The sequence below is a fragment of the Triticum aestivum genome, chromosome 1B (assembly GCF_018294505.1).
Source record: "Triticum aestivum cultivar Chinese Spring chromosome 1B, IWGSC CS RefSeq v2.1, whole genome shotgun sequence".
Taxonomy (NCBI): Eukaryota; Viridiplantae; Streptophyta; class Magnoliopsida; order Poales; family Poaceae; genus Triticum; species Triticum aestivum.
The window spans coordinates 452,896,393-452,968,481 of NC_057795.1; the positions used below are offsets into that span (position 1 = coordinate 452,896,393).

The 72,089-nt window shown below is 46.3% G+C and overlaps 2 protein-coding genes across 3 annotated transcripts; both read left to right on the forward strand.

The window, feature by feature from the left end:
- Positions 1–8,184: 8,184 nt before the first annotated feature.
- Positions 8,185–13,543, forward strand: LOC123130911 (UDP-D-xylose:L-fucose alpha-1,3-D-xylosyltransferase MGP4). Its single transcript, XM_044550704.1, has 4 exons — positions 8,185–8,739; positions 8,828–8,989; positions 9,063–9,278; positions 12,946–13,543. The coding sequence occupies exons 1-4, from the start codon at positions 8,272–8,274 to the stop codon at positions 13,153–13,155; spliced, it is 1,056 nt and encodes a 351-aa protein (XP_044406639.1). The 5' UTR covers positions 8,185–8,271; the 3' UTR covers positions 13,156–13,543.
- A 73-nt stretch (positions 13,544–13,616) lies between these two features.
- On the forward strand, positions 13,617–15,496 carry LOC123130921 (uncharacterized). Of its 2 annotated transcripts, XM_044550715.1 has the most exons (5): positions 13,617–13,951; positions 14,058–14,220; positions 14,351–14,410; positions 14,839–14,911; positions 15,097–15,496. In XM_044550715.1, the coding sequence occupies exons 1-5, from the start codon at positions 13,729–13,731 to the stop codon at positions 15,349–15,351; spliced, it is 774 nt and encodes a 257-aa protein (XP_044406650.1). In that variant the 5' UTR covers positions 13,617–13,728; the 3' UTR covers positions 15,352–15,496. The 2 variants fall into 2 exon arrangements, with proteins under 2 accessions (XP_044406650.1, XP_044406658.1); XM_044550723.1 differs by lacking the exon at positions 14,351–14,410 and having other exon boundaries at positions 13,799–13,951.
- Positions 15,497–72,089: the final 56,593 nt, after the last annotated feature.

Here is a 72,089-nt window from a genome sequence, read left to right on the forward strand (position 1 = left end):
TCCTTGTGTCCACGCACGCTCTAGCACGGATGCATACAGGTCACACACACGTCGCAGTGCACACCCGCCGTCTCACGCCCAGTCCCTCCACAGCCTCACCATGCGCTCGTGGAGTCCTGCCTCGCACAACGCGAGAGGGCATGCGCGTTGGCTCAGTTGGATATCTGCCCACGATAAGCGACGCACTCGTACACACAAGAAAAGGGTCGCCAGTAGCCAGAGATTTGCACCGGTATACTAGATCGTATTTATTTCTACAGACAGCCCAGATCATTTTTATCTTTCTCTCTATCCCACCACGTCACGTATTTTCGTACGTAGCATGCAATGTGCATTATGCTAGCTAGATATCATTGTGCATGCCCTCACAAGCACTCGCTGGGTCGTTGTACTGATCGATGGGTGTTGGGTGATGCATATGAGCAACGGGACAAAGCGGCGCAAACGAATACCAATTCTCAGTCTACGTGAGATGGTCACAAGGCCGACAACGACTGACATCCCACACCAGGTCGCTTTTGTCAACGTGCGCATGCATGATAGTGAGCACGACCCGATGATCTCAGCTTCATCGCCGGTGTGTGTGCTCTAAGGTTCGAGCGTTTGCATGCCTGCTAGCGAGTGTGTGCACGCGTACTAACGTGCGTTGTGTGAAACTCAATAAGCTGGATGAAATCTTGTCTCAACTGGCTAGCACGGTGGGTAGTAGCGGAAAAGTCCCACGCTGTGCTGTGACCTACGGGGAGAGCGATGGGGTACCCAACGGCTCCTGTACGGACAGGCGACGCGGTCGTCTCTGACGATGGTGGCGGCGTTTCTGCGCAGGGCCTCGCCCCCGATGACCACGGCGTCGGCGCTCCGGTCTCGGCGGGAGGCCTGGCGGGGGGCTGGTCGACGGCTCGCTCCCCTGCTCCCAGGCGGGCGGCCGCGCCCACCATGGGCGTGGCAAAGTGGTCGGGGAGCCGCTTGTGGGCTCTGGCGGAGGAAGAGTCGGATGGCGATGAGGAGGCGGAGATTGATGGCGACGGGGAGTCTGGGGCGGGCGGCCGTGCGGCCTGCTCCATTGGCGACTTCGTGTCGCGGGCCGAGGAGCTTGGGGGCTCTCTCAAGGCCGGGAGCCGGCGTGCCTTTGCGCCCGGTGGCCGTGGCCCGAGGCGGGTCGCAGCGGCCGTGCGCAGGGCGCCGTGCTCTTCGTGGGGACGCGAGGGACGTGGCACCCTTGCCGTGGCTGATGCGGGGCTGCTCCTGCAGCACGCGCTGGACCTACCTCGTCTGGCGCCGGCGTTCCCCGTGGCGGCGGCGGCGGCGCAGTCGGCGCTGGAAGTGGTGCGCCCTAGGGTTGAGGCGGATGCGCTTGTGGCTCGGATGGGCCAGCCCACTAGGGCGGCGACCGGCCCATCTGCGGGGCAGCAGTGGGCTGGCGCCCAGTCTCCGGACGTGCCTGGGGCGCAGGGAAATGTGGCTGTCTCTCGGGCCCAGTCTGGCCCACAGGAGGCAATCCAACACATAACGCCCAGCCCCGCGCGGCCATATAAATGGCTCTGGATTCCTCGCGGAACCCTAACCCCCTCGCTAGGTTTCCCAGCCACCGCTGCGGAGGTGCGGCGCTTCGGTCATTCCGCCCGGTTCCTCTCACCCACTCCTCTCCCTCCTCCACTGCGGCTCTCCTTCGCGGAAGTAGTGGCGATGGGCTCCAAGCAGGACCGCCGTGGGGAAAAGCCTCCCATGGAGCCGCCGCGGGACCGCAACCGTGGCCGGGCCGACGACGAAGGTGGCTGGGGGCCGCCGCCCGCGTGGTGGCTCAAGGAGCAGGAACGAAAGAAGAAGAAGAAGGCGGAGTACAAGCAACGCGGCGTCGAGCTCAAGCGCAAGGGGCTGCAGCCTGCGTCGGGCGGCGAGCGGGGTGGCGAACCTCATGCGAAGAAGAAATCCAAGCCTGCGGGGGCGGCGGCCTCCAAGCCGCCCCTCCCGCCCAGATCTGAGGTGCCGGGCTCGTCCAAGGGCACGGAGGAGGAACCAATCCCCATTGAGGAAGCCGACGGCCCGGAGTGCTTCAGATGCGGTCGCACACGCCACTACCAGAACCTGTGCACCTTCAAGCCCCTGTGCGTGGTGTGCACCAAGGAGGGGCACACGTCGGCGCAGTGCCCGACCCGCGGCAAGCCTCTGCTCCTCCAAAACATGGGGCACGCCATCTCCGGCGAAGGTTTCTTCTGCCTCCAGTACCCGGATGATTCGAGGGAGGAGCCACAGATCCAGCCGGGGGCCAATGCGGTGGTGCTCTCCATGCCTTCCGGCGCGCTCACGCTCGAGATCCTCCAAGTGGAGCTGCCACATCTTTTTGAGGGCGAGTGGGACTGGCAGATCTCACCAATGGAGGGCGGGGCGTTCTCGGTGGTTTTCCCGGATCCGGCGATGCTCAGGATGGCAACACGAAGCGGCAAACTTTTCCTCTCTCTCAACAACCTCATGGTGGATATCCGTGATGCGGTTCTCGAAGCTCCCAAAGGATTGGCGATGCCAGAGGTGTGGGTCAAACTGGGAGGCGTCCCACCCAAGCAGAGGCGCTCCGACCCGCTCATGGCGGCTACCACCATGCTCGGCCGTCCCCTGCAGATTGATGAGGAGTCTCTCATCCGCCCGGGGGCAGTTCGCATGCGTTTCGCCTGCCGCAGCCCCCGCAAGCTGCGTGGACTGGTTCAGATCTGGTTCAATGGAGAGGGCTTCAACATCAACATCGAGCTCGAGCTCCCCCCGGAGCAACTCACGGCGCCCGCCTTGCCAGTCCCACATCCTCCTTCTCCAAATCACGGCAAGGGTCCGGATGGGGCGGGGCGTGACGGCACCAGGGACGAAGACAAGGAGGCTGATGCTAGCATGGGGGATGATTCCATTGACACGGCGGCGTGGGAGAAGTTGGGCATCAATGACTAGGGCGGGGCGGTGAATCGGGCGTCGTTTCCTTCGTTGGAGCTGCCTCTGGCGGGGAGGTCCACGGAGCTGGCGCTCTCCATCCCGAACCAATATGGCTCAAACCTGGGCTCGGTCGCGTCCCCCCCCCCTGGTGCGGTCGGTGGCGGTGGCCGGTGCGGGCCAGCTAGAGGAGCCGCTGGGAGAGGCAAGCACTCCTATCACGGTGTCCGTGGACTCGCTGCCTCTCGCCTCGCGCTCTTCGTCTCAAGGAGGCCGCAACTCCAACAAGCTCGGCGCGGCGCAGCAGCTCAAGAAGGCGGCCGTGCGCAAGGTCAGCGCAGAGGCCGGGCGCGCAGTGGAGCTCCTAGGCGCGTAGAGACTCCTCGTCAGGCGGTGATGGCGTTGGCGGTGCCCAGCTCGGCCCCGATCGCGCTGGAGGCATCCAAGATGGCGTCGTTCCCGAAGGCCAAGTGCTCCAAGGCCGTCGTGGATGGGCAGGTGGCCGCTGTGCGTGTCAGTGCGCGGGCCAAGGGCGCCAAAGGGAACATGCCTTCGCTCCAACGCGCCAAACTCCTCCAAGCACAGAAGAATTTGGAAACCTCAGGTAATCCACTCCCCCGTTTTGCGATCTTGGATGCTTTTTCGGACGATCATCTGGGTGAGGTGCTGGCCGAGAGTGGGGTTGCTCCGATGGGAGAGGGCGGGGTTTGCGAGCTCATCTCGCTCGTGCGCGCAAAGGAGATGGCACAGGCGGCACTCGCAGCGACGGCTACTCAACACGCGGAGCGCTTGGCTGTCGAGGACGAGCCCTCGACGTCGCTAATGCTCCAGCCCAAAGGGGAGACAGCAACAGGGGTTGCCGCTCCCTCCTCGCCTCGCTGCGGCAAGGTGAGGCGCGTGGACAAGGCGATCACCTCCAGAGGTGTGCGCCTGCGTAACCGCATTATCTAGATGCGGGCGCTTTTTTGGAACATCCGTGGCTTCGGCCACTCGGGGAGGCGCACCCAACTTAGAGATTACATCAAAAACGAAGGGATAGATATCATAGGGCTCCAGGAAACCATTAAATCTGAATTTCGCCACCAAGATATCTTAGCCATAGATCCCCTTGAGCGTTTTTTGTGGCACCACAGTCCGGTAAACGGCCATTCGGGTGGCATGCTGCTTGGCTTCTGTTGTGCCATTTATGAGGTGATGTCCTGGGAGGTTGGCACCTTTTTCATCGCTGCCAATATACGCGTGAGAGCCTCGCTTCGCGAGCTCATGATCGTGCAAGTTTACGGACTAGCAGATCACTCGCGCTCGACTGAGTTTCTGGGAGAACTCGAAGCCAAGGTGTTGGCAGTAGCCGCAACCCAAGTCCCTCTTCTGGTGGGTGGCGACTTCAACCTTTTCCATTCGGGTGCGGACAAAAACAATGATAATATCAACTGGCCAAGGGTGGCCATGTTTAATAACGCAATTGCGTCGATGTCACTTAGGGAAGTGACAAGGACTGGGGCAAGTACACTTGGACCAACAAGCAACTAGCCCCGGTTCGATCCGTTTTAGATCGCGTTTTCATGTCTCCGGAATGGGAAGTGGTGTTTCCACTAAGCTTGCTCCTGGCAGAAACAAGGATCGGCTCGGATCATGCTCCTCTTATCTTATCTTCAGGGGAAGATAGGTTCCGCCGTAGCCCACGTTTCTTCTTTGAAACAGCGTGGTTCGAGGTCCCTGACTTTGACACTATCTTTAGGGAAAGATGGCTGAGGTGTGTTCAAGCCACGGGCCAGCAGCGCGGCCCTTTGGAGTTTTGGACCGCGGTCGGGGGACGCCTGCGCGCAAGCCTCAAGGGATGGGGTGCGAACCAAGGATGTGACAACAAAGTATTAAGGGCGCGGCTTCTCGCTGAGATTGCAACCCTTGATACCCAAGCTGACTCGCGCCCTTTCTCGGAGCAAGAATGGGCGCACCGATACGCCTTAGAAGGGCAAGTCGAAGCATTGCTTCGATTGGAGGAGGAATATTGGAGGCGTAGGGGAGGCCTCAAGTGGATGCTCAAGGGCGATGCGAACACTGGTTATTTTCACGCGTACGCGAATGGTCGCCGCAGAAAATTCCTAATCCTTAGACTGCAGACGGAGCAGGGGCTCCTTCTCCAGCAATCAGAGATCAGCAAACACATCTATGACTTTTACATCAGCTTGATGGGGACAGACGAACCTCAACGTGCGTGGCTGCGAGAGGACGTTTGGCTTCCAGCACAAAAAGTCTTAGAATCAGAGAACGGTGAGTTGGGGCTCGCGTTCCTCCCAAAGGAAAAAGACGATGCAATCCAAAGCATGAAAACTGACACGGCCCCAGGGCCCGACGGGTGGCCGGTGGCGATGTTCAAACACTTTTGGCCACTATTGCACGACCCCATCTTCGCGGTGTGCAATGGCTTCATGCGTGGCTTCATGGATATAGCTAGGTTAAACTATGGAGTGCTCTTGTTAATCCCGAAAGTGCCTGGTGCAGATAACATTCGCCAATACATGCCAATTGCGCTCATTAATGTGCCTTTCAAAATCTGCGCCAAAGGGTGTGCCACTAGGCTTACTCCGATAGCCCATCGCACCATTAGTCGAACTCAATCTGCTTTCATCCACGGTAGAAACATTTTGGAAGGTCCACTAGCGCTGCAAGAGACACTTCACGAACTTAGACGAACGCACGAACCGGCGATTTTACTCAAACTCGACTTCGAAAAGGCTTACGACCGCGTCAACTGGGATTTCCTTCGACAAATCCTAACTAGCCGAGGCTTCTCGTCGACATGGGTTCACAGAGTCATGCAGTTGGTCTCGGGGGGCCAAACTGCGGTCTCGGTGAACGGAGAAGTAGGGAACTTCTTCAGGAACAAGCGTGGCCTACACCAGGGTGATCCAATGTCACCGCTTTTGTTCAACTTCGTGGTTGATGCGCTTGCGGCCTTGCTTCGTAAAGCAACGGAGGCAGGCCACATCAAAGGGGTGTTGGGGCACCTCATCCCAGGGGGATTTCGCACTTACAGTATGCGAATGACACGCTTTTGTTGTTCCAACCGGACATACACAACGTGGCCACGATCAAAGCGCTGTTGATCACCTTCGAACTCATGTCGGGACTCAAGATCAACTTTCACAAATGTGAAGTGATGCCCATAGGGCTCGATTCGTCTGAGAGCAGGCGTATCGCGGACCAGCTCAACTGCAAACTAGGCAAACTCCCGTTTACCTACCTGGGCCTCCCGTTGGATGCCAAACGTATCTCGATAGATGGTTGGGCCCCGCTTTGGACCAAGGTCGGTGGGCGGGTGTGTCCGTGGAGGGGGAAGTTTCTGTCCTCCACAGCTAGACTAATTCTCACGAATGCGAGCCTATCCTCGTTGCTGCAGTTTGCGATGGGGTTGTTCCTACTGGCAGAAGGCGTTCATGTCAAGATGGACACACCCAGGTCCCGATTCTTTTGGGAAGGGACGGGACCAAAACGCAAGTACCACATGGTTAGATGGGATGCGGTGTGTCGTCCCAAGGACCTCGGGGGGTTAGGGATCACAAACACTCGGATCCTTAACATTGCTCTTATGTGCAAGTGGATTTGGAAACTGTCGCAGGGGGCGACGGGCCTGTGGGCTGATCTGCTACGCGCTAAATATTTCCCGAACGGGAATTTCTTCGAAGGCAGGGCGCGGGGCTCTCCCTTCTGGAATGATCTTCAGGCGGTTCGCCCGACTTTTGCTCTTGGCGCCAAATTAGCAATTGGCAACGGCCGCTTGGCCCGCTTCTGGCTCGACCTGTGGGTGGGAGGGGCGCCCCTTTGGGAACAATTTCAGGACTTATATGTCCTGGCTGTCAACCCGGAGCAGAAGGTAGCTTCGGCACTTGCCTCTAACCCCTCGGAGATCCATTTCCGGCGCGAGCTAACGGGCCTGAACAAGCTCTCTTAGAGGAGTTGCTTGCTCTCATTCAACCGGTGACGCTGTCCTCTTCAGCCGACACGGTCACCTGGGCTCTCACCTCGTCCGGTAAGTTCACAGTCAGGTCTCTTTATCGCAGGCTGTGCCAGGGCCAGGGCCCGGCCTTCCCGATGCCGTCGGGCCTATGGACTGCGCGAATGCCCCTTAAGATCAAGGTGTTCTTTTGGCAACTTTTCCGCAATAGACTTCCCACTTCGGCTAATATTGCCAAACGCAACGGCCCGTCTTCCGGACTTTGCGCAATTTGCAACACCATGAAGTATGCGAATCACGTGTTCTTCCGATGCCCTCTAGCGCGTTTTGCCTGGAGTGCAGTCCGTGAAGCCACCAACTCCACGTGGGACCCGCACTCAGCTAGGGACCTAGCGACCATAGTTGCATCGATGAATGGCGGCAGCAAGCGCGTGCTTTGGAGCTGCCTAGGCGCCTTGGCTTGGGCTTTGTGGCTCACCAGGAACAAATTAGCAATCGAGGGAATTTTCCCTTCTCACCCTGCTAATATTCTTTACAAATGCAACATTCTTCCGCAGCAGTGGAGTCCGTTGGCGAGGTGTAAGGATGCTGAGAGAATGAAGCAAGCTCAAGACCGTCTTCGCCAAGTCTACCTTTTGGCTAGGGAGTCAATCACCACTCCTACGTTGTGAAGTGGTTATTTTGTCTCGCGAGCGAGCCTGCGTGCTCTATGCTCTTGGCTTTTGGCCTGTAATAGACTCGTTGTGGACCGCCTGTGCCTTTTGGCCTGCCGCTAAACTCCCGTGCCTTCGCGCACGTATGTCCTGAGCCTCCGCGCTCGTTTCGTTCAGTTTCTAGTCCTGTAAACGCTGCCTAAGTTGTGGGCTTTATTAATTTAAAGCCGGACGCCTCTAGCGTCTTCGTTCTAAAAAAAGTCCCACGCTCGAGTCCGCCCCTGTGATGCATTGTTTTTTTTTGCAATTTATTTCTCCTCCACACACTGACAGGTGGGACCGCATATGTAGAGTTGATTAGGCTGCCATGTAGGAAGTCTGACCGGTCAGCTTAAACAAGATACAAAGTTATACGCTGAGTCAGTGACCGTATAATCACCGCAATGCGTATATAGTGACCGTATTCTTAAGTACAGTGACTAAAATGAACTCTCAACACAAGTACGGTGACCACTGATGCATTTTACTCTCCAACAAATTAACTGACTAGAGTGTGTTTTTTTCTTCACCTTTTCAAAGTATTTTCGCAAGAAAAAACTCTTCTCAAAGTAGCACCAAAGTAGATCTACAGCGCGAGGACCGGCAGATGTATTTTGCTGGAAAATGGAGAGACGTGCGCCTCCTTTTCCCACTTCACAGTTCACGCTCTAGCCCCAGCCCCCCCACCTCCGGAGACCCCGATCTCCGGCAATGTCGCTCCACCAGCGGCCGCACCAGAAGCCGCTGGGCGCCGACTCCCTCCCCGTCTCCACGGGCCCCGCTAACGCCGCTCCTTCCCGCCCCCTGCCCCTCCTCACGCTCCCCTACCTTTTCTCCCTTCTCGCGCTCCTCCTCCTGCTCGCCCTCCTCTTCCCCTGGGGGCCGCCCCGCCACTCCGCGCCGGCCTCCCCGTGGCGCTCCTACACGCTCCAAGACGCCGCCGCCTTCGCCGCGGCCTCCGGCAACGGCACCATCATCCTCGCCGCCGTCTCCGGGCCATACCTCCCCTTCCTCTCCAACTGGCTCATCAGCGTCCGCCGCGCCGGCCGCGCTAACCAGGTGCTCGTCATCGCCGAGGACTACGAGACCCTCGACCGCATCAATGCCGCATGGCCCGGCCACGCCGTCCTCGTGCCCCCCGCGCCCGACGCCCAGGCCGCTCACAAGTTCGGGTCGCAGGTGGGGAGAAATCTCGGTTACCTTACCCCCCACCCAAGCTGTTCGATGAAATGTCCATGTGTGTGACCGTGCCTGCTCTTGTGTGCAGGGGTTCTTTAACTTCACCTCGCGGCGGCCGCGGCACCTGCTGCAGATTCTCGAGCTGGGGTACAGCGTCATGTACAATGACGTTGACATGGTGTGGCTTGCCGACCCGTTTCCATATCTAGTTGGCAACCACGACGTGTACTTCATGGACGACATGACTGAAGTACGTACAATTGTTGTGTTTGTTGTTGGGGCTGTTGGAAGAGCATTTGATGATGTGGGAATTGTCAATGCAGGTGAAGCCACTAGAGCATTCACATGCGCTGCCGCCGCCAGGTAAGAAGGGGCGGCCATACATTTGCAGCTGTATGATCTTCCTGCAGCCAACAGAAGGGGCAAAGCTGTTGATGAGGAAGTGGATTGAGGAGCTCAAGGAACAGCCCTGGTCGAAGCAAGCAAAATCAAATGATCAGCCAGCATTCAACTGGGCTTTACTAAAGACTGCCGGGCAGGTTAGGCATGAACATCTAGATGTTTTCTGTGGAAATTGAATTTGAACTTTGTTTCGTTGCATTTGCTTGAACTGATCATATGCATTTGTTTCTTCGCTTGAATAAACTAGTGGCATGGGGGTATCTGGTCAATGGGTTCATGGCTGCTTAAAGTTTAAATTGATTTTCATGTATGCTCTGTAGTCTAGGTTAGCTGAAGTACCAAAGAACTCAAATTTTGATATCAATCTGGACTGTGTAAAAGGCTTGTTTAAAATGTACACAATCTTTGCCTATATTTTCCTGTACATTTTTAGAAACAGCACTGATGTTCCAAACTTCTAATATATGATTTTTTGTGTAAATGGATTTACCTCTACATGTGCATCATTGTGGTTGTGTGAACTTGCGTTCTTGCAGTTGTTACGTGTTATCTTATCTTTTTTGCCAATGTTTTTTTCTCTCAAGGAAAGCGGTAGGGAGCGACTCGCATCCTTGAGAAACATGACGTAGCAGCATTAGGTGGAGTCATGTTGAACTTGGACTTAAGTTTTTCACTTCTTAGTGTCTCGAAATTGTCCAACCAGGCTCAAGTCCTACGTCGAACAACCCCCCTAGGCCAGTCATGATTAGCTTAAATTCTGTTTATTGTGCAAGGTCATGTTACTAAGAGATGAGAGTTTGTGTCGGATGTATACCTGGCCATGGGATACCCGGCCCTAAAAAGCCCAACCCAACCCGGCCCGGTCTTGCCCACAGGCTGGGCCTGGGCCTAAAATCTGAGCCCGAAGGCTGGGCCCAGCTTGGGCTTGGCATTTTTGCGTTTTAGGGAAGAGGCCTGGCCCGAGGCCTGATGGGCTTAGGTTTTCTACTACGGGCTTTATTAGGCCCAGCTCGAAGCGCACCCCGGCCCGACTTATGGCCAGGTATAGTCTTTTTTTTAAAAAAAAATAACGTTGGCATTTCATTGATTAAGTAATAAAGTCATATAATGTCTCCCGGATACAATCCGGAGCAGAGTACGAAAACAGAAAACAAACTAGAATTCTTACAAGAGTTGGCCAAAACATGGGCCACTAAATTACATTGACGACAAACATGCTTGAAGGCTGAAGATGTGAAATCTAGGGCTGCTTGTTTGATATCCATAACCACAGGGCCGACATTCGAACGGTCCCGAATATTAGAATTGATTCGTTGCACCACAGAGAGACAGTCAGAGGCGAAAGTTACATGCGTGAAATGTTCATCTCTAGCCAGAATGACTGCACGGCCAAGCGCTAAGGCTTCCGCCTTCTCTGGATGAAAATCTCCAAAAAGGGGCTCGGAGCACGCGAGGGTGCACTGTCCCTCATGATCCAGCGCCACCACACCCAAGCCAGCCTTGTTGAGATTAGCAAAGCAGCAGCAGCAGAGTAAATTAAAACAGTACCTTGTGGCGGCGGAGACCAATTGGAGCTAGAAGCATGAGTCTCACGCCTATGAGCAGGTACTGTTTAAAAAGATGCACCATAATCATCTCCATATATGCACGTATCTTAGCAGCTGAAACACGTGGATGAGGGGCCTCAGCTTCATTCCTAGCAGCATTCCTAGCTTCCCAAATGTGCCAAATGCTGAAACACGTATTTTATCAGGAATTTTGATAGACCAAATAGACTTCGAATTTTTTTCCTCAACCTGACAGTCTGAAGATTGATACCTTCCATCACGACTGCGAGCTAAAATGAATCGCTTCGACCGTGCTAAATTGCACGCTGACCGAACAGAATACTCCCCATATTTGGTGGCCGGCCAGCGAACAAAACAGGCTGATTGGAACCTGGAGTATAGCAGCAGCAACCCGTTCACTGAAAAAAGCCCGTACAGATTCCTGATTCCATGTACCCGTATTTTCATCAAGCAAAGAATGAACAGTAGCACTTGCAGGAATTGTAGAAATTGGATGTAGTAAACCCGGAGGGATGGATGGAATCCAGTGATCAGAAAGGATGCGAGTTCGCCGACCATCTCGAATGCCCCAACATGCCCCTTGTTTCAGTAGCTCCCGTCCATGAAGGATGCCACGCCATGTGCTGGAAGCAGAACGAGGTGCCGAAGCATTCCAGAAATCACAACGAGGAAAATACCTTCCTTTGAGGACACGTGCGCATAAAGAGTCAGGCTCTGTCAACAAGCGCCATCCTTGTTTGCCAGCATCGCTTGGTTAAATAAGGCCAGGTATAGTTGGATGTGCATGTGATTCGTAACGGATTCGCCGTGGCCGCATACACGAGGGAGGCGGTGGTCAGGCTCATGTGCAGGTGGACACTGCGCGACCCCCATGACACTAGGCATACTAGTTTCATAGAGGACAGAATCATGTTTATCTTCTGCTCAAGTTTTTGGTTCACCAAACTCTCTAGGCTAGTAGGGAACAGTTTAAATCCGTGTTGTGCAAGGTTGGGATACTGAGATAAGATTAGTCTGTATTCAGATTAGAAGATGGATACTATATAACTAAGGGGTTATGATCTTCTAATATCTAGCAAGAAATTATCTTTCCAATCTTTCTTCTATCCTGCATGCATCATCTCTTTCACGGTAATGGCCCAGAGAACCAAGGGTTATCAACCTCGACCTCCTGTACATGTTATTTTTACTGGGACGGGGCACAATCGGGCAATTTGGAGTTGTGGACTAATCATTTTATCAGTGGAACATCTACCGACAACTTTTCTACCATCTGGAATTCGCTGTATAAGCATCAACCATTTATTGGAGCTGCTATAGTGGACAGATAGAGGACAAATTTAAGAAACATTTGCATTTTTTTTGCAGGAACAAAAAAAACAACATTTACAATTGTGAGTTAATCACTCATATGTCATGATTACTACTCCCTCCGTTTCTTTTTAGTCCCGCATATAAGATTTGGTCAAAGTCAAACTTTGTCAAGTTTGACTAACTTTATAGGAAAAAATATCAACATCTACAATACAAAAGCTATATGTTATGAAAATTAACTCCACAATGCATCTAATAACTTTGATTTTATAGTGTGAATGTTGATATCTTTTCCTACAAAGCTAGTTAAATTTTACAAAGTTTGACTTTGACCAAATCTTATATGCAGACTAAAAAGAAACGGAGGGGGTACAACGAATATGGTAATGGCATCATAAGGCACTTAATAGATTAAAACTTGAACTTTATGAGAAGGTGGTTGAAGTTGATCTTTGACTTGATGAGGCTTTAGATATCTGTTACCTCTTCAAACTGATTCCGCTTTGCTCAATGTCCATTTTATCTAAAATGTGCACGGGAGTAACTGTTCCAGCATGGATTTAGCTTCTACACTGTTATCTTTAATGTGAAATTCAGTTGACATGCATTGGTTGTACTAAGCTTTGCCATGTTTAAAATGTACTTGTTCAGTAATAACCTTTTCAGGAAGTTTGTAACTGTTACCTATATGTTTCCCTACAAATATAACATATTTACCAGTTTTTTTAATCAATATCCTTGCTGCATTTAAGTTTTAGTTTACATTCTGCAAGTATCTTCGGGAGGTCTTTTATGGATGGAAACAAAGTCATGGTAAATGACAAAGGGTTTTATTCTGTTTTCGCAAAATATTTTCCTGCATCGCTGCCGCTGCAACAGATAATGTCATTTGTAAAACTACTAATATAAGATATGCTTGCAGGTGGACGTGTATTTACTACCTCAGTCTGCTTTTCCAACTGGAGGTCTATATTTCAAGAACAAAACATGGGTCAAGGAGACAAAGGGCAAGCATGTCATTATACACAACAACTACATAACAGGGTTTGAAAAGAAGATAAAACGCTTCCGTGATCATAAACTCTGGCTGGTGGATGAACACGGTGACGAGTCACCACTTGGTAAAATATGAGCAAGCTGTAAAGGCTGGAGTACATCTATCCTTGCAGCAGCAGCATCGCAGTTTTGTGGATGGTGTCTGCCCAACCAGATGTTGGATCCACCACATGGAATTCAACAATCGAATTCGAACACCAGATCCATATGCAGAAGACTCCCTTTGTACATCAAGGCCCTCAGGGGCTACGCTTTCTCATGCAGTTCATCTTTCTGAAGTACATCTCTGTAACTGGAAATGGCTGGTCGAGGAGACCAGTAAGATTTTGTGGCATGAATGAAGAGATTTTGTGGCCATGAGTATCGTGTAAGTCCATGGGTTAATTCACTGGGTCTGTATAGCATTGTAGTTTTGTGAATTTGTACTATTATTGTTACTAAAAGTGCAGCATTTTTGTACACTAGATCTCTCCCAAGTACAGTACTATTGCCCCTCATCTTTTAAAGGCATATTGATTCAATTGTGACCGTGCAAGTTTCCATAATCAACATTCTCATCTTTCAGATACGCCTCCAATTATAGCAACAGAATCCTAAGCTAGCGTCGCCGGGAGCCAGAACAAGTCCTGTTGTTGGACCCTTTCCTTTGATGCCTCCCCCACTTTGCTTTCCGCTGGAGCAACGCCGTTGCCTTGGCCTCACACAAGGAACACCGGCGGCACGCACGCCCCCCACATATACTCCCCCCAGCCCCCGTGCTTGCATGTGCACAAGAAACCTCCTTTCTTCTCAGCACAGCAGGAAGGAAACCCACCCTCCTACGTGGACAAAGATCAGATCAATGGGTCAGGCCGTCGCCAAGGCGAAGCAAGGTATGATCGAGAACACTAGCTACCGGGTCCATCGCGCGATCTCGGGTCAACCATCTTTGCAAATGCTTGCTAGTTTTGCTTCTAACATGAGTGATGTTTCTGGTAGAGGCCGGGCGGGCAACGCAGAAGAACGACAAGGACGGCAAGGCTGTGGCCAACCGTAATGACGCCAAGGAGCAGCTCATCGAATTTATGGATAAGAACTACGATAAAGTCAAGCCTACGAAAACCTTCGATGAGTTTTATCATGCCATCTTCGAACTCATCGAGTAAGCCTTCTTCTCAACAGTTGGAGAGCACTGCTAGGAGGAGCTGCTAGTGCAACGCATCATTTTGTTTTAGTATCTACAGCCTACATATTAGTAGTACTACAGTTGAATTATTATTGGATACATGCAGGAATTCTCGTATGATTCCTAAGCCTTTATGGATTAAAAGTTCATGCACGCGTATAAACAGGTACTGCTCCCTTGGTACAATGGTACACACAGAGAAAACGACGTTTTGGGCATATCTTAAGTCAAACCTTGCAAACTTTGAAATATTTTGCTTGGGAACTTGAAAGCCATATGTATAGATTTTATTTCGAGAAATGATTTCTGAATATTATAATAATTTTGTTGTTCGTTATACATATACTGCAGTACAAATTAGTCGTCGAAGTTATATTCTGAAAAATGTGTCAATGTCCAAAACGTCTAGTGTACCCAAGGGAGTAGTATAGTAATAGCCTTTGGTCAGATTCGTAGCATGCCGTCAATGCCAAAATGTACCTCATCCATTCAGAATTTCAAACATATTCAGCCAGCTGAAACCTCATCGATGGTGTTTTATATTTAAGAAAAATACCTAACAATTTCTATCTGTTATTTTGCATTCCACTTCAGACAGTTTTGTGAGGAACAAGGGCAGCTGCAGTACAGGATGCCATCAAAAGATAAGCTCGCGGAAGTGTACAAGGTCAGATATATACCCTCTTCTTTTTTGGAATAAAGGAGGCTCCTCTGCTTTATTTGACATAGCTTCTCAACAGAGCTTAGAATCTTTCTTTGGTTTCAAATCTTTCGAAATGGCTAAAAAGAAAACGTTTGGGTGCCATCATAACTTTATACTAAACTTAACGATTTTGTTTCCCTCTCGTGCAGGCTCTTAGGAAGCCGGATGGAGTAAACCTCACCAAGGGTCAGTTCCACACGATCACCGAGAACCTCGTCACGGTGCACAGCTTCAGCTTCGGCAAGGCCGCCTTCGACGTGCTCGTGGTCCTCTTTGGCGCGCCGATGTGCGCGCTCCTCGTCAAGAGGGTCGTCCCCGGCCTCAAGTCCTTCTCCGACGACGTCGTCATCCCGGTGGCCACCTCCGGCGCCGTCGTGTACCTGGCCAAGACCAACAAGCTGTGAGTCGGCGGATTATACGAGTGTAACTACTACTACTAGCTTACCACAAGAAGAAAAATAATGTGTCGAATCGTAATGATGCAACTGTGTGGTGGCTCGATCGCGTCCAGATTGCAAAATCTATAAAGATGATTGAAACTTTTAGTGATTTTTCTCTGTTCTTACGGGGGCATGTGTGCGTGCGCCCGCGGCAATGTTGCAGTATAAACGTTTTTTCCCTTCAAACCAGAAAACGGTAATGTTGAACCTGACGTTGGGTCATGAAAACTGCGGAGGAAGCAAAGTAACTTGGACATTCTCGGTCATGAAAGGAAACATATGCATCAGGTGTGTCTGAGGTCAAGTGAACCACTCAAAAGATCAGCCGAAAAATCAACACACATGACACATGAACATCAGGATTATCATGTGAAAAGCCCTCAAGTTGGGGTAAAAACAACGGACTGAACCATCCAAATATTATGCAACAAGTTATGCTCTAGGTAGCACTAAAGGCTTTCATACATCAAAAGTGTTACTCTAATCCCGAGCACAAATACACCCGTATGGATAATAAATTTCGAGGGTAGGGTTTTCGTGTTATTTTACCAGCTCTCCAAAGCCAACCACTCCAAATCGCAGATCGCTGCCTTAGGCCGAATATGTATGAACCTGAGTACCAGTTTGTCGAATCCGAGAAGGATTTGTATGGATCTAAACACTGTGTATGCATACTTGGGGAAGAACTAGGTATAAGGCCGACACGGGGAGCCATTTCTTGTGTGTTCTCTTGTGAATTAGGAAATAACTATTTGTCAATTGCTAGATTCTGGCCAGCCCAGAAGAGACACATGGTCATGAACTATGTTTGTGCATGCGTTTTGTGGTGCATTTGGAAATATAGAAATTCCATAGTTCTTAACAATGTTAATTGGTCTGATTTAAAGCAGTTTTGGTGGTTGATCCATATAACAATCAATTAATGGTTGATACTCTTCAAGGAGGAACCTTTGGAGAGGTTAAAAAGGATCTCACATCAGTTATCGTTGATCCCCAGTTCTCCCTTTCAACTGATAGTGGGGTAAGGACCGACAACTTAGACACTAAAGGTGTTTTAAGCCAGGATGCACTTGCTAATTTTTTCGCTGGAAAGGGGTTTTGGGGTTTAACGTGGACTGGGTACAAACCACAACACACCCTCTCCTCTGGGGAGTCCAAAGAAGATCACCAAGTTCTCCACTGCATCAAGCCTTGTTACTTCCCTGGAGCTGCCTCACTCGCTAACACTGCCGATCAAGAAGATCAAGAGTGGAGTCCTGCATCAACTTCAAGCTGTGAGACTTGGCCTCGTTCTGAGTGACAGGAAGTCAGGAACATAACGCTTGGCATCTGATGGAGGATAGACGATAAGGATGGTTTCACAACCGTCGAGAGTTTAGCTTTACTTTATGTTTTCTGTTTAGTTTGTCTGCTTATGCCGCAGACTTGCAAATTTCTGCTCTCTATGCAATAAGTTCATGCTGGGGTATTGGCCTTTCAGCATTTTTTGCTTTAAGTTTGGTTTTGAGACATGCGTCTGGTTTCGTTTTCAATGAAAATGGAACCGGAGGCCTTGTGCACTCCTGATAGTCTAAAGAGAGTATCAACGTATATGTGTTTGAGCCATTTGGCCAAATGATAAGGGGATTGAATGAATTACAACCCTATAAGGCGGCTATTAGACACGACAACGGTAAGAAATGCAACAGTAAATTAAAAGTAACTATGGTGTATCCTTGCGAGTCATTCGATGCGGATGGTGTATTGTTGGATAACTGATTGAAGGGGTGAATGCCGAACCGAAAAACCGGGACCAACACCAAATAAACCGAAACCGAGTATTTTGGTTTCTAGTCCAGTCAATAATCTTCCAACCGAATTTTATCGGTTTCAGGGCTCGGCCACCCGAATTTACCAAATAACCGATAAATGGGCTGAAGTTTGTACAGCCCACTTACATCCAAGTACCACTTGACTCCATGTTGGGTGCAGCATGATGGCCCACACGACCCTGTGTGGCAACTACTCACCCTCACCACGTGAGCGCGAACGCGTATGTAATCAACTTTAATTGCCATGTCTATCATGTATCATTAAATATAGTTGCCATGTGTGTAACTAATTAAAGTTGCCACGTGTGGTCAAACCATAGTTGCCATGTATGATCAACCATAGTTGCCATATGTGATTAACTAGTTACCACATATGCACAATGTGTAACTAATTGGTGTTGCCACGTGTAGTTAAACACTTAAACCATAGTTGCAATGTATGGTCAACCATAGTTGACGTGTGTGATTAACTAGTTGCCACATATGCACACCTGTAGTTGCCATCAATCAACGCGTGAGCGTCGTGTGGGCGAAGAGCAGTTTCACCCACAAGTTCGGACGAGCGTCCTGTGTGCGTTCGGGCAAGGAGCGCCCACACGTGCGGCACTAAATAATAACGCCCACAGACGCTGGGCGGTTACGTGGCTCTCGACTCAGATGACAACAACTTCAATATTCGTGGAAATGAATCGAACGACATCAATTGTGTTTGGGCCATGTTGAATTTTTTCACACGTGTGAGCGCTATCGTTTAGGAAAGAAACCATGGTCCCATCTCCTTCCACGGAGCCGCCAGCGCCAGCCCTTCCCCACTCTCAGGCCAACTTGTAAGTGCATCTAGTGCCCCTTAGTGATTTTGGTGTATTGAAGACTTATAGGTTAAGAGACTAATATGTTTGTGAGTGTACACAGGCTCTATAAGTCGATGAGGAGTTTGATATTTACTATGAAAGTCGACCCCTAAAAATGTATGTCTTCAGCTGAAGACTTTGGTTCTCCTGAAGATTTTGAAAGTGAAGAAATTGGTGTGACCTTGAAGACTTGGATATTCATGCAAGGATTATGAACCGTGAAGACTTTTGTTTTCGTAGTTTCATTTTCTCTTTCTTGAGTCATAGGAAACACTGTACTGTTAAAGGGGGTCGAGGTAATACTAAGGAAACCGATTTTCAAGTGATGCTCATCTCAAAATCCTACACCTACCCAATTCTTTCGAGTGAAGCCATTGGAAATCTCATATCAGTTCAGTCAATTTCTTCAGTGACAGAGACGAAGATCTTCTGGTCTCTGAGGAATTTGTTTTGACTGAGGAGTTAGGAGTTTTCCAGTGCGAATTGCCTACACAGTGAGAAACATGATAGCCCTGAGGAATTTGATACCTCAAATCCGACCGTTGTTGTGCTAAGCACCAGCTGTCCAAAATATCCTACCACCTAACGGTCATATCATTGAAGGACATTTATGTCTTATCATGTCGGGCTACTCTCTAGGCTATAAATAGCCGCCCCCTACAACCACTAGCTGGTTGGCTACTCTGAGAGAAACTGACACTTGTTATTGAGAGCATCCCATCCTCCAAGGACTTTGAGCGAAAATTATCAAGTGAGGAAAACCCAAAACCCAAACCCAAACACCTACAAACCCAAAGTGATTGAACATCACTGAAGAGATTGTTCCTGTATGGAACCGGCGCTTGTTACCTTTGAGGACTGTGTATCCTCCAGATGGTTAGGCGTCATGGTCTGAGCATCCAAGAGGAATTGTGGATCGCCGAGTGACCAAGTCTGTGAAGGTTTGGAAGTCACCTGTGAAGACTTACCATGAGTTGTTGGGGAACGTTGCAGAAAACAAAAATTTTCCTACTCGTTTCACCAAGATCATCTAGGAGTTCATCTAGCAACGAGTGATTAGATGCATCTACATACCTTTGTAGATCGCGCACGGAAGCGTTCAAAAGAACGGTGATGATGTAGTCGTACTCGACGTGATCCAAATCACCGATGACCAGCGCCGAACGGACGGCACCTCCGCGTTCAACACACGTACGGGACGGGAGACGTCTCCTCCTTCTTGATCCAGCAAGGGGGGAGGAGAGGTTGATGAAGATCCAGCAGCACGACGGCGTGGTGGTGGATGCAGGGCGTCACAACAGCAGGGCTTCGCCGAGACTACGAGGGAGAGACGTAACGGGGGGAGATGGAGGCGCCAGGGGCTGGTGTGAAATCCCTCCTCTCCCCCCACTATATATAGGGGTGCCAGGGGGGGCGCCGGCCCTAGTAGATGGCATCTACTAGGGGGGGCGGCGGCCAAGGGGAGGTTTCCCTCCCCCCCAAGGCACCTAGGGGTGCCTTCCACCACATGGACTCTTCCATGGTGGAAACGCTAGGCGCATGGGCCTATAGGGGCTGGTGCCCTTGGCCCATCTAGGCCAAGGCGCACCCCCTACAGCCCATGTGGCCCCCCGGGACAGGTGGCCCCACCCGGTGGACCCCCGGGACCCTTCCGGTGGTCCCGGTACAATACCGATAACCCCGAAACTTGTCCCGATGCCCGAAATAGCACTTCCTATATATAATTCTTTACCTCCGGACCATTCTGGAACTCCTCGTGACGTCCGGGATCTCATCCGGGACTCCGAACAACATTCGGGTTTCTGCACATACATATCTTCATAACCCTAGCGTCACCGAACCTTAAGTGTGTAGACCCTACGGGTTCGGGAGACAAGCAGACATGACCGAGACGACTCTCCGGTCAATAACCAACAGCGGGATCTGGATACCCATGTTGGCTCCCACATGCTCCACGATGATCTCATCGGATGAACCACAATGACGAGGATTTAATCAATCCCGTACGCTATTCCCTTTGTCTATCGATATGTTACTTGCTCGAGATTCGATCGTCGGTATCCCAATACCTCGTTCAATCTCGTTACCGGCAAGTCACTTTACTCATACCGTAATGCATGATCCCATGACCAGACACTTGGTCACTCTGAGCTCATTATGATGATGCATTACCGAGTGGGCCCAGTGATACCTCTCCGTCATACGGAGTGACAAATCCCAGTCTTGATCCATGTCACCCAACAGACACTTTCGGAGATACCCGTAGTCTACCTTTATAGTCACCCAGTTACGTTGTGACGTTTGGCATACCCAAAGCACTCCTACGGTATCCGGGAGTTACACGATCTCATGGTCTAAGGAAAAGATACTTTGACATTGGAAAACTCTAGCAAACGATCTTGTGCTATGTTTAGGATTGGGTCTTGTCCATCGCATCATTCTCCCAATGATGTGATCTCGTTATCAATGACATCCAGTGTCCATAGTCAGGAAACCATGACTATATGTTGATCAACGAGCTAGTCAACTAGAGGCTCACTAGGGACATGTTGGTGTCTGTTATTCACACATGTATTACGATTTCCGGATAACACAATTCTAGCATGAATAAAGACAATTATCATGAACAATGAAATATAATAATAATGCTTTTATTATTGCCTCTAGGGCATATTTCCAATAGTCTCCCACTTGCACTAGAGTCAATAATCTAGTTACATTGTGATGAATCGAACACCCATGGAATTCTGGTGTTGATCATGTTTTGCTCTAGGGAGAGGTTTAGTCAACGGATCTGCTATATTCAGGTCCGTATGTACTTTGCAAATCTCTATGTCTCCATCTTGAACATTTTCACGAATGGAGTTGAAGCGATGCTTGATGTGCCTTGTCTTCTTGTGAAACCTGGGCTCCTTGGCAAGTGCAATAGCTCCAGTGTTGTCACAGAAGAGCTTGATCGGCCCCGACGCATTGGGTATGACTCCTAGGTCGGTGATGAACTCCTTCACCCATATTGCTTCATGTGCTGCCTCCGAGGCTGCCATGTACTCCGCTTCACATGTAGATCCCGCCACGACGCTTTGCTTGCAACTGCACCAGCTTACTGCCCCACCATTCAAAATATACACGTATCCGGTTTGTGACTTAGATTCATCCAGATCTGTGTCGAAGCTAGCGTCGACGTAACCCTTTACGACGAGCTCTTCGTCACCTCCATAAACGAGAAATATTTCCTTAGTCCTTTTCAGGTACTTCAGGATATTCTTGACCACTGTCTAGTGTTCCTTGCCGGGATTACTTTGGTACCTTCCTACCAAACTGACGGCAAGGTTAACATCAGGTCTGGTACACAGCATGGCATACATAATAGAACCTATGGCTGAGGCATAGGGGATGACGCTCATCTCTTCTATATCTTCTGCCGTGGTCGGACATTGAGCTGAGCTCAATTTCATACCTTGTAACACAGGCAAGAACCCCTTCTTGGATTGATCCATATTGAACTTCTTCAATATCTTATCAAGGTATGTGCTTTGTGAAAGACCTATGAGGCGTCTCGATCTATCTCTATAGATTTTGATGCCTAATATATAAGCAGCTTCTCCAAGGTCCTTCATTGAAAAACTTTTATTCAAGTAGGCCTTGATGCTGTCCAAGAGTTCTATATCATTTCCCATCAAAAGTATGTCATCTACATATAATATGAGAAATGCTACAGAGCTCCCACTCACTTTCTTGTAAACGCAGGCTTCTCCATAAGTCTGTGTAAACCCAAACGCTTTGATCATCTCATCAAAGCGAATGTTCCAACTCCGAGATGCTTGCACCAGCCCATAAATCGAGCGTTGAAGCTTGCACACTTTGTCAGCATTCTTAGGATCGACAAAACCTTCCGGCTGCATCATATACAATTCTTCCTTAAGGAAACCATTAAGGAATGCCGTTTTGACGTCCATTTGCCATATTTCGTAATCATAGAATGCGGCAATTGCTAACATGATTCGGACGGACTTCAGCTTCGCTACCGGTGAGAAAGTCTCATCGTAGTCAACCCCTTGAACTTGTCGATAACCCTTAGCGACAAGCCGAGCTTTATAGATGGTCACATTACCATCCGCGTCTGTCTTCCTCTTAAAGATCCATTTATTTTCTATGGCTCGCCGCTCAACGGGCAAGTCAGTCAAAGTCCATACTTTGTTTTCATACATGGATCCTATCTCGGATTTCATGGCTTCTAGCCATTTGTCGGAATCCGGGCCCGCCATCGCTTCTTCATAGTTCGAAGGTTCACCGTTGTCTAACAGCATGATTTCCAAGACAGGGTTGCCGTACCACTCTGGTGCGGAACGTGTCCTTGTGGACCTTCGAATTTCAGTAGGGGCTTGATCAGAAGTATCTTGATCATTGTCATTAACTTCCTCTCTAGTCGGTGCAGGCACCTCAGGAACATTTTCTTGAGTTGCGCCATTTTCCAGTTCAAGAGGTAATACTTCATCAAGCTCTACTTTCCTCCCACTTACTTCTTTCGAGAGAAACTCTTTCTCCAGAAAGGACCCATTCTTGGCAACAAAGATCTTGCCTTCGGATCTGAGGTAGAAGGTGTACCCAATAGTTTCTTTTGGGTATCCTATGAAGACGCATTTTTCCGACTTGGGTTCGAGCTTTTCAGGTTGAAGTTTCTTGACATAAGCATCGCATCCCCAAACTTTTAGAAACGACAGCTTAGGTTTCTTCCCAAACCATAATTCATACGGTGTCGTCTCAACGGATTTCGACGGAGCCCTATTTAAAGTGAATGCGGCAGTCTCTAAAGCATAGCCCCAAAAAGATAGCGGTAAATCGGTAAGAGACATCATAGATCGCACCATATCTAATAGAGTGCGATTACGACGTTCGGACACACCATTACGCTGAGGTGTTCCAGGCGGCGTGAGTTGTGAAACTATTCCACATTTTCTTAAGTGTGTGCCAAACTCGTGACTCAAGTATTCTCCTCCACGATCTGATCGTAGAAACTTGATTTTCCTGTCACGTTGATTTTCAACCTCACTCTGAAATTCCTTGAACTTTTCAAAGGTTTCAGACTTGTGTTTCATTAAGTAGATATACCCATACCTACTTAAATCATCAGTGAGGGTGAGAACATAACGATAGCCACCGCGAGCCTCAACACTCATTGGACCGCACACATCAGTATGTATGATTTCCAATAAGTCGGTTGCTCGCTCCATTGTTCCTGAGAACGGAGTCTTGGTCATTTTACCCATAAGGCATGGTTCGCATGTGTCAAATGATTCATAATCAAGAGACTCTAAAAGTCCATCAGCATGGAGCTTCTTCATGCGTTTGACACCTATGTGACCAAGGCGGCAGTGCCACAGGTATGTGGGACTATCATTATCAACCTTACTTCTTTTGGTACTCACATTATGAACATGTGTAGCATCACGTTCGAGATTCATAAAGAATAAACCATTCACCATAGGAGCATGACCATAAAACATATCTCTCATAAAAATGGAACAACCATTATTCTCAGATTTAAAAGAGTAGCCATCTCGAATTAAACGAGATCCCGATACAATGTTCATGCTCAAAGCTGGCACTAAATAACAATTATTAAGGTTTAAAACTAATCCCGAAGGGAGATGCAGAGGTAGCGTGCCGACGGCGACCACATTGACCTTGGAACCATTCCCGACGCGCATCGTCACCTCGTCCTTTGCCAGTTTCCGCTTATTCCGCAGCCCCTGCTTTGAGTTACAAATGTGAGCAACTGCACCGGTATCAAATACCCAGGAGCTACTACGGGCACTAGTAAGGTACACATCAATTACATGTATATCACATATACCTTTTGTTTTGCCGGCCTTCTTATCCGCTAAGTACTTAGGGCAGTTCCGCTTCCAGTGACCGCTTCCCTTGCAATAAAAGCACTCAGTCTCGGGCTTGGGTCCATTCTTTGGCTTCTTCCCGGCAGCTTGCTTGCCGGGCGCGGCAACCTCCTTGCCGTCCTTCTTGAAGTTCTTTTTACCCTTGCCTTTCTTGAACTTAGTGGTTTTATTGACCATCAACACTTGATGTTCCTTCCTGACTTCTACCTCTGCTGATTTCAGCATAGCAAATACTTCAGGAATGGTCTTTTCCATCCCCTGCATATTGAAGTTCATCACAAAGCTCTTGTAGCTTGGTGGAAGCGACTGGAGGATTCTGTCAATGACCGCATCATCCGGGAGATTAACTCCCAGCTGAGTCAAGCGGTTATGCAACCCAGACATAGTGAGTATGTGCTCACTGACAGAACTGTTTTCCTCCATCTTACAGCTGAAGAATTTGTCGGAGACTTCATATCTCTCGACCCGGGCATGAGCTTGGAAAACCATTTTCAGCTCTTCGAACATCTCATATGCTCCATGTCTCTCAAAACGCTTTTGGAGCCCCGGCTCTAGGCTGTAAAGCATGCCGCACTGAACGAGGGAGTAGTCATCGGAACGTGCCTGCCAAGCGTTCATAACATCTTGTTCTGCAGGGAGAACGGGTGCGTCACCAAGCGGTGCTTGTAGGACATAATCTTTCTTGGCAGCTATGAGGATGATCCTCAGGTTCCGGACCCAGTCCGTATAGTTGCTGCCATCGTCTTTCAGCTTGGTTTTCTCTAGGAACGCGTTGAAGTTGAGGACTACGTTGGCCATTTAATCTACAAGACATATTGTAAAATATTTAGACTAAGTTCATGATAATTAAGTTCAACTAATCAAATTATTAATGAACTCCCACTTAGATTAGACATCCCTCCAGTCATCTAAGTATTACATGATCCGAGTTTAACTAGACCGTGTCCGATCATCACGTGAGACGGACTAGTCAACGTCGGTGAACATCTTCATGTTGATCGTATCTTCTATACGACTCATGCTCGACCTTTCGGTCTTCTGTGTTCCGAGGCCATGTCTGTACATGCTAGGCTCGTCAAGTTAACCTAAGTGTTTGCATGTGTAAATCTGTCTTACACCCGTTGTATGTGAACGTCTGAATAAAACACCCGATCATCACGTGGTGTTTTGAAACAGCGAACTGTCGCAACGGTGCACAGTTAGGGGGAACACTTCTTGAATTTATTGTGAGGGATCATCTTATTTACTACCGTCGTTCTAAGTAAACAAGATGCAAAACATGATAAACATCACATGCAATCAAATAATAAACGTGACATGATATGGCCAATATCACATAGCTCCTTTGATCTCCATCTTGGGGCTCCATGATCATCTTGTCACCGGCTTGACACCATGATCTCCATCATCATGATCTCCATCATCGTGTCTCCATGAAGTTGCTCGCCAACTATTACTTCTACTACTATGGCTAACGCGTTTAGCAATAAAGTAAAGTAATTTACATGGCGTTTCTCGATGACACGCAGGTCATAAAAAAATAAAGACAACTCCTATGGCTCCTGCCGGTTGTCATACTCATCGACATGCAAGTCGTGAATCCTATTACAATAGCATGAACATCTCATACATCACATATAGATCATTCATCATTCATCACAACTTTGGCCATATCATATCACAAACCACTTGCTGCAAAAACAAGTTAGACGTCCTCTAATTGTTGTTGCAAGTTTTACGTGGCTGAATTAGGGTTCTAGCAAGAACGTTTTCTTACCTACGTTAAAGCCACAACGTGATTTGTCAACTTCTATTTACCCTTCATAAGGACCCTGTTCATCGATTCCGCTCCAACTAAAGTGAGAGAGACAGACACCCGCCAGCCACCTTATGCAACTAGTGCATGTTAGTCGGTGGAACCGGTCTCACGTAAGCGTACGTGTAAGGTTGGTCCGGGCCGCTTCATCCCACAATACCGCTGAAGCAAGAAAGGACTAGTAACGGCAAGAAAGTTGACAAATCTACGCCCACAACAAATTGTGTTCTACTCGCGCAAGAAGAACTACGCATAGACCTAGCTCATGATGCCACTGTTGGGGAACGTTGCAGAAAGCAAAAATTTCCCTACTCGTTTCACCAAGATCATCTAGGAGTTCATCTAGCAACGAGTGATTAGATGCATCTACATACCTTTGTAGATCACGCACGGAAGCGTTCAAAAGAACGGTGATGATGTAGTCGTACTCGACGTGATCCAAATCACCGATGACCAGCGCCGAACGGACGACACCTCCGCGTTCAACACACGTACGGGACGGGAGACGTCTCCTCCTTCTTGATCTAGCAAGGGGGGAGGAGAGGTTGATGAAGATCCAGCAGCACGATGGCGTGGTGGTGGATGCAGGGCGTCACAGCAGCAGGGCTTCGCCGAGACTACGAGGGAGAGACGTAACGGGGGGAGATGGAGGCGCCAGGGGCTGGTGTGAAATCCCTCCTCTCCCCCCCACTATATATAGGGGTGCCAGGGGGGCGCCGGCCCTAGTAGATGGCATCTACTAGGGGGGGCGGCGGCCAAGGGGAGGTTTCCCTCCCCCCTAGGCACCTAGGGGTGCCTTCCACCACATGGACTCTTCCATGGTGGAAACCCTAGGCGCATGGGCCTATAGGGGCTGGTGCCCTTGGCCCATCTAGGCCAAGGCGCACCCCCTACAGCCCATGTGGCCCCCCAGGACAGGTGGCCCCACCTGGTGGACCCCCGGGACCCTTCCGGTGGTCCCGGTACAATACCGATAACCCCGAAACTTGTCCCGATGCCCGAAATAGCACTTCCTATATATAATTCTTTACCTCCGGACCATTCCGGAACTCCTCGTGACGTCCGGGATCTCATCCGGGACTCCGAACAACATTCGGGTTTCTACACATACATATCTTCATAACCCTAGCGTCACCGAACCTTAAGTGTGTAGACCCTACGGGTTCGGGAGACAAGCAGACATGACCGAGACGACTCTCCGGTCAATAACCAACAGCGGGATCTGGATACCCATGTTGGCTCCCACATGATCCACGATGATCTCATCGGATGAACCACGATGTCGAGGATTTAATCAATCCCGTACGCTATTCCCTTTGTCTATCGATATGTTACTTGCCCGAGATTCGATCGTCGGTATCCCAATACCTCGTTCAATCTCGTTACCGGCAAGTCACTTTACTCGTACCGTAATGCATGATCCCGTGACCAGACACTTGGTCACTCTGAGCTCATTATGATGATGCATTACCGAGTGGGCCCAGTGATACCTCTCCGTCATACGGAGTGACAAATCCCAGTCTTGATCCATGTCACCCAACAGACACTGTCGGAGATACCCGTAGTCTACCTTTATAGTCACCCAGTTACGTTGTGACGTTTGGCATACCCAAAGCACTCCTACGGTATCCGGGAGTTACACGATCTCCTGGTCTAAGGAAAAGATACTTTGACATTGGAAAACTCTAGCAAACGAACTATACGATCTTGTGCTATGTTTAGGATTGGGTCTTGTCCATCACATCATTCTCCCAATGATGTGATCTCGTTATCAATGACATCCAGTGTCCATAGTCAGGAAACCATGACTATCTGTTGATCAACGAGCTAGTCAACTAGAGGCTCACTAGGGACATGTTGGTGTCTGTTATTCACACATGTATTACGATTTCCGGATAACACAATTCTAGCATGAATAAAGACAATTATCATGAACAAGGAAATATAATAATAATGCTTTTATTATTGCCTCTAGGGCATATTTCCAACATGAGTGTTGGGCGAGGTCTATGTGACTTTAGGTCAAGGAGAATACGATGAGGATTGTGTGTCCTTGAGCTTAAATACTCAGCCGCTCCAACTAGACGTACAACTGTCACATCAGTTGAAACTGGTCTACCAAATCATTATCTTTACCAAGCCAACTGGTTCTATTTCCTCAACCCTTTCATTTCCTCATTCTTGTGTTGATGAACCTGATCATTACTGTTTGAAGATTTTGACTGAAGACTTTCTTTATTTCCTCAATCCTATTTCTTCAGTCACATGGTCTTCAACCTGCTTATCCTGTTATCACGCTTTCCGTACTCTATGTTTGTTTTTATTTCATCATGATGACTATGCTACTGTTCTGTTATGCTTATACCTGAGTACTTATTCCGCTGCTAGTGTGTCATTACTTAGGAATTTCTTCACCTAGAAATTTCTCAGTGACAAATTTGTAAAAATCGCCTATTCACCCCCCTCTAGTCGATATAACGCACTTTCAATTGGTATCAGAGCAAGGCACTCCTTTGTTCTGTGCGATTTTGGTTTAACCACCTGGAGTTTTAGTTATGTCGACTGCAGGTATGATCAAGGTCTCGGCTGGGTGTCCTACCTTTGATGGGACGAACTACCCCTACTGGAAGAACAATATGCGCATGCATCTTGAGGCAATTGATAACGATCTCTGGTATATTGTGGAAAATGGTGTTCCCTCATTCACTCTGTCTGTGAATGCTATTGATGTGAAGAGATTCAAGCAACTCGATTCTCAAGCAAAGAATATCATATGTGGCAATCTGATCAAAGGACAGTACGACATAGTAAGTGCTTTGGAAACTGCTAAGCTGATTTGGGATAGGTTATCCAAGGTCAACGAAGGAGTCTCTACTCAACGTGAATCCTGAGTTGGTGTTCTTCGCAATCTCTTCAACTGTTTCAAAAGACTCGACAATGAAAATGTTTAGCAAACCTTCGATCGCCTCACTGACATCTCAAATGAGCTTTAAGCACTTGGTGGCACTAACATCACCGACCATGAGGTGGTGAAGAAATTGCTGAGATCACTTGATTCCTCATTCGATACCCTTGCACTGATGATTCAAGAGCGAGCTGATTACAAGTCACTAGATCCCGCTAATATCCTCGAGAGGCTAAACACTCATGAGTTCCAGCTTGCTGAGAAGAGATCTCTCTCTAGCTTTGGAAGATCACGTGCACTGAAGGCCAACGCAGTCTCTGAATCTGAAGGTGAAGATTCTGGTAGCATCCTTGGTGACCCTGAAGAACTAAGCCAGGAGCTAGCAATGCCCGTGAAGAAATTTCAGAAGTTCTCTCGCCGCGGTCGCTTTGGAAAGTCTTCAAGGAGTGATGATTCCTCATCCCGTGACTACAAAAAAAGAACTTTCCACAAATGCAAGAAACTTGGTCACTACATGTTTGATTGTCCTTTGTGGGAAAAGGAATCAAAGAAAAAGAAGTACAAAGATGACGATTCTGATGACTCAAAGAAGAAGAAGAAGAAATCTTCAAAGTCTTCATCATCAAAATCCTCAAAGTCTTCATCTCACAAGAAGAGCAGTTCCAAGAAGGCCCGGGCATTCATTGGAAAGGAAATGGACTCTGAAGCTAAATTTGAAGAAAATGTGGAAGAGGAGGAATCTGAGAAGTTAGGCACTGGTGTGGTGAGCTTAGCCATCACTACTGCTTACGTCAGCAAGTCCATCTTCAACACTGAAGAAAATGACCTCCCCAACTCTGCTGACAAGAGCGCTGATGACTATGCTCCCACCTATTGCTTCATGGCAAAAGGTGCCAAGTTACTCAAACATCCCCCCTCTGAATCTAGCGAGGATGAATCTGATGACAATCTCAAACCAAGGTATTCCAAACTTGCTAGAATTGCTGTTAAACAACAAAAGGCTTTGGAAAAGATTAAAAATTTGCTAGACAAAAGCGATGACCTGTTGGGTGAGGAATTGAATCAAACTAAGACTCTGACTGATAATCTTTAGAGACTTCAGTCTAGGTTTGACAACCTTCAAAATCATCATAACACTCTCTTAACTGATCATGAGAAGCTTTCTTATGAATTTCTTCAGAGAAAGCAAGATCTTCAGAGAAATTAAGAGTGAGTTATGAAGATCTTTAGAAGGAAAATGATTCATTGCTTGCTTAACAGATCAGTTTCGCCCAGGAAGAATTTATTCCACCATGTCTGAAATGCATTGAGCGTGAATCTGCTAATTCTTCACTTGAATGTTCAAATGCTTCTATGGCTGCAAATTCTTCAACTGTCTCTATGGTCATAAATTCCTAGGATACCACAAGTATCACTAATGATAATGCAGGGTTGAAGAAATTGTATGTCACAGGCATATACAAAAGCCTCAAAGGACATCAGAATCTTTGTGATGTTCTCAAAAAGCATATCTTGGACAGAAACCCTAGGAAAGAGGGTATTGCCTTTGAGAGGAAACTCAATGCTGATGGGACCTACTGGAAACCTGAGCAGTACCCCAAAACCTCATGGGTTGCTGTGAAGGGACCTTCCATAGATCCATGCACATTATCTGGCTTTACTTGTGAATCTTCATATTCCTCTAATGAGTCATGTGACTCCAACTATAAACTGTTCAAAATCAGAATGGTGAATTATTGCTCGATATGTTGGAACTAACTGCAGGAACGGCCCCCCTATGAAGAAAATATGGGTTCCCAAAAGGTGCCTTGAAAATCTTCAGGTGAATGTCATCATGACACCACCCATGAAGAATAGGAACCCCAGATCAAATTCTTCATATGGATCTGTGATGCCCCGATTCAATCATACACTAATCATGCACGCAAATGTGTACGATCAAGATCAGGGACTCACGGGAAGATATCACAACACAACTCTAAAAATAAAATAAGTCATACAAGCATCATAATACAAGAAAGGGGCCTCGAGGGCTCGAATACAAGTGCTCGATCATAGACGAGTCAGCGGAAGCAACAATATCTGAGTACAGACATAAGTTAAACAAGTTTGCCTTAAGAAGGCTAGCACAAACTGGGATACAGATCGAAAGAGGCGCATGACTCCTGCCTGGGATCCTCCTAAACTACTCCTGGTCGTCGTCAGCGGCCTGCACGTAGTAGTAGGCACCTCTAGTGTAGTAGGAGTCGTCGTCGACGGTGGCGTCTGGCTCCTGGGCTCCGAGGTCTGGTTGCGGCATCCGAGAAGAAGAGGAAAAAGAGGGGAAAGAGGGAGAAAAGCAACCGCGAGTACTCATCCAAACTACTCGCAAGCAAGGATCTACACTACATATGCATGGGTATATGTGTAAAGAGGCAATATCGGTGGACTGAACTGCAGAATGCCAGAATAAGAGGGGGATAGTTAGTCCTATTGAAGACTACGCTTCTGGCAGCCTCCGTCTTGCAGCATGTAGAAGAGAGTAGATTGAAGTCCTCCAAGTAGCATCGCATAGCATAATCCTACCCGCGATCCTCCCCTCGGCGCCCTGTGGGAAAGCGATCACCGGGTTGTCTCTGGAACTTGTCTGGGTGTGTTTTATTAAGTATCTGGTTCTAGTTGTCATAAGGTCAAGGTACAACTCCAGGTCGTCCTTTTAGCGAGGGACACGGCTATTCGAATAGATAAACTTCCCTGCAGGGGTGCACCACATTTCCCAACACGCTCGATCCCTCTGGCCGGACACACTTTCTTGGGTCATGCCCGGCCTCGGAAGATCAACACGTCGCAGCCCCACCTAGGCCTAACAGAGAGGTCAGCATGCCGGTCTAAATCCTAAGCACGCAGGGGTCTGGGCCCATCACCCATTGCACACCTGCATGTTGCGTGGGCGGCCGGAAACAGACCTAGCCTCCCTAATACAAGAGCAGGCATTCCAGTCCAATCCGGCGCACGCCGCTCAGTCGTTGACGTCTAGAAAGCTTCGGCTGATACCGTGACGTCGAGTGCCCATAACTGTTCCCACGTGGTTGGTTAGTGCGTATAGGCCAGTGGCCAGACTCAGATCAAATACCAAGATCTTGTTAAGCGTGTTATTTATGAAGTAACCATGGACACCGACCAGGGCCAGTTCCACCTCTCACCTAGGTGGTCTCATCCTGCCATGTCGCTCTGCCACAAAGATCCACTCAGAGGGACGTCGAGAAAGTATGTCCTTTCAGCCCCCAATCCGTGAATCAACCACGGGTACTCAACGAGCCGACCCGACTTTAGTCACCATCTTTATAGTATGTATGTATGTATAGTATATACCCATTATCACCTCCCGAGTGATCACGGCCCGATATTATAGCAAGGCAGACTGACAAGAATGTAAGGCCTCTAATGATAAACTAGCATCCTATACTAAGCATTTAGGATTGCGGGTAAGGTATCAACAATTGTAGCAACAATGACAGGCTATGCAACAGAATAGGATTAACCGAACAGTAACATGCTACACTACTCTAATGCAAGAAGTAGAGAGAAGAATAGGCGATATCTGGTGATCAAGGTAGGGGCTTGCCTGGTTGCTCTGGCAAGAAGGAGGAGTCATCTTCGATGTAGTCGAACACACGAACATTGACAGCGATCTCGGAGTTTACCGGAAAGAAGTAATGGAGGGGGAACACAATAAATAACAGAGCAATCAAATGTAACACAAAGCAAGATGCGGCAATACATTGTGCTAGGGTTGACCTAACGCGGGGATAGGTGATACCGGTGAAGGGGGGAAACATCCGAGAAAGTATTCCCGATGTTTGGCATATTCGGACAAACGAACCAAGGGGAAAGGTTGCAGGTTTGCTATGCTAGGGACATGTGGCGGATGAACAAACTGCGTATTTGGATTTGTCTCTTCGTTCTGAGCAACTTTCATATACAAAGTATTTTCATTCGAGTTACGGATTATTTTATATGATGTTTCAAATATTTAAATAAATTCTAGAATTTCTGCATTTAATTTAATTCGAAATAACAAATAGACAAATTGCTATGGGTACACAGGAGTGTACCCAGCAATGTGTGCATGTGTATGACATGTGGGGCCAAGGATTGGGTTGACCCAGTCAATATTTTGACTAGTCCAAAGTGAACAGTCTATGTGGGTCCCAATTGTCATGGACTCATTTTAATTAACAGGTTCTTGACTAAATTTACTTAGCTTAATTTGGGGGTTTTAGGCTAAACTAATTAGGGCCTCCCTAATTAATAAGGGGGTCGGGCCCATGTGCCAGTGGCCCAAATCGGCCTCTCCTGAGGTTGTGCCCGCACGTACGTGGGTGAATAGCTCCCATGCGACATCGTTGGTGTGAACTGTCTCTCATGCGACGTCGTTGGCTGTAATAGCTTGCATGCGACATCTTCGTTGGAAAAAATAGCTCCCATGCGACACACCATTTACGCGGCTAGTTGGCTGTCCGTTAGGCTGAGATTTGGTTAGGACACTGGGGGTTATGTGCTCTGACTGGTGGGGTCCACCTATGGCCACGTAGTCAAGAGTCAACCGTCCACGACTCGACCGGCGACTGGGCGAGCGGCGCCGCCGTAAGCATCTTCTCCGGCAGTGGTTTCTTCTCCGCGGTGGTGGAGTGCATTTCTCGGCAGCGGCAGAGCTATTGCGAGGTGAGCCCGAAACCCTAGTCCCACTCCCCGATCTGTGGCCTCATGCTGCCCTCTGTTTCTTGGCGATTTAGAATCGGGCTCCATTGGATCCGGGGGTTGTTTCTTCTCCGCGGCCCGGTGGTGGAGCGCCTATCCCTGCAGCGGCTATTGCGAGTGAGTATTTTCCAAACACTACTCCCATTCCACTGAATTTTGAATAAATCTGGGGTACCCATAAATCTGTGGCCTCATGCTGCCCCTGTTGCTTGATTGGATAGGAGATGGAGCGAGGGCTAGATGAGATGGAGCGAGGAGACGGGCTGCCCCGAGGAGACAGTGCTTCAAATCGGTAATGGCACCCTCTTTTCTTGGCGATTTAGAATCGAACTCGATTTGGTAGTGACTGCCGCCGCTGCCTGCCATTGACAAAACAGGGGAGGTTCAGGTTCTGCCACCACATTCGCAATTAGAGTGGAATTTTTTCCCTGTAAAGCCAAGCTCAGTGATGGCAGTGTCCAAGACATTGATAGAGATACCACCGTGAGGTTGGATGTCGATTTTGCAGATGTTGATCCCCAGGAATTGGAGATCATGAAGGAGAAGGCCGTGGGCAATTTGGTGGAGAGAATTGGGGAGAGTATTGTTTGGGGTCCAGAACAAGAGGTATCTCTGCAACGTTTCGATAACTATAATGGTGAATATGTGAGAATTGAAGATGGAGAATCCATGGTTGCTGAAATTGATCAGCAAGGAGGATGGGCAAGCAAACAAGTAACATTTTATGCAGAGCTAATTGATCTGCAAACTCATTCCAGAGTTGGTTATGTGCCATCAAAGATGGCTGCACAGATGGAAGATGATGAGTGGGTTTCACAAAAGAAGATGTTGGCATTGTTGACTGAACCGACTATAGTAGCTGAAGATACTGGGATTGATGCAGATGGAGAGGAGGGAACCCATGGTGCTAGGAAGATTGTTGTTGACTGGAATGTAGTAGAGTTGAATGAAAAAACAGATTTGGTCATTACACCAATATCTGACATTGATATGGCCGAAATGTTTGGCATTCAAGTTGATGACAAAGATAAGGAGAAGGATGACAGTTCTTTGCCAGCTGAAGGTAACACAGGCCCTAGAAATGCAAATGAGGATGAAGAACACCTGATGAGAGAGGCTGCAGATGATGTGGATGATGCAGATGATAATGAGCTGGTTTGTTTGTATGACAAAGAGAACCCAGTTATTGAGGTGGGAAAGTTGTGGCCAAGCATGAAGGAGTTTAGGATGTCTTTCAGGACCTATGCAGTGAAAAAAGAGTTTGATGCCAAGACTATGTGGACTGATCGAAAGAAATTTTATGCTCGGTGCAAAGGTTATGATGGTGGTGGCAATCCTTGCAAATGGTACTTGTCTGCCAGACTACAACCTGATGGAAGTACAGTAAGGGTAAATCAAATACCACACCAGCATACATGTATGACCACTTCACAGAGAGTTTCAAAGATGACATCACAGCTTTGGGTTACAGAGAAGATTACTCCTATTTTAGCCAAGACTCCAAACACTACTGCAAAGAGGCTTAAAGTTGACTTGGAGAAGTTGTACCCCATCCAGCTGCAATATACCACAGTGTGGAAAGCAAAACAAAGGGCCATGAAATCATTGTATGGTGACTGGGCAAATACATTTAGGATGTTGTATAGTTTTAAAGCAGAGGTGGAGAAGAGGTCACCTGGGAGTGTAGTGGAGATAGATACAGAGGTAACAGAGGATGGCAAGGTTTTATTCAGCAAGTTTTTTATGTGTTTGAAGCCTTGCATAGATGGATTCAAAGCAGGTTGTCGTCCATATTTGAGCATAGACTCATCTTTTTTGACTGGAAAGTGGAATGGTCAGTTGGCTGCATGCAATGCTCTAGATGGACACAACTGGATGTTCCCAATTGCAATAGGAATGTTTCAATCAGAGACAGAGGCATCATGGATATGGTTCATGATGCAACTGAAAAGATGCATAGGGCCAGTTTCTCCTTTGGCCATCCACACAGATGCATGTAAAGGGTTGGAAAATGCAGTAAAAAGTGTTTTCCCCCATGCTGAGCAGAGGGAGTGCTTTGGACATATGTGGATGAATCTGATAAAAAAATTCAGAGGAGATGAATTTGGGCGCATGTGGCCAGCAGCAAGATCCTACACCAGACAGACACATTCCTATCACCTTGGTAAGATATTGGCATCATGTAGTGATAATGAATTTGCTTCATGGTTGAACACCCACCATTCTCTGTTGTGGTATAGATCAGGTTTTAATACTGCCATAAAATGTGATCATATCAATAACAACTTGGCAGAAAGTTTTAACAACAAAGTGAAGCATTTGAAAGACTTGCCTGTGCATGACATGGTGGACCAAATAAGAATCATGATCATGCGTTTGTGGGAGTTGAGAGGAAAAATTGCTAATATTTTGGAAGGGGACAAGCTTCCAGCAGTGGTACAACAGGTGGTCAACAGGAGTAGAAATCTTTCACATCTATCTGTTGAGAAATCTTCCTTGTGGGGTGCTGAAGTTAGAGATACAAAGAGTGGCAAGAGGCATGTGGTAAATACTGAGTTGCATGAGTGCACTTGCCAAGAGTGGCAACACACTGGAAAACCATGTGAGCATTCCATACTTTTTTTGGCATCTAAACCCAGGTTAAATATGCACCCATATTTGCATGAGTATTATTCAGTACAAAAATTCAAAGCTGCATATGCAAGTCCAATTCCTGCACTGACTGACCAATCTCAGTGGCCTGAGGTGGAAATAGAATTTACCTTGTGTCCCCCTGTCACTAGAAGAAAGGCTGGGAGGCCTAAACAGAGCAGATTCAAAGCTTGGTTTGAGAAAGGTGGTTGTAGTAAGAAGGGGGAAAAGGAAAAGGAAAAGAATGATAAGCCCAAAAGGGCTCAAAAAGGTAACAAAAATAGGTGCAAGTTGTGTGAGGTACTTGGGCACAGAATTGGTTCATCCAAGTGCATCTACACTCCTCAGAGGCCAAAGTATGTTTATGTTACTGTTTTTGCAAGTTTTTGATTTTGCTACTTGTTCTAGTATCTAACCAAGTCAAATGCTTTATTTTTTAGGAGGAAGCGTGCAGAAAAAGCCCCACCGCTTGTTGTTGAACAATGCTGGCCAGTGAAAAAAGCAAGACTCAGTGGCTATAGAAGGAAGAGCACTAAGCAGATAATGTTTGGTGACAAAGATATGGAGCTAACTGAAACTGTTACTGCTGAACATGAGCTAAGTGTTTGTGTTTTGGACGATGTGATGCATACTGAATCTGTTTTGCAGACGCTAGGGCAATCTGAAACTATTGCAGATGAAGCAACTGTTGTGCTGCCATTCGAATCTGCTTTGACAACTGTGTTGCCATGTTTGGAGGTTGTGCTGCCAAGTGTTGAGTTGCAAACTGAAGTAGTTGAACAATGTGTGCCATCTACTCAATCTGCAGAAGTGCAAACTGAAGAAGTGAGACATGGTCAGGTGCAAAAGTTGAGGGGGCCAAAAAGCAAGAGCATCAGCATCAACAAACTATGCGCCGTGGAACCAAACGGTGGAAAAAAGCAGAAGAAATCGAGTGGTAGAAAGAAGCAGAAGAAATAGAGTCGAAAACATTCAAATTTGATGTGAAAACTTAAGTTTGTTGTCATTTGATGTGAAAACTTATGTTCTTTCATGTCATAACTTATGTGCTATGATGTTGATTTGACTTGAAATAAAATTCAAATTTGAACCGATATTCAAATTTGAACCTATCTTCAATATTTTTTGAGTTCATTTGTTTGTTCTGTGATGTTGCATCGTTTTATGTACTACTATGCACTTTAGTTCATAAATCCAACCCTTTTTGTGAATTCCAACTCATAGTCACGGACAATGTTGACCAAACAGGCTCCAAAGTAAGGGAAAACGGCCCCATTTCTAAGCAAGTTTTTTTCGACCTTCTCAAAATCACCCAAAAAAAAATTTCTTAGCTTATATTATACCTATATAGGATCAATACGAAGTCTCACCTTTTTATGAATAAGTATTCATATTATTTAATTTATTTTTGAAAAAACACCCTTTAATACAAAGTTAGCAATAAAACAAGTTTAAAAATTTTAAATGCAAAAATAACTTCAGATCCTCCTTAGTCACTCTAAAATGAAGCTAAGGTGATGTTTTTGATTTTTTTGCATTTTCAAAACCTCAAACCCTCTTCTCACTCCTGTGAACTCCATGCAACCTCAGTCGAGATAGTCCAATTTGTGAAGGTTTTTTCAAGCAAAGATCATTAGATCAAGTTTATCATTTTATATCATAACTATGTAACATAAAAAGGCTATATGCGCAGGTTTTTCATTTTTTAGATTTTTTTTGAATTAGTTATACACATTTGAATGTTCGGTCAAACCTTTCAAAACCCCATTGACTGCCTCCAAACCCCATGTAACCCTAGCGCCAAACGTCCACCGTTGATCTAACCCTAACGCCAAACTGCGGCCGTCGGATAGGCCTTCTAGAAGGATTCCGTGGGGGCGATCCGTGGGCTCCAATCTGATTGGCCACCGTTTTTTCTCTCTGACGAACAGATAACGTTGAGCGGGGGATCATCTAAGTGACCGTTGGGCTGAGCGGATCGGGCCCGGCAGAGCCTGGCGTGCGTGCGCATGGCCGTCGAGAGGGGGATGGGCTGCATGCGAGAGGGTCAATGACATGTGGGCCATCCCTGTCCCATGCATGCCATGCAACGTCGCAGCCTAGCTATTCTTTGCTCGTGAACACCTAGCCCGCCATTGCATGCACGCATCGACGCAGTAAAGCACGGCAGGGGCGCAGCGTATAGGTACGTCGCATCTAAGCTATTTTAACAAATGCATGTTTGAACGAGACGGACGCGTCGGTGGTGCAGCTCCTTTTTCAGTGTCACGCGCGGATGAACGAGCCTGTTTCCCACGCGGCGTCACCGCCGATGCAAGTGCACGAAACGATGCAACTCGCCTGTGCTGCCCGTGCCTCTTTGGATGCTCTGGCCGCCGTTTTTTGAATTAATGCCCGCAATTACTTATGCCAGTGCGAACGGAGAAGAGAAAACGATCCAGAAGGCACCGTGTACACATTGACCACAGCTGCAACGCGGCTATAAAAGGGCACCATTTCCTCATCCTCTCACACTCATCTCTCAAGCCTCCTCCCCTTCTTCTTTTCGAGCCAAATCCCACTCGAGCCACCATGCAGTTCAACAACCCTACCTACCGTCGCCCTCCCACCGTGCCGGAGAGGCAGTACCCGGCCGGAGTCGTCGTCGAGAATAGCCTGAGGGTGTGGGCCATCTCTAGGTGGAGGGGCCCTAGAGAGTTCGCTCGCTTCTTCCTCCAAGCCGGCTACCGCCACCTCCCTCCGGGCACTCCGCCCATGTTCCACCTCCACGAGCAGTACGATGGCAACGCCAACGGCCTCGTCATCGGCCTCCACGTCACCTTCACCAACCCCTACGACGCTCACCACCTCCTCGGCCAGGTGTTCTGGTGTGGATGCGAGTTTATCGCGTTCACGACCTACAACATCTTCACCAACTTCCACCACATCTTCCCTCACCCCAATGGCATGCACACCCTCCCCTACCAGATGCCGGAGGATGACGAGTGAGGGGCCCAAGGAGGAGGGGCCAAGGAGTGTCAAGGAGGAGGGGCCAAGGAGTTGTTCAAGGGGCGAGTCTTCTATCTATCTAGTTTGGGGCTCTAGTTTGTGTTTGTGTTGGTTCGGGCGTGTGTGCCCGTGTCTTTTATATATCTAGTTTTAATTATTTTACTTTCATGTTTTATGAACTATATGTAGTGGGGGGATGCCCCTCTATATGTTTTATCTATCTATGCTACTAGGGTACCCGATGCCCCACTATCTATCTATATGTTTTTTCGGTCCTAAAGTTTCTCCATTGCATTTTATTTATGTGGCCATGTGTACTAAAAAACAATTGATCTGGTATCTAAAATGTACGTTACCAAGAAATTGACAATAAAGATTATGTACTGTACTACATAATCATACAGTTGGTATACAATGCATTTGAAGACAATGGGCAAGAAAAATGCTAATTATCTGGTGCTGATGACATGCGCAAGTGTTGTTTGATGTTTAAATCATGCTTGCTATGTCATTTTTTGCTGCCAAACATGGCATTAGCGAGAAAGGTCATTTGGGCACTGAATGTATTAAAGTGTACACCATATATAAAAATGTCTAGCCAAAAGATTTGGGTGTACACCCATGACCAAGTATGGATCCGCCCCTGGTTGTAAGGGGATGCCCCTCTATGTTGTAAGGAGATGCTACTAGGGGCACACTAGATGTCTTCTTTTTGGGCACAACCTTTTTCGGTTGAAACACACGAGTAAAAACTTTGAAAACACCATAGCACAAGTAAAAAAATATATTAAGAAATGGTGCTTGGTTGAAATAAACTAGAACCAAACAATTGCAACTTTTTTGGTTCACAAAGACTGCTCAAATAATTATCTCAAATAGCTTATGCATAAAAATATCTCAAATAATTATCAGATGAGTTATCTCAAAAAAGGTGACTGCAGGAAACTTAAAATTTGTGAAATGATCTAAAGCCGAAAAGATATATCGATGTCAATGACCGTGTGCATTTTTTTGCACTCCTTTTATCAATGGGCCTGGATATGTTCTATTCGGCCCTGCCTAACTTCTATATGGGCCTGGCCTTTTCGGGCAACTGTGGACGAACCTTTTTTTCCTTTTCTCCCTCTACCACTGAAACTGAAACTGATGACGAACTGAAGAAATAAAAAACGGGGCCGAAACAGAGTGGAGAGGACATGCTGAATTCATACAGCGCAACACTTTTATTCAAATGTACATATCATCCCGATTACAAATGATGCCCAATCTATTCACTTACGACTAATTATCATCACATAAACAAATGCGAGACCAATTACACAAACATAAAAAAGTGCGGCCATGAGCCCCATCAAATTGCCCTGCTTCTGCAATTTGATGAGTTTCTTCATCTGCTTGTTCAGCTTCTTCAGCTCTGCCGTCACTCCTGCATCCCCCACAGTAGCACCAATGGAAGGGCGGGCGCCCCCGATGGAATTGCCAGATCCAGGGGCCCCGGATCCAGATGCGCCCGATCCAAACTTGCCCAACTTCTCCGCCTCCAACAGTAAATCGAGCTCCCCTGATGCACCCTCCAATTGAATCCGCTCTATGTACTCATCTAGCCACTCAAAATGGGTGCATTGCTTCAATTTCTGAAATCGGAAAGATGAACCCTAAATTCCAAATCCGATGGGGAAAAATGGGCAAATATGAAATTGGGAGACAAAAACCAAAATTGGCATATTGAGAAGTAAAATCTCACCTTTCCCTGCTCTGGTTTGCTCTCGCATTTCACGAATTCCCGCCCAAGGTTGCCATTCTTGTCGGTCGTTGTGACTAGCCGCTTCAGGGGTGCGATACGTGGGCATGCAGGGCATCTTGTCATGGGCACTACGCCATAGCGCGGCCATGAGCGGCGGGAGGCTGAAGCGGAGCTCGACATTGCTAGGTCGCGGCCCGGAACGGCGTTGCTGCGCGTCGTCGCCGGAGAAAAAGAACAACAACGGTCGGGGAGGGGAAGGGGGGAGGATGGGCTCGGGTGCTGCACGGCTCGGGGCACGGCTCGATGTCCTCTTGTACCAATGCTGACCTGGATAAGTTAGTGGGTCCCACGCTGTGGGTCCCGCTCACCTGACCAATGCTGAGTTGGATAAGTTAGTGGGTCCCATGCTGTGGGTCCCGCTCACCTGATTCGAGTTTTAAACATGTGTCTTTGGATTAGGCAGCAGTGTCGCATGGGAGCCATTTTTTCCAACGAAGACGTCGCATGAGAGCAATTACAACCAACTACGTCGCATGAGAGACAATTCACACCAACTACGTCGCATGGGAGCTATTCACACGTACGTACTCATAGAGTACAACGCCGATGACCATGGTGCTGGCCGGGGGAGGGCTCGGCACAGGGGCGCGAGCAGGCCCGGGAGGAGGTGGACGCCGCCAGCTGAGGCGGACGCAGCTGCGAGCGGTGGGACGCGCAGGGGGGGTAGCGGCAGCCTCCGGTGATGTGGTGCTAGGCGGCCAGAGCAGTAGTAGCGGCAGCTAGCAAGGGCCTGCAGCACAGCAGCAGCGCAACAGGGGTGGCACGGCTGGGCGCGCGCGTGCGGGAGTGCGGCGAGCAGCCAAGGACGGCCTGAGGGTAGATCGGGAGCGCGGCCAAGGCACACCGAAGCGAAGCTTCGGCCGCGGCGGCCTAACTCGGGTGGGGCTCCTATAGCGAGGGACTCGAAGGGGAGAGGCAAGGAATCGGCAGAGGGGTTCACAACGAGCCTGTAGAGGTGCTAAGTGGGCTCGGGGAGGGCTCGACGGCGCCGGAATCAAAGACGAACGGCGGCGGTGGTCCGAGGTAAATGGAGATCGATCCCGACAATGTAGGGGTCCCAGCTTGAGCTCGTGGTCGAGGAGGACGTAGCGGTCGCTGGCGGAGCTTCTGGACGCCTCGGCGGGGCGCGAAGACGACAGAGAGCGCGTGGGCGACAAAGAGGTCCGGCGGCGTCGGGGGCGTTCCCCCTTGCCGATCCAAAACGAGATCGAGAGGTGGGGGAGAGACGTGGGAGAGTGGGGGGAGTGGGGTCTCGTTGGGTTAGGGTTTCAGGTAGTGGGGTGTATGTGTAGGCCGGGGGTGGGCCGACCGGCTGGGCTAACGCCCAGTTGGGCCGAGGGGGAGTTTGACTTCTTCTATTTAGTCTTTTCCTTTTCTTATTTTTCTTTATAGTTCTTGTTTAATTGTTTTCTTTTAGTTTTAAATTGTTTTAGTTTATAAAGTACAAAAATAGTTCACAATTTAGTACTAATCATTATGCTACTGCCCCATTAACTTTTGGGTAACTAAATGAATAGTTTGTTATTTTACAAAACACAAAAGGCATTTATTTGATTGTTTTACCTACTGTTTAATTACTTTAGTGCATTTAAACCTTTAAAAAAAATGTGTTTTCATCACGACAATTACCTATTCATTATATGTCATCTCACGAACATTTGTTTTAATTTTTTAAAACTTTTGTTGTTTGCCTTTATTTTAAATTTGAATTTGGATCATTTTTGAACCATCGCGAGATTATCAGCAGTAATCGAAGTGGTGTGGCATCATTAGCAAAGAATTACTGTAGCGTAATTATCCGGGCGTCACAATTCTCCTCCACTACAAGAAATCTTGTCCCGAGATTTAAGAGGCGTAAGGGGGAAGGTTCTGGTTACGAAATTCTAGCGAGTGTTCTCGGTCTTAGTTGCTCTCCTCGAGGTGGTCAATCCACAATGCTGATGTCTTCATATTTCAGCCTGAGGTCATCATGATGAAGTTGGCATACTTTCTTCGGGAACTCCATCGTACTTACAAAAATGATAAGGGGTAGCTTTGGAAGAACGAAACTCTACAAGGTGGTTATCTGGTTTATAACTCAGGGAATATGGTAGAAAGTAACTCTCAAGTTGAAACTTAAGAAAATATTGAGAGCAAAGTAATAAGGTACAATAAGAAGTTTCAAGCGGGTAGGCAATCGTTCGATGCCTGAAATAGGGCGAGAAAGGGGCTCAAAGCAACGGAAATAAGTATTGTGCCTGATACCAGAATTGATGATCTCTCGGAAGGTGACTCGTGAATTACATACGAGGCCACGCGCGAGGAATAACTATGGAAACAGGGGGTTTACAGGAGAGTCAGGTTTCAATCCCGTGGAACCGTGGGTTATGGGCCACCATGTGGTTAAAAGTAGGAAGGGCGTTGACATCTTGCACGGTCACGATAGCAAAACATGTTAGAGTGTAGCCTATCAGTTATGTCGGCAACAATGTCGGTACCAAGGGCGAGGGACGAAGAGAACTATTTTCCTGCTCGTTGAACGAGGCGGACCAATAGGCAAAGTTCTTGTCTATCGATGGTTACCAGAATGTCATCGGCAAAAGTAACAGGGTCTCACGGACATACTGGTACAACAAGGTGTTTACATAAGCAGTAGAATGCTACTGCTTAGATCATATAGACCTCAAAAAAGGTTAAACCAATCAATGGAAAGGATAATACAATTATCAATTTAAATAGAACAATGGAAAGGAAAATGTGTTTAAATACATATTTCAGGGGTATATCCTTCCCAAGGACAAGCAGAGCATGATATCCATGACAGGGTATAACGTAGAAAAGCCTTTAGGAAAGGGGGGAGAATTTTCATGACATTGCCCATACAATGGTGTTTGGATAATTGAGCAAGAAACATTTAACATTGGGCTTCAAATGTTCTTGTTGAAAATCGGAGTACCACAAATATGCTTCGGGATAGAATTGACATGGCCACTAGGTAAAGATCAGACTTTGGATACCCAAAGGATCCATCAGGAACAACTTATAGAATAAGTCTTACAATTTCCTCATGGGCGAATGGCTATCCTTGCAAAAGAAATTATAATGATAGGTCCTCCAGCCAGGGGGTGTTAGGCATGACATCATATTACCGGGGCATCAAAGGACCAACATCATAACTCCTGGAAAGTTGTCCCAACCATCATATCTGACCGAGATTCAGATCTGATTGGTGTCATGATACCTCAAACTCAGGATGTCTGAGAAGAAAAGGTGCAACACAAATCGACGAAATGACATTGGAAGATTCTCGAGAAATGAACCTTGGAAGCAAGTTCCAAAACCAGAGTTAGCATTAAACCAAGGAGAGGATGAGGAGGTGCCTGATGGACTCAGCGACATATCATCGAGATTTCCAAAAGGATGGATTTCCACAATTATGTGAACAAGGCAATAACATTTGTCATATCAAATGATATAATGATGTATGCTAGAGGGAAAAACATAACACAATTAAACATTGGCTGAAAGGTGCATCCGAAATATGGGCTTAGGTAGTATGATCAATGTTAGAATGGTGATTCGATAACCAATGGCCTAAGAATGTAATGTCTACCATTAAATTCAAAGCAATAGGGTTGCTAGAACTTTTGACTTCGCACATCATAGTTCAATTGTCGATTTTCCGGTTAGAAACAACACGGGGACCAAGGATTGAACTGAAATTGGCAAGAAGTATCACTTGTACCAAGATTTCATAAGGGATGGTGAAATTCTCACGACATTCTTGACATAAAAGATGGTAATACTCCAAGATAAAGAAGATTAATTGCTGGATAGCAAGGATCTCCAGGTATAACACAAAACATGAACAAGTTTGTGTTGGAGGGAAAGCAATAATGTTGTTGATGATAACACAAATCATCGAGGGGCAAGGATGGTACTTGTCATCACGAATTTGATTGATATTCTGGAAGGATTCAAAATGTAGATGATGATCACGACAAATTTTGTCGAGATATTTCATGAAGATGTAATCAATCAGCGATGACATCAAGTCAAAGGAATGATGAAGCAAGATGTTATTGGAACCACGGTTATGACACAAACTCAAAATCAAGCTTGTTGTTTAAAGTGAAAGGGTATGACAAGGAAATTGCTGGATAGTAAGGTTATTTCATCGTCGAAAATTGTGCTCCGGGAAGGACCAGGTAGCACAGTTAAAATTTAGCACAAAATGATATAGCCGATCAGGCTAGGAACAACGCGATGGAGTACTAAACTTCTCAACCACAAAGTACTAGGAGTGCCAAATCACAGGGGTGATTTGATTCACTAATCGATGTTCTCGGTTGACGACAACCCAAAACCCGTGGAGTGACTATGCTGGGGAAAGGCACTACTTCATCAGAAATGCATAAGATGTAGTGCAATCGGTTGATATCCTCGAGATACCAGGGGGTGATACTCGAAGGTAGATCAAAATAGAGGTTGGGCAGGTGTATTGATCTGCAGAATGCAAGTACTTTAACCTGCCCAAGAAATAGAATCAAAGGAGAATCAATCATGGTCGGAACAACGACTGCAAAGGACCAAACATAGATACAAGATGAACTTATAACAAGGGGAATATTATTATCACAAGAAGCTTCCATGATAAGATCTACATCGTGTCCATGGGCATGAACACAAAGTTCAAGGTCGACTCCCACTTCTCTAATGCATAACCTTTCATTCACTTCTCGCCTTCAATGAAGTTGCAGAGTTGAAATTTTATCTGACATAACATCAGTAGAGTATGACCCATAGTAGTTTCCGGGTTCACACAGATTTGAAAAGGCATAGGTTCAACCCATCAGGGCCTCTTAGGAACGTATACCACAAACTTAAGGAGTAAATAACACAAGCTCGAAAGCAGAGCATGTTCGACAAGGCAGATAATACAATTTACCAAAGGCATTATGTATCCGAGAAAAGACTCACGAAGTTATTGAATAGGAAGGATGTTGTCGGATAAAATCCGGTAAAGTAACTAGTGGTCCACAAGGGATCTGATGTGAGTATCATACTCAACCAGAAGAAGAAAGAATGCAAGAGGGTTAAATTATAGAAAAAACTGACTAACTCAAAGCTCAATTGCACAAGAATTATGAATTCCCAGTCAAGGGATCAGAAGCAACGCTCTGATTAGGGATGGATAAGTTGAATAGTCTAATGGGTACAATCGACGGCAATTTGATTGGTCGAGAACCAGCTCGAGTTAAAAATGATGGCTGAGCCGGAAAGATAATTCATAAGGATCATCTGATGATTGCGGGCATTCGCAACATATTGAATCAATAGACCCAAAATGATAATGACAAAGGATGCCAACGAAGATTACTAGATATATGGAATTAACCATAACACAGGAAGGTAAGAACTTCAGTAGCAATAAGGTGCCGAGGATTTTTAGAAGGTCGAATAGCATCTCAAAGAATTTTTGTGAATTACATGGATCAACTAAGGATGATTGGATACTTGGTAAGTGCAAGAAATTATCCGTAGGGTGTATTCATGTGGTAAGAACTGCAAGGTAGTAAGTTCAAAGGATTCTCGGAGCAACGGAGAGCAGTTCGGGGCATCTTGTAATAACAAGATCAATGGGACTGAATGTAAGAATGGCAGGTGTTTACAGTTATTCATAAGGATATAACAGTGGTAGGGAGTTTGTAAGGGCGGTGGGCACAAGTGTCTCGGGAGAACATCATAGAGTATCTTCGAAATCTTCTGGTGCACTAAGCAATCATCTGGAGCGAGGGCTCTTCGGGAGGAAGTAGTTACGAGAACCTAGAGCCAGTGTTAGTAAAATCATTTAACCCGAATAGAGGAGAGATCCGAGTCCTAGAGTAAAGGCCGATGACTAAAAGATCCTAATACCATCCAAATGGCGACGTGGGCCCGTAAGACACACAACCATGTTAATAAAAGTTTTATAGTGACTAGACTCGACTTCAGCCAAAGAGTGTGGAAGGGGATTCCTACAGGCAGTCGGCTCTGATACCAACTTGTGACGCCCCCGATTTAATCATACACTAATCATGCACGCAAATGTTTACGATCAAGATCAGGGACTTACGGGAAGATATCACAACACAACTCTAAAAATAAAATAAGTCATACAAGCATCATAATACAAGCCAGGGGCCTCGAGGGCTCGAATACAAGTGCTCAATCATAGATGAGTCAGCGGAAGCAACAATATCTGAGTACAGACATAAGTTAAACAAGTTTTCCTTAAGAAGGCTAGCACTAACTGGGATACAGATCGAAAGAGGCGCAGACCTCCTGCTTGGAATCCTCTTAAAGTACTCCTGGTCATTGTCAGCGGCCTGCACATAGTAGTAGGCACCTCCAGTGTAGTAGGAGTCATCGTCGACGATGGCGTCTGGGGCTCCGACGTCTAGTTGCGGCATCCGCGAAGAAGAGGAAAAAGAGGGGAAAAAGGGAGAAAAGCAACCGTGAGTACTCATCCAAAGTACTCGCAAGCAAGGATCTACACTACATATGCATGGGTATATGTGTAAAGATGCAATATCGGTGGACTGAACTGCAGAATGCCAGAATAAGAGGGGGATAGCTAGTCCTATCGAAGACTACGCTTCTGGCAGCCTCCGTCTTGTAACATGTAGAAGAGAGTAGATTGAAGTCCTCCAAGTAGCATCGCATAGCATAATCCTACCCGGGGATCCTCCCCTCGTCGCCCTGTGGGAAAGCGATCACCGGGTTGTCTCTGGAACTTGTCTAGGTGTGTTTTATTAAGTATCCGGTTCTAGTTGTCATAAGGTCAAGGTACAACTCCGGGTCGTCCTTTTACCAAGGGACACGACTATTCGAATAGATAAACTTCCCTGCAGGGGAGCACCACATTTCCTAACACACTTGATCCCTCTGGCCAGACACACTTTCTTGGGTCATGCCGGCCTCAGAAGATCAACACATCACAGACCCACCTAGGTTTAATAGTGAGGTCAGCACGCCGGACTAAATCCTAAGTGCGCAGAGGTCTGGGCCCATCGCCCATTGCACACCTGCACGTTGCATTGGCGGCCGGAAACAAACCTAGCCTCCCTAATACAAGAGCAGGTGTTCCAGTCCAATCCGGCGCGCCGCTTGGTCGCTGATGTCTAGAAGGCTTCGGTTGATACCACGACGTCAAGTGCCCATAACTGTTCCAGCATGGTTGGTTAGTGCATATAGGCTAGTGGCCAGACTTAGATCAAATACCAAGATCTCGTTAAGCGTGTTATTTATGAAGTAACCGTGGACACCGACCAGGGCCAGGCCCACCTCTCACCTAGGTGGTCTCATCCTGCCATGTCGCTCTGCCACAAAGATCCACTCAGAGGGCCATCGGGAAAGTATGTCCTTTCAGCCCCCAATCCGTGAATCAACCGCAGGTACTCAACGAGCCGACCCAACTTTAGTCACCATCTGTATAGTATGTATGTATGTATAGTATATACCCGTGATCACCTCCCGACTTATCATGGCCCGATAGTATAGCAAGGCAGACTGACAAGAATGTAGGGCCTCTGATGATAAACTAGCATCCTATACTAAGCATTTAGGATTGTGGGTAAGGTATCAACAACTGTAGCAACAATGACAGGCTATGCAACAGAATAGGATTAACCGAACAGTAACATGCTACACTACTCTAATGCAAGCAGTAGAGAGAAGAATAGGCGATATCTGGTGATCAAGGGAGGGGCTTACCTGGTTGCTCTGGCAAGAAGGAGGGGTCATCTTCGATGTAGTCGAACACACGAACATTGACAGTGATCTCGAAGTTTACCGGAAAGAAGTAATGGAGGGGAAACACAATAAATAACAGAGCAATCAAATGTAACACAAAGCAAGACGCGTCAATACGTTGTGGTAGGGTTGACCTAACGCGGGGATAGGTGATACCGGTGAAGGGGGGAAACATCCGGGAAAGTATTCCCAGTGTTTGGCATATTCGGACAAACAAACCGAGGGGAAAGGTTGCAGGTTCGCTATGCTAGGGATGTGTAGTGGACGAACAGACTGCGCATTCGGATTCGTCTCGTCGTTCTGAGCAACTTTCATGTACAAAGTATTTTCATTTGAGTTACATATTATTTTATATGATTTTTCAAAGATTTAAATAAATTCTGGAATTTCTGCATTTAATTTAATTCGAAATAACAAATAGACAAATTGCTATGGGTACACAGTAGTGTACCCAGCAATGTGTGCATGTTTATGACATGTGGGGCCAGGGGTTGGGTTGACCCAGTCAATATTTTGACTAGTCCAAAGTGAACAGTGTATGTGGGTCCCAATTGTCACGGACTCATTTTAATTAACAGGTTCTTGACTAAATTTACTTAGCTTAATTAGGGGGTTTTGGGCTAAACTAATTAGGGGCTCCCTAATTAACAGGGGGGTCGGGCCCATGTGCCAGTGGCCCAAATCGGCCTCTGGTGAGGCTGTGCCCGCATGTACGTACTCATTGAGTACGACGCCGGCGGCCATGGTGCTGGCCGGGGGAAGGCTCGGCACTGGGGGCGCGAGCAGGCCCGGGAGGAGGTGGACGCCGCCAGCTGAGGCGGACGCAGCTACGAGCGGTGGGGCGCGCAGGGGGCAGCGGCGGCCTCCGGCGATGTGGTGCTAGGCGGCAGAGAAGCAACAACGGCAGCTAGCAAGGGCCTGTAGCACAGCAGCAACACATCAGGGGTGGCACGGCTGGGCGCGCGTGTGCGGGAGTGTGGCGAGCAGCCGCGTGAGGGGAGGGGCTAGAGGCGCGCGGGAGCGCGAACTCACGCATGCGGGCGCGGCCAAGGACGGCCTGAGGGTAGATCGGGAGCGCGGCCAAGGCACGCCGAAGCGAAGCTCCGGCCACGGCGGCCTAACTCGGGTGGGGCTCCTATGATGAGGGACTCGAAGGGGAGAGGTAAGGAATCGGTAGAGGGGCTCACAACGAGCCTATAGAGGTGCTAAGTGGGCTCGGGGAGGGCTCGACGGCGCCGGAATCGAAGACGAACGCTAGTGGTGGTCCGAGGTAAATGGAGATCGATCCCGACGATGTAGGGGTCCCCAGCTTGAGCTCATGGTCGAGGAGGACATAGCGGTCGCTGGCGGAGCTTCTGGATGCCTCGGCGGGGCGCGAGGATGACAGAGAGCACATGGGCGACGACGAGGTCTGGCGGCGTCGGGGGCGTTCCCCCTTCCTGATCCAGAACAAGATCGAGAGGTGGGGAAGAGACGTGTGGGAGAGTGGGGGGAGTGGGGTCTCGTTGGGTTAGGGTTTCAGGTAGTGGGGTGTATGTGTAGGCCGGGGGTGGGCTGCCCAGCTGGGCTAACGCCCAGTTGGGCCGAGGTGGAGTTGGACTTCTTCTATTTAGTCTTTTCCTTTTCTTATTTTTCTTTATAGTTCTTGTTTAATTGTTTTCTTTTAGTTTTAAATTGTTTTAGATTATAAAGTATAAAAATAGTTCACAATTTATTACTAATCATTATGCTACTGCCCCATTAACTTTTGGGCAACTAAATGAATAGTTTGTTATTTTACAAAATACACATTTATTTGATTGTTTTACCTACTGTTTTAATTACTTTAGTGCATTTAAACCTTTAAAAAATGTGGTTTCATCACGACAATTACCTATTCATTATATGTCATCTCACAAACATTTGTTTTAATTTTTAAAAAAAATTGTTGTTTGCCTTTATTTTAAATTTGAATTTGGATCATTTTTGAACTATCGCGAGATTATTAGCAGTAATCGAAGTGGCGTGGCATCATTAGCAGAGAATTACTATAGCGTAATTATCCGGGCGTCACAGGATCCAAGCCCTCATATGGACCAAATTCTTCATCTGGATCAAATTCCTCATGTGGGTCAAAATCCTCATATGAACATCACCGTGCTAACACTTCTATTTCGCAGGGAAAGTCTAAAGGCTATGAATATGTGCATTGTTCATCAAACCATTATGTTCATAAGTCCTCAAAGAATTTCTCTGCTTATTCATATGCTTAACCTAACCACTCTTCTATGAAACGAAGTGCACTGGCTTCAATGCCATCTTTTTCTTATGGAGCTCGCAGAATGATGAACTCTTTGCCACCCCTCTAGATGTGGGTGATGAAGAAAAAGAACTAATCTCTTATGCTGGGTCAGGTCTCCAGACGAGTTTAATCGTCTGAAGAATTTGCTGGAGACCTGAATATGCTTGAATGGACACAAGCTAATTACGAATAAATGAATCACTCATTTCTCACGTCCTCATATTGCTATATCTGTTACTATTGACGAAATTGATATCATATTCTTCACTGATGAAGTATATGGGTTCATAAGTTGCACTAATCCCTCTATAGGATGAACAACCCAAAGCTACTGAGTGGGTCCTCGACAATGGATGCACAAATCACATGATCAATGACAGGAACTTATTGATGGATACTGATTTATCTCCATCTCATCTGAAGCATATCACCTACGCTGACAAAGGCAAAAGCAAGGTATTGGGTCTAGGTAGGGTTGCGATCTCAAAGGATAGACACATGGACAAAACCATGCTTGTCGAGTCCTTAGGATTCAACCTCATGTCTATCTCAATGCTTTGTGATCTTGATATGGTTGTCATGTTTGGCAAATATCGTTGCATTGTGCTAATGGAATCTGACAAATCCGAAGTCTTCGAAGGCTTTAGGCAATATATATGTATACTGTTGATTTCTCTGCAGGACCACAGCCTGCGACATGTCTATTGGCAAAAGCTTCGAAAGGCTGGTTATGGCATCAACGACTTGGTCATGCTGGGATGAGGAACTTGCATACATTCGTGAAGAAGAAGCATGTCATTGGCATCGAGGGTGTCAAATTCCTCAAAGATCATCTTTGTGTGTGTCTGGAAAGATCACCAGAGCCAAGCATCCCTCGAAGACTATCATGACCACTTCTCGTCCCTTTGAATTACTTCATATGGATCTCTTTGGTCCTACTCATTATGCCATGTTCTCTAGTTCTGCATCATTATATGGCTTTGTCATTGTTGATGATTATTCTCATTATACGTGAGTGCATATCATCACTTACAAAAATAAAGTGCAGGAAGTCTTCAGACGATTTTCCTCAAGAGCTTCTATGAACTTCAGTGTGAAAATCAAGCATATCAGGAGTGATAATGGAACTGAGTTCAAGAACACTGGTCTCGATGAATATCTTGATATACTTGGTATTAATCACGAGTTATCTGCTCCCTATACTCCTCGGTAGAATGGCGTTGTGGAGCGCAAGAACAAAACTCTTGTTGAGGTGGCTCGCACTATGCTTGATGAATACAAGACACCACATTGTTTTTGGCCAGAAGCTATTGATACTGCATGCCACATCATCAACAGTGTATATCTTCACAAAATTCTTCAAAAAGACCTCTTATGAACTCCGCACTGATAAGAAACCCAATGTAAGTTATTTCGAAGTCTTCGGTGCTAAATGCTGGATTAGAGATCCTCACCATCACTCTAAATTTGCACCGAAAGCACATGAGGGTTTTATGCTTGGTTACGGAAAGGACTCGCACACCTACAGAGTCTTCAACATCAATCATCACAAGATTGTTGAAACTGTAGATGTGCGGTTCGATGAAACTAATGGCTCACAAAGAGAGCACCTACCTCCTGTGCTAGATGAAGTGTCACCTGAGGAATCCATCAAGCTCAAAGCTACTGAGGATATAATCCCTACTGATGAATCTCCTGAAGAAGTCATTCTAGATCGTGAAGACAATCATGCTGGTGCTACTGAAGAAAATGGCCCTGAAGAAATTGCTGGGCCTAAGCAAAGTCGTCAACCGGCTCATCCTCGCATTGCAAATGAAGTGCGGATTGAGAAAATCATCAGCGACATCAACGCACCAGGTCCTCTCACGCTCTCAAAAGCTTCACACTTGTCTAACTTTTGTGGGAATTTTGTGTTTGTCTCTATCACAGAGCCCACTAAAGTTGATGAAGCATTCATGGAATCTGAATGGATTCAAGCCATGCAAGATGAATTGCATTAATTCGAGCTCAACAATGTGTGGGAGCTTGTGAAGTGACCAGACCCACGCAAGCACAACATCATCGGTACCAAATGGATCTACCACAACAAACAAGATGAAAATGGCCTTGTGGTGAGGAATAAGGCTCGTCTTGTAGCTCAAGGCTACACACAGGTTGAAGGAATTGATTTCGATGAAACTTTTGCACCTGTTGCTAGACTTGAAGCTATTCGCATATTGCTTGCTTATGCTAACCATCATAATATCATCTTACATCAAATGGATGTAAAAAGTGCATTCCTCAATGGTAAGCTTGAGGAAGAAGTATATGTTGCTCAACCACTAGGTTTTGAGGATCCAAAATTTCCAGATCACGTCTATAGACTCAACAAGGCCCTCTATGGCCTCAAGCAAGCACCTTGGGCATGGTATGACACATTGAAGGAATTCCTCATGAAGAAAGGCTTCAAACCCAGTTCACTTGACCCAACTCTTTTCACCAAAGCATATGATGATGAATTATTCGTGTGCCAAATATATGTTGATGATATTATCTTTCGTTGTACTAACCAACGTTACAGTGACGAATTTGCCTATATGATGAGTGAGGAATATCAAATGTCCATGATGGGAGAACTGAAATTCTTATTAGGTCTTCAAATTCGTCAACAACACAATGGCATATTTATATCTCAGGAGAAATACCTCAAGGATATGTTAAGGAAATTCGGCATGCAAGACTGCAAAGGCGTCAAAATCCCTATGCCCACAAATGGCCATCTATGCACCGATGAAAATGGTAAAGACTTCAATCAAAAGGTATACCGCTCCATGATTGGCTCTTTATTGTACCTATGTGCATCTAGGCCGGATATTATGCTTAGTGTTTGCATGTGTGCCCAATTTCAAGCTACACCGAAGGAATCACACCATAAGGCTGTGAAGCATATTCTTCGATATCTAGCTCACACTCCAAAACTTGGATTATGGTATCCCAAGGGCTGTTCTTTTGATCTCATTGGATATTTTGACTCTGACTATGCTGGTGATTGGGTGGACCGCAAGTCAACATCAGGAACATGTCATTTCCTCGGACGATCCTTGGTATGTTGGTCCTTGAAGAAGCAGAATTGCGTATCACTCTCTACTGCTGAAGCTGAGTACATTGCTGCTGGATCTTGTTGTGCTCAATTGCTATGGATGAAGCAAACCCTCAAGGACTATGGCATCAATGTGAAGAATGTGCCACTCTACTGCGACAATGAGAGTGCTATCAAGATTGCTCACAATCCAGTTCAGCACTCGAAGACAAAGCAAATCCAGATTCGTCATCATTTTCTCCGTGACCATTTGTTGAAGGGCGACATCTCCATCGACCATGCAAATACTGAAGATCAGCTGGCCGATATCTTCACAAAGCCCTTGGATGAGAAGAGATTTAGCAAGTTGCAGTGTGAGCTAAATATCTTAGAATCTTCGAATGTTTTTTGAAAAAGACACACATCCTAACACTTATGCAAATTTGATGACTTAGATGTGCAACACACGAAGTAACGTTTTTCTTCAATCAATGAAGACTAACCCTCTAAGTGTGAAGAAATTAATGAAGAATTTGATTCTCAAACCCTACGACAATTGTACGCGGTGTCTGAAATCATCATTCTTATACGGTGGGTTACACCACCAACCAAAGTTTAAAATCTTCAATTTGAGTTTTTCTTCATTTTTGAAATTCCTCAATTGTTCAATTTCTTCAACTTTGCATTGTCTTCACTCTTTCCGTCGTTGTTCTTCATTGATTGTATATATACTTGAGTTTTATGTCCTCAACATCATTCACTTATTGCTAATTCTTCAAGTTACCTTTTGTGCTAAGTGAATGTAATCAGACCCTTTCCCCCTCTATTCTAAACTCAACCCAGTCTGTTCACAAATTCTTCATGTGCGTTCTATTTGAAACCCTTTCAAAATCTTCACTGTGTCCTTGTCAGCTGAAGAATTTACGAACAAAACATTAGAATTTTCTTATCTGAATTTTCATCTTTTGTTGCTCAAACCGTTCCACATCCCACGAAAAGATTTATCTATTCACCCACGATCTCCACCACTCTGTACGTGGGTGACACATGTCGCTGGGATGAGAAGGGTCAGGGGCACATTCGTCTATTTTCCTCGGGCGAGCGTTTTTTTCCACCTCGGCTATAAATACCCCTCAACCTCCTCAGACTACATTTACCCCGCTCGAACTCACTCCCCTCGCTCGAGCTCTCAAGCCCTAGCACCATCGCTACTTTCATCATTGCCGGTGAGGAAGAGCTTCACTGCCTCGACCTCGTCGCCATCGTACTCATGCCGGCCGCGGATATCTTCACTCCGCCGCCGCCGTAGGTGTCTTCCTCTGCCAAGTTAGGGCGTGGAAGATCTGGAGTGACGAACTTCCAATCTAACACTCCCAGTTTGTCGTGTTCTTCGTCATGGGTAATTAAAAGTTACTTTTACTACCTTTGTTGATTCTGATGATTTCAATAAAATCTTCAAAAGGTGTTTATTCTTCAACTTCTCCACTTTAAAGACCTCACACAATCATCTGTTCTTGATCTGTTTCTCTAAGCGACATTTTTCTTCAAGATTCCTCAATTGTGTTAATTTCTAAAATCCATACAACTCTAGAACCTAAGTCAAAGAAAGCTTAGTAAAATTCCTCAAGACATATCTGGTCTAATTCCTCAAACTTGTTCCTTTTTGCAAAAACTTCTGAAAACGCATATGACCTCTCCAAATTCTTCGCACCTATACTCTGTTCACGGGTACACATGTCCGCTGCTGAATCACTAGGTTCTCATCAACTTAACTCATTTGCAGTGTTCCTTAAAGAAAAACTGCGTACCTCTTCAAAGAACTCAATTGTTCAAAATCTCAGCTAAAGAAAATGGCAGATGGCAAGAAACCTCAGAAGGGAGGGAAGAAACTATAAGTGAACACCGCCTTTGAAATCCCTGATGACATCTATGCAGGGTATTGCACTCCTGATGAGGCAACTCACAGAAAAGAAACGAAGAATGAGCGCAAGGTGCGCATTCAGAGGATTGAACGAAGATGGGCACGAGAATGGAGGGAATACAGATATGTTACTCTAGAGTACATGGAGAAATTCGCTCTTCACCCTCCTTGCCAAGACCTTCGTTGGCACCTGGACAAATTGCTGATCCCACTAGCCTCAAGCGTGGTGAGGACTATGCTGATGAATGGGCCAAGCGGCAAGCCAAGTTGGCCAAACAGGCCAAGGAAGCAGTGAGGAAATTCATCGAAGACTCAGCTGCTGCTACTGCTGAGGCCTACACAAGCAAGAAGTCTATGCCTAAGAAGCCTGCTCGGAAACCACCTTCCTCGGCAATGCCCTCACGGCCAAGCTCATCTATGCCCTCATGACATATTCCTCAAGCTGCTCTAGTTCCTCAAGTTGCAAAACCCTCAGCTCCTCCACAAAGTCCTTGGCACTTGTGCATATCGCCTCTTGCCAAAGGACCACAAGCATCTCAATTGCTTCAGGAACATCTGCAAGTTCTTCAGCTCCTCCTCAGTCCTCAACAGGCCCCACTTTGCTGAAGACCAAGGCTACTGCTAAACGAGGCACAAGACCAAGTCCTCATAAGAAGCAAGTTGCCTTCCAAGTATCGTCAGATGAAGATGAAGCTGATGATGAGGAATTAGCAGAAATCATCAGAGACAGACAACAAAGGGCCGCTAGAGCCAAGGGCAGAATTGTGCCACTCATGCTGGATCCAAAGAAGATCCTGTACTACATTGATCTCTGGCACAAGGACCCAAACACTCCCTTGCTAGAATTAAATCTCACACCTGGCCAAAGTCATACGTTGACGACTTTCATTTATGAAGAAAAATGGAAATTTGAGAAAGCCAGGTCTGTGAAGAAAGCTCAGTACAAGAAACAAAGCTTTCTGGAGGAAAATGTTCTAAAGCTATCACCTGATGAACTTATTGCTCTGCAATCAGAAATCAAGAAACTCAGTGATGAATTTACCGCCTACAAGGCAGAATGGCCGGGAGCCAAGGTCAGATTTGCCAGAATGGCAAAGGGATTTACATCCAATGTTGCTTCTCAAACGCACATTGAAATTCCTCAGGCTGGAGCATCTGCACAACCTACTGAAGAACATGCTAGCACCGCTGATGAAAATCAGGCTGCCGATGAAACTGAAAGTACCAGGGCTGATGAAGCTATTCCAACCACTGAAGAAATTGCCAGGGCAACCACTAGTGTTGCGCCTAAAGAACAAGACAGGCCAGCTGAAGCATCTGACGCTGCGCCTGAAGAAACTGAATAAGTTAATACGACTGCATCAGTCGTGCCTAAAGAAACTGCACCAATTTCCTCTGCTCCTCCTGCACCAACGCCAATGCCAAGTCCTATCCTTCCTTCTGCATTAGAAGCAAAGAAAACCAAGGCTGTGGAGCGAGCAACAATGAAGAAAAGGAAATCATCTGCTTCCTCTGAGTCTTCTGCTCCCAAGAAGGCAAATACTTTGACCAGCTCTTATGCAAATCCAATAGATGTTGTTCCTCTTTCAAGCATGCCATCAAAGGAAATCGTTCCTTTTGGTGAATATTATGTGATTCCAAGCGAATCAGGTGAAGAAGATCCTTCTGCTGCTTCAACAGAGAAGTTGGATGAGGAAATTGAAGTGGACAATGTCACTTCAACTCCATTGGTATCATCTCCCATGCCTCAGTTCATGTCTGAAGAGGCAGGCGTTGAGGAAATTGATGATGAAGAAGAAGATGTGGACATTGGGTGCACCACTCCAGTGTTGAATGATGGCTATTGGGAAAGTCATCACCCCAATTCCCCCATGTTCACCCCACTGCAAAAGATTCCTCAGTCCCTAGTCCAAACTGAAGAAATTCATACAGTCTCTGATGAAACTCAAGCATCTCTTCTTACCATCCCTAAAGAAATTCTAGCCAGTAGTGCTGATGTTAATGCTGCTGAAGAAAAGGAGACCCAGGTTGCTACTAAAGTGGAAACTAAAATTCCTCAACCTAAGGCCCCTGAGACTGTGATTCAAGAGTCGGTGAAGACATTGACTGATACACCTCAGCCCAAGCTGAAGAATCCAGTCTCAAAGAAGCAGAAGTTCAAGGATGATGACTTCTTTCATGAGCATGTATTCTTCACTGACTACAACCCATATGACTCTGCTCGTCTTCGAAGGAAGCATTTCTGGACAGCAAGTCACATGAACTTCTACTCTTCACTGCTATTCGATAAGGACAAGATCTTTGACCATGAGCATATTCCTCATGTGGATATGGAATCGCTGCCTTGCTTCACACCAGTCCTCAGTGTTCTTCATGATGCTGGGCTACTCAACTTCTGCACTGACATATGTGATTGAAATGAAGAGCTAATTCTTTAGTTCTACGCGACGCTGTGCATCATCGGCAATTATGAAGATATAAATTCTTGGGTGTTGGACTGGATGACAGAGAACACACACTTCAAAGCATTGGCCTCTGAATTTCTTCATGCCCTGCCTGTCAGTCCTCCCCTTGAAGGTGCACGTCTCCTCTATCATGAACCTGAGCTCTCTGATCATTTCATGCAAGTGTTGATGAAGCCGCTGAAGTCTGGCCAAGCCCCAAGAACCAAATTCCTCGTAACGGAATTGCTTTATGTGCCTCATACCGTATACAGAATTTTGACCAAGACCCTGAGTCCAATCAAAGTCCACGATTCTAATGACGAAGAAGTCGTTGGCATCATGAAGAATCTGCTATTCAATATCATGCATGGTATTCCAATCAACTACCATGATTTCTTCATGAGGACTATGGCAAATGTTGCTCTTTCTCCGTTTGAATTGAAGCCTTATGCTCCCTGGATCATGAAATTCATCAGATCAAGGTCTTCAATCAACTACAAGGCTGATACACTTAACCATTGCAGCTACTTGCCCCCTATTGAAGTCCTCAAGCGGACTATTTTCCTCAGCTGATGAGAAGGGCAAGGCCACTATTATTGATGAAGGCATTCATCCATTAGATGGACAATTCCGCAAAGCTGCATCCTACTCCACCAATGATGACTCTGCCACTCATGACTCTACCTCCAATGCTTTAAAGAAAAATCCTCAAGGCACAGCTCCAAGGGTGATGACTGATCGTGAGCTTCTCCCTAGTCTTCATCAGAAGGTCGATCGCAACCACAAATGGGTCAAGCATCAGTTTGGTTCAATTCTTCACAACATGACTACTACACACAATTTAGTGAAGAAGAACCATTACTAGCTCCATGAAGTATTTGATCGCACCTAGGCTATTCTGTCTCATCTCTATGGTGAAGAAGATCTTAAGCAGATGGGCTTCAAGCAGGACTTTAACTGGTCTAAGCCGGTGTCAAAGAAATTCAAGAAAGTCAAAGTTCCTTCTTTGGTGGCCAGCTCGTCTTCTTCACTGCACGAGACTGATGAAAATGAAGATTTGGACGACACTGCGGCAGGCCCTACTTCAACAACCAACCCCAACAATGCTGGTGCTCCTCCATCAACTTCGTGATGATATTCTTCAGGGGCGTTAGTCCTCACTTTTCGTCCCTTTTGGTCATTTGATGACAAAGGGGAGAAATTTGAGTTAGTCTTCAAGCGGGTCTATTTATATGGGCGTTTTTTGTTAAGTTGCAACTCTTGCTCTTTTGAAGTAATTGTTGGATCGAGTTGTAAACTTAAGTCCGATGGTGACCTGATACTTTTGCACTGTTTTTCTGCATGCTATTTCCTCATATATGTTATGCACGCATGTTGATTTCACCATACTTCACCATGTGTTTCAAATTCTTCGTTTGATATGTTAAATGCGTGTATGAATTACAAGATATAGGGGGAGATCTCCATGATATTACTCTACAATGTGCATCTGCTATCAAAAGCAAATTCCTCAAATAGTACATCTTCAGGGGGAGTTCTTCTATATCTTGCAATCAAATTCCTCAATATTGAGCACTTTCAATTAATATATTTATCCCCGTTGAGAACTTAACCTATTTGTCATCAATCACCAAAAAGGGGAAGATTGTTAGTGCATCTAGTGCCCCTTAGTGATTTTGGTGTATTGAAGACTTATAGGTTAAGGGACTAATATGTTTGTGAGTGTACACAAGCTCTATAATTCGATGAGGAGTTTGATATTTACTGTGAAAGTCGACCCCTAAAAATGTATGTCTTTAGCTGAAGACTTTGGTTCTCCTGAAGATTTTGAAAGTGAAGAAATTGGTGTGACCTTGAAGACTTGGATATTCATGCAAGGATTATGAACCGTGAAGACTTTTGTTTTCGTAGTTTCATTTTCTCTTTCTTGAGTCATAGGAAACATTGTACTGTTAAAGGGGGTCGAGGTAATACTAAGGAAACTGATTTCCAAGTGATGCTCATCTCAAAATCCTACACCTACCCAATTCTTTCGAGTGAAGCCATTGGAAATCTCATATCAGTTCAGTCAATTTCTTCAGTGACAGAGACGAAGATCTTCTGGTCTCTGAGGAATTTGTTTTGACTGAGGAGTTAGGAATTCGCCAGTGCGAATTGCCTACATAGTGAGGAAGATGATAGCCCTGAGGAATTTGATACCTCAAATCCGACCGTTGCTGTGCTATGCATGAGCTGTCCAAAATATCCTACCACCTAACGGTCATATCATTGAAGGGCATTTATGTCTTATCATGTCGGGCTGCTCCCTAGGCTATAAATAGCCGCCCCCTAACCACTAGTTGGTTGGCTGCTCCGAGAGAAACTGACACTTGTCATTGAGAGCATCCCATCCTCCGAGGGCTTTGAGCGAAAATCATCAAGTGAGGAAAACCCAAAACCCAAACCCAAACACCTACAAACCCAAAGTGATTGAGCATCACTGAAGAGATTGTTCCCTGTGTGGAACCGATGCTTGTTACCTTTGAGGACTGTGTATCCTCTAGACGGTTAGGCGTCATGGTCTGAGCATCCAAGAGGAATTGTGGATCGCCGAGTGATCAAGTCTGTGAAGGTTTGGAAGTCACCTATGAAGACTTACCACGAGTGTTGGGCGAGGTCTGTGTGACTTTAGCTCAAGGAGAATTCGGTGAGGACCGTGTGTCCGAGACTGTGTGTCCTCGAGTTTAAATACTCAGCCGCTCCAACTAGACGTACTACTGTCATAACAGTTGGAACTGGTCTACCAAATCATTATCTTCACCAAGCCAGCTGATTCTATTTCCTCAACCCTTTCATTTCCTCATTCTTGTGTTGATGAACCTGATCATTACTATTTGAAGATTTTGACTAAAGATTTTCTCTATTTCCTCAATCCTATATCTTCAGTCACATGGTCTTCAGCCTGCTTATCCTGTTATCATGCTTTCTGTACTTTGTGTTTGTTTTCATTTCATCATGATGACTATGCTACTGCTCTATTATGCTTATACCTGAGTACTTATTCTGATGATAGTGTGTCATTAGTTAGGAATTTCTTCACCTAGAAATTCCTTAGTGACGAATTTGTAAAATTCGCCTATTCACCCCCCTCTAGTCGATATAATGCACTTTCACAACTCCAACACGCGACCCCATCCTGTCCGCCCGTGTCCGTTTGGAGGTAAACGGACACATCAGTCCTCCCAACCCGCGGCCGCAAATGGATGACGGTCTGTTTTCTGTCCGCTTTCGACCCATTCCTGGCCCAAGTTTGAACCGAGTTTGCGGCCGAATGGACAGCGCATGGATGGCCGGGACTGAAGGAAATATGCCCTAGAGGCAATAGTAAAGTTATTATTTATTTCCTTAATTCATGATAAATGTTTATTATTCATGCTAGAATTGTATTAACCAGAAAATTAGTACATGTGTGAATGCTTAGACAAAACATATAGTCCCTAGTATGCCTCTACTTGACTAGCTCGTTAATCAAAGATGGTTATGTTTCCTAACCATAGACATGTGTTGTCATTTGATTAACGGGATCACATCATTATGAGAATGATGTGATGGACATGACCCATCCGTTAGCCTAGCATTATGATCGTGTTAGTTTCATTGCTACTGCTTTCTTCATGACTTATACAAGTTCCTCAGACTATGAGATTATGCAACTCCCGAATACTGGAGGAACACTTTGTGTGCTACCAAACATCACAATGTAAAAGGGTATTATAAAGGTGCTCTACAGGTGTCTCCGAAGGTGTTTGTTGGGTTGGCATAGATCGAGATTAGGATTTGTCACTCCGTGTTTCGGAGAGGTATCTCTGGGCCCACTCGATAATACTCGTCACTATAAGCCTTGCAAGCATTGTGACTAATGAGTTAGTTACAGGATGAAGTATTATGGAACGAGTAAGACTTGCCGGTAAGAAGATTGAACTAGGTATGATGATACCGACGATAGAATCTCAGGCAAGTAACATACCGATGACAAAGGGAACAACGTATGTTGTTATGCGGTTTGATCGATAAAGATCTTCGTAGAATATGTAGGAGCCAATATGGGCATCCAGGTTCCTCTATTGGTTATTGACCAGAGAGGTGTCTCGGTCATGTCTACAGAGTTCTCGAACCCGTAGGGTCCGCACGCTTAACGTTCATTGACGATATAGTATTATATGCGTTATGTATGTTGGTGACCGAATGTTGTTTGGAGTCCCGGATATGATCACGGACATGACGAGGAACTCCGGAATGGTCTGGAGATAAAGATTGATATATGGGATAATAGTGTTTGGTCTCCGGAAGGGTTCCGGAATTCACCGGAAGGTGTTCCGGATGTTTGCCGAAATGTTTGGGTATGAGAACACTTTATTTGGGCCAAAGGGGAAAGCCCACAAGGTTTTTGGAAAGCGCAAAAGGAAGTTTTGCGGAGTCCAGGGGCCAGACGCAAGGGTCCCTGGCGTTTGGGTCGAGACGCCTGGAACCCTGGCGTCTGGTCCTAGAGTCCGAGAAGGACTCTTGCCTTTCGAGTGAAACCGACTTTGTGGAGGCTTTTACTCCAAGTTTCGACCCCAAGGCTCAACATATAAATAGAGGGGCAGGGCTAGCACCAAAGACACATCAAGAAACACCAAGCCGTGTGCCGGCAACCACTACAAAAAAAGACACATCCGTGACATTTTGGGCCGAACGAAAAAAAATTATGTCATACTTATGACACTTCTATGATGATAATTGCGACAAAACCCGGTATCATCAAATTTGTGGTGGGCTCCTACTTCTATGGAAAAAAATCATGACAGAAAATGAGCTTTTCGTCCTAAGCGGGCCGCAGACGCAGCTGCATGACATTCTTTGGGCCGTCCATGACAGAAAAAACCGTGGTAGAAGCGAGGGCGAGGAAAATATCGGGGTGTTCCCGGTTACGGTGGGTGGTCGGGCCCGAGCGATGCACGGAGGTTTGCGCGTTTCTCTCGTATACACACGCGCGTGGGTGCGAGGCGTTGGGATCTAACTGAACCCGAGTGAGGCGTTCACCTACTTAACCGAGCGATTGCACTGCAGGCTACGTGTTACTGAACCCGAGCGATTGATCGATGGCTGTTAACTGAACCCGATCGAGCGATTCCTTCGCTACTGGTGCTAGCTGAAGCCGATTGATGATGCCACTGGATGAATAGTGAGCATTGCAGGGGGGTGGATGAACAGTTCCCGGTGGGGGTGGATGAATAGGACCCCGTGGTGTTGCCTCTGGATGAACAGGACCCCGATCGATTGAACCGGTTGGGGCTGGATGAACAGGACCCCATGGAGGGCTGGATGAACAGTAGACGGTTGAGGGGTGGAGGAACAGTAGCCCGTGGAGGGGTGGTTGAACAAGAGCCCGTGGAGAGGGGTGGTTGAGCAGTGGCCGGTGGAGTAGCACGCGGTGGAGGCTGGATGAACAAGAGCCCGTGGATGAACAGTCGCAGGTGGAGGTTGGAGGAGGTCGACGATGGATGAACAGTAGCCCGTGGAGGCTGGAGGAGGTCGACGGTGGAGATGAACAGTATCCCGTGGAGTCCCGTTTTGCGGTACGCCACACCCCTCCCGATGAACAGGACCCCTGTTTCGACCGTAGCATTCCAACACAAGTCTGTTTCCTCCGTTTTGTGGTGCGCCACACCCTCCCGATCAACAGTACCCCGTTTCGACCGTAGGAGGTCCAACACAAGTCTGTTTCCTCTGTTTTGCGGTACGCCAGACCCCTTCTGATGAACAGGATCCTGTTTCGAACGTGGCCGATCGAACACAAGGCCGCTTTCTCCATTGTGCGGTACGCCAGACCTCGTTTCCATCGGCTATTCCGTCCAAGCCCTCTCGATGAACACGAAGACGCATTCCGCTCCGACCCAGCCGGTTGGCTCCCCATGAACATGACGACGACGCTGTTTCTCCGTTTCGACCCAGCCATGTACACAAGCCCTGGCCGTACGTATGCGTGAGTAGGCGTTCGAGACCCCGCCCGTATGTACATACGTGGCCATATTTTCTTTCTTGCACACTAGCCGCTGTACGTACGTGTACATGCTACGTGCGCGCCTCTACTACGACATGTGCGTGCCTCTACTATTACATGTGCGCGCCTCTACATCGACCAGTATGTACATACACATCCGCGACCAGAATGACAACGCTACGTATGCTTCAACCAGGTGGGTCCCAACTGTCAGGCACTTCCTTGCGTGTGAAGATGTAGCTAGTGGGTCCCAGTAGTCAGGGGGGCGAATAGTTTTTTTTGCCCGGATGCACTTCCTGCGTGCGAAGATGTAGCTGGTGGGTCCTAGCAGTCAAGGGGGAAACATTTTTTTTCATGAAATATGGTGGCCCGTCCGGTGGATCCCCGCTGTCAGGTGGATGAATAATTATTTTGCGCGTAATAAGGAGGCACTTCCTTGCGGCCGTCGTGGACCCAGCTGTCAGCCTCTCCATGTACAGTACTCTTCCGATGGAAGTTGTTCCTTGACCATGTTGACCACGCCGCGCCGAGAGCACCAGGGCGGTGAACTATGGCGAGGCCTAGGAAGGGGACGATGCGGAGCCGAGGAAGACGCGGCAGTGGAAGCCCGCGCGGAGAGGAGTACGAGGGTTCACTGGTTCGGCTGTGGTGTGAGGCTGCCGTCGCCACAGAATAACAGGGGGTGTGGGTGAGTAGAGGGATGGCCTGGCCAGCGGTGGGAGTAGTAGGGGCGGTGAGGCCTCCACGACATCACAGCTGGTCACGGGAGACAGGAGCACATGACACGACCGGCGCTGGTTTGGGCGGCTGGAGCAAGAAGACCAGAGGTTGAAGAAGCACTACGGTCGTTGGATGAACATCATATGGTAACTAGAGCTAGAATTGTTCATATTGACTAAGTTGACAAAGCCCTCCGTCCCCGTCAACTTGGTAGGCCCACAAGTCAGCCTCCCACTATGCCGGGTTCCAGCTGGCAGGGGGAGTATTCATTTTTTTGTGCGTAATAAGGAGGCACTTCCTTGCGTGCGAAGATAGTTGGTGGGTCCGACCTGTCATCGAGGGGCACATTTTTTTTCGCGAAATACAGAGGCCCTTCCGGTGGGTCCCAGATGTCAGGTGGAGGAATCATTATTTTGTGCATAATAAGGAGGCATTTCCTTGTGTGCGTCCGTGGACCCAGCAGTCAGCCTCTCCATGTACAATCCACGTCCGATGGATGTCATTCATTGACCATGTTGACTAGGCCGCGCCGAGAGCACCATGGCGGTGGACAACGGCGATGCCTAGGAAGTGAACGACACGGAGCCAGAGAAGACTCGACAATGGTTGCCCACGCGATGGGGAGTACGAGGGTTTACTGGCCCGGTTGCCATCGCCGGAAAATAACAGGAGGTGTGGGTGAGTAGAGGAATGGCGTGGCCAGCAATGGAGTAGGGTGGGGTGGTGTTGCCTGTGCGGCAGCACAGCCGGCCACGGGAGGCGGGATCACGCAGTCCCACCGACGCTGGTTTGGGTGCCTGGAGCAAGAAGATCAGATATTGAAGAAGCAACATGGCCGTTGGATTAACATCCAATGGTCACTGCTGCTAGAATCGTTTGTGGACTAAGTTGAAGCCTTTCGTACATGTCAACCTAGTAGACCCACAAGTCAGCCTCCAAATCCGTCCCAAACAGCATACAACCTGGAATTTTTAGCCAGATTCAACATAATTTTAAAACTAAATATACCTTAGTTTAAATTCAATGAAATTTTATCTGCACAAAAACAATGAAATTTAAATTGTGAAAATCCGAAAGAAAAAAAGTATTTTGATGCCTGTTTGTTGTATTTTTTCATTTTACAGCCCATTTATTATTACTTATAGCCCATTTCTTATTACTAATACCCATTTTCTGGGCAAAATGCATCCCTCATCGTCTTGAAAGATTTCTGGCCTAGCAGGGCGAGAAACGGTGGGAATAGTAGGGGCGGTGAGGCCTCCGCGGCAGCACAGCCGGCCACGGGAGGCAGGAGCATGCGGCATGACCGGCGCAGGTTTGGGCGGCTGGAGCAAGAAGACCAGAGGTTGAAGAAGCACTACAGCCATTGGATGGACATCGTACGGTCACTTGAGCTAGAATCGTTCATATTGACTGAGTTGATAAAGCCCTCATTCCTCGTCAACTTAGTAGGCCCACAAGTCAGCTGATACGTCTCCAACGTATCTACAATTTTTGATTGTTCCAAGCTATTATATTACATGTTTTGGATGTTTATGGGCTTTACTTTACACTTTTATATCATTTTTTGGACTAACCTACTAACCGGAGGCCCAACCCGAATTGCTGTTTTTTGCCTATTTTAGTATATCGAAGGAAATGAATATCAATCGGAGTCCAAACGGAATGAAACCTTCGGGAGCGATCTTTTTGGAACAAACACAATCCAGGAGACTTGGAGTGGACGTCAAGAAGCAGCCGAGGTGGCCACGAGGGTGGGCAGCGCGCCCCCTGCCTCGTGGCTCCCCTGACCGACTTCCTTCGCCTATATATATCTACGTACCCCGAAAACATCCAGGAGCACCACAAAAAACTATTTCCACCACCGCAACCTTCTGTATCCGTGAGATCCCATCTTGGAGCCTTCGTCGGCGCTCCACTGGAGGGGGAATCGACCACGGAGGGCCTCTCCATCACCACCAAGGCCTCTCCGATGAGTTGTGAGTAGTTTACCACATACCTTCGGGTCCATAGTCATTAGCTAGATGGCTTCTTCTCTCTCCTTGATTCTCAATATAAAGTTCTCCTTCCTCTTCTTGGAGATCTATTTGATGTAACTCTTTTTGCGATGTGTTTGTCGAGATCCGATGAATTGTGGGTTTGCGATCAAGTTTATCTACGAGAAATATTTGAATCTCCTCTGAATTCTTTTATGTATGATTGGTTATCTTTGCAAGTCTCTTCGAATTATCAGTTTGGTTTGTCCTACTAGATTGATCTTTCTTGCCATGGGAGAAGTGCTTAGCTTTGGGTTCAATCTTGTGGTGTCCTTTCCCAGTGACAGCAGGGGCAGCAAGGCACATATTGTATTATTGCCATCAAGGATAAAAAGATGGGGTTTATATCATATTGCTTGAGTTTATCCCTCTACATCATGTCATCTTGCTTAATGTGTTACTCTGTTCTTATGAACTTAATACTCTAGATGCAGGCAGGAGTCGGTCAATGTGTGGAGTAATAGTTGTAGATGCAGGCAGGAGTCGGTCTACTTGTTGCAGACGTGATGCCTATATACATGATCATGCCTAGATATTCTCATAACTATGCACTTTTCTATCAATTGCTCGACAGTAATTTGTTCACCCACCGTAATACTTATGCTATCTTGAGAGAAGCCACTAGTGAAACCTATGGCCCCCGGGTCTATCTTTTATCATATAAGTTTTCCATCTACTTTTATTTGCATCTTTTACTTTCCAATCTATATCATAAAAATACCAAAAATATTTATCTTATCATATTATCTCTATCAGATCTCACTTTCGCAAGTGGCCGTGAAAGGATTGACAACCCCTTTATCGCATTGGTTGTGAGGTTCTTGTTTGTTTGTGTAGGCACGTGGGACTTGGGAGGAGCCTCCTACTGGATTGATACCTTGGTTCTCAAAGCTGAGGGAAATGCTTACGCTACTTTGCTGCATCACCCTTTCCTCTTCAAGGGAAAAACCAACACATGCTCAAGAGGTAGCAAGAAGGATTTCTGGCGGTGTTGCCGGGGAGGTCTTCGCTCAAGTCAAGACATAACAAGTACCCATCACAAACTCATCTCCCTCACATCACATTATTTGCCATTTGCCTCTCATTTTCCTCTCCCCCACTTCACCCTTGCCATTTTATTCGCCTTTCTTCTGTTCGTCTTTTCGTTTGCTTTAATGTCTTACTTGGCTCGTTTGCTCGTTTGGTTGGAATAGTTGTTTATTTATTGCTAAACAGAGAACCTAAGACCTATTGATCCTCATCCGCTTGCTAATCTTTTTAAGAGATCCAATTATGATGAACCAATTGCTAGTGAGTTTTGTGCACTAGATTATCTTTATGAAGTTTTGCCTGAAATTCATGAATTTGAAAATTGTGATGAAGTACTTTATGAAGTGATTCACAATAGATCTTTGAATAAAAAGCATGATTGCAATGATTTTACTATACATTATCTTGATGTCAATTGTGCTAATAATATGCAAAACCCTAAGCTTGGGGATGCTAGTTTTGCCATGTCTACTACTTGTTGCAATGATCATGATTGGGGTGATTCTTCTTATAATCTTGAAATTTTATTTAACCCCCATGATGAAAATGAGATTGATAATATTTTTTGCAATATTATTGAAAGTGGGTTTGGAAGAGTGTCAACTTTAGATCCCACATATTTGGATTTTGATCAATCTTATGAAAATTTTGATAAAAGTGGCCTTGGAGAGGTCATGACTTTAGTTAATGTTAATCCCAGTATTTTGGAAGAGTGTCAACTTTGCATGCATGTGGATCGTGTTGAAAATATTTTATGTGATAGCTATTTTGTTGAATTTGCTTACGATCCCACATGTAATTATTATGAGAGAGGAAAATATGGTTGCAGAAATTTTCATGATAATAAATTACCCCTCGTTATGTTGAGATTGCTATCGTCTCTTTCTTCTTTCTTGCATATGCTAATTTTTGCTTGCTATGATAATTTGTTTGCTTATAAAATGCCTATGCATAGGAAGTATGTTATACTTAGATGTGTTTATCACGTGTTCTATGATGCTCTCTTTGTGCTTTAATTCTTGTCTTTCATGTGAGCATCATTAGAATTATCAATGCCTAGCTAAAAGGCTTTAAAGAAAAGCACTTGTTGGGAGACAACCCAATATTTTTCATTACTGTTTTTTAATAAATATCTCATCTAGCCTATGTTTAGATGTGTTTTCATGTTTTAATTAGTGTTTGTGCCACGTAGAACCTATAGGATAACCTTGGGGAAAGTTAATTTGATTCTACTGAAAAACAGAAACTTTGCGTGCACGAGAAAAATTCAATAAATCACATAAATGTGCTTTTGCGTTGATTATTTTTTCTGTATATCAATAGACAAATTACGTAGGATTTACTATTTTGGTAGGATTTTTAAGGTTCCCGAAGTATTCAAAAGTTACAGATTGCTACAGACTGTTCTGTTTTTGACAGATTCTGTTTTTCGTGTGTTATTTGCTTATTTTGATGCATCTATGGCTAGTATCGGGGGGTATGAACCATAGAGAAGTTGGAATACATTAGGTTTAACACCAATATAAATAAATAATGAGTTAACTACAGTACCTTATGTGGTGGTTTTTCTTTCTTGCACTAATGGAGCTTATGAGATTTCCTGTTGAGTTTTGTGTTGTGAAGTTTTCAAGTTTTGGGTAAAGATTTGATGGACTATGGAATAAGGAGTGGCAAAAGCCTAAGCTTGGGTATGCCCATGGAACCCCAAGATATTCAAGGACAACCAAAATCCTAAGCTTGGGGATGCCCCGGAAGGCATCCCCTCTTTCATCTTCGTCTATCGGTAACTTTACTTGGAGCTATATTTTTATTTACCACATGATATGTGTTTTGCTTGGAGCGTCTTGTATGATATGAGTCTTTGATTTTTAGTTTACCACAATCATCCTTGCTGTACACACCTTTTGGGAGAGACTCGCATGATTTGGAATTTATTAGAATACTGTATGTGCTTCACTTATATCTTTTGAGCTATGCAGTTTTGCTCTAGTGCTTCACTTATATCTTTTTAGAGCACGGTGGTGGTTTTATTTTGTAGAAATTATTGATCTCTCATGCTTCACTTATATTATTTTGAGAGTCTTTTATAACAGCACGGTATTTGCTATGGTTATAAAATTGGTCCTAGAATGGTGGGCATCCAAGTTGGGTATAATAAAAACTATCATAGGAAGTGAATTGAATACTATGATCAACTTGATGCTTAATAATTGTTTTGAGATATGAAGGTGGTAATATTAGAGTCATGCTAGTTGATGTAATTGTGAATTTAAGAAATACTTGTGTTGAGCTTTGCAAGTCCCGTAGCATGCATGTATGGTAACCGTTGTGTGACAAATTTGAAGCATGAGGTGTTCTTTGATTGTCAACCCTATGAGTGGCAGTCGGGGACGAGCAATGGTCTTTTCCTAACAATCTATCCCCCTAGGAGCATGCGCGTAGTGCTTGGTTTTTGATGACTTGTAGATTTTTGCACTAAGTATGTGAGTTCTTTATGACTAATGTTGATTCCATGGATTATACGCACTCTTACCTTACCATCATTGCTAGCCTCTACGGTACCGTGCATTGCCCTTTCTCACCTTGAGAGTTGGTGCAAACTTCGCCGGTGCATCCAAACCCCGTGATACGCTACACTCTATCACACATAAACCTCCTTATATATTCCTCAAGCAGCCACCATACCTACCTATTATGGCATTTCCATAGCCATTCCGAGATATATTGCCATGCAACTTTCCACCATTCCGTTTATTATGACATGCTTCATCATTGTCATATTGCTTTTTGCATGATCATGTAGTTGACATCGTATTTGTGGCAAAGCCACCATGCATAATTTGTATGCATGTTGCTCTTGATTCATCGCATATCCTTGTACACCGCCGGAGGCATTCATATAGAGTCATACTATGTTCTAGTATCGAGTTGTAATTCATGAGTTGTAATTAAATAGAAGTGTGATGATCATTATTTTTTTAGAGCATTGTCCCTATCAAAAAATAGGAATGCCAAAAAAAAAGGGAAAGGCTAAATAAAAAAAGAAAAAAGAAAAAAAAATAGAGGCCAAAAAAAGGAAGGCCCAAAAAAAAGGGGGACAATGCTACTATCTTTTTCCACACTTGTGCTCAAAATAGCACCATGGTCTTTATGATAGAAAGTCTTCCGTGTTGCCATTTTCATTTACTAAGTGGGAATTTTTCATTATACAACTTGGCTTGTATATTCCAACGATGGGCTTCCTCAAAAATGCCCTAGGTCTTCATGAGCAGGCAAGTTGGATGCACACCCACTTAGTTTCTTTTCTTGAGATTTCATACATTTATAGCTCTAGTGCATCCATTGCATGGCAATCCCTACTCCTCGCATTGACATCAATTGATGGGCATCTCCCTAGCCCGTTGATTAGCCGCGTCGATGTGCGACTTTCTCCTTTTTGTCTTCTCCACATAACCCCTATCATTATATTCTATTCCACCCATAGTGCTATATCCATGGCTCACGCTCATGTATTGCGTGAAGGTTGAAAAAAGTTTGAGATTACTAAAGTATGAAACAATTGCTTGGCTCGTCATTGGGGTTGTGCATGATGAGGGCATTCTTGTGCAACGAAAATGAAGCATGACCAAACTATATGATTTTGTAGGGATGAAATTTCCTTTGCCATGTTATTTTGAGAAGACATGATTGCTTAGTTAGTATGCTTGAAGTATTATTATCCTTTTGTCAATATGAACTTTTATTTTGAATAATTTGATCTGAACATTCATGCCACAATAAAGAGAAATACATTGAGAAATTTGCTAGGTAGCATTCCACATCAAAAATTCTGTTTTTATCATTTACCTACTCGAGGACGAGCAGGAATTAAGCTTGGGGATTCTTGATACGTCTCCAACGTATCTATAATTTTTTATTGTTCCATGCTAGTATATTACCTGTTTTGGATGTTTATGGGCTTTATTTTACCCTTTTATA

What these genes read in the sequence shown, in the direction of transcription:
- LOC123130911 (XM_044550704.1), top strand. Translation starts at nt 8,272, where the DNA reads ATGTCGCTCCACCAGCGGCCGCACCAGAAGCCGCTGGGCGCCGACTCC. An exon ending in CTCACAAGTTCGGGTCGCAG is followed by an intron (nt 8,740 to 8,827) that starts GTGGGGAGAAAT and finishes TCTTGTGTGCAG; the next exon opens with GGGTTCTTTAACTTCACCTC. An exon ending in TACTAAAGACTGCCGGGCAG is followed by an intron (nt 9,279 to 12,945) that starts GTTAGGCATGAA and finishes ATATGCTTGCAG; the next exon opens with GTGGACGTGTATTTACTACC.
- LOC123130921 (XM_044550715.1), top strand. Translation starts at nt 13,729, where the DNA reads ATGCCTCCCCCACTTTGCTTTCCGCTGGAGCAACGCCGTTGCCTTGGC. An exon ending in GCCATCTTCGAACTCATCGA is followed by an intron (nt 14,221 to 14,350) that starts GTAAGCCTTCTT and finishes GGATACATGCAG; the next exon opens with GAATTCTCGTATGATTCCTA. An exon ending in AGCTCGCGGAAGTGTACAAG is followed by an intron (nt 14,912 to 15,096) that starts GTCAGATATATA and finishes CCTCTCGTGCAG; the next exon opens with GCTCTTAGGAAGCCGGATGG.